The sequence below is a fragment of the Acanthochromis polyacanthus genome, chromosome 3 (genome assembly GCF_021347895.1).
Source record: "Acanthochromis polyacanthus isolate Apoly-LR-REF ecotype Palm Island chromosome 3, KAUST_Apoly_ChrSc, whole genome shotgun sequence".
Taxonomy (NCBI): Eukaryota; Metazoa; Chordata; class Actinopteri; family Pomacentridae; genus Acanthochromis; species Acanthochromis polyacanthus.
Window position 1 is genome coordinate 13,127,864 of NC_067115.1, and position 63,708 is coordinate 13,191,571.

The window sequence follows — 63,708 nt, forward strand, 5'->3', positions numbered from 1 at the left end:
CAAGGTACAAAAACAATACCAGCCACGCTATCATGGTTGGTGACTAGGCAGCTGCACCATTTACGCAGAAAATATACCAAAATAATTAAAACTTTAAAGGCCCACTGCAAAAGCTTCATGCTGCTCTTTCCTAAAATGCTCATTATCAATATAAAATATGACACTTCAAATGTGATTTCTTGTAAGAATGAACCTAAAGAGAATTATTACTTGAAACTATAGCTCCCGGTGGCTTTGTGGAAGCTAATAGCAGGTTTCTGCTTTTATTTTTAGCTGTTCGGCCCACGGCTTTATTGTTTTGGGTTTACGCTCATTACTCTCAAATTGTAATTTCCATCTGTAGCAGGCTGCAGTTTTCAGTGAAAACATCATCAATCATCTTTGGTGATCATCACTCAGATACAAGAATACAAGAAACAGCTGTGACCGTGAGCGTGAAGAAGCTAGTGGTGCACGTAGCACCTTTAAAGCCATATATTGCCTTTAGCAGTTGGTAGAGACACAAAACAAAGGACAAAGAAAGATGAACACTGTACTTAGATTCATCAGTTGACAGAAAAATCTCTCCAAATGACTGATACTTTTGCTCCCAGACTACTGAGTAAATAAGCAATTGCTTGTCAATAAGTGTTCCATGTCAAATTCAAAAATACTTGTTAATTATTTAGTTTATTTGATATTTTATCCCCATATCCCAGTAGTGGGAGCACAGACTCAGCCACACTAGGGCATCCCTCGAGCAGACAGGGTTAAGGGGATTGCTCAGGCACCCAGCAGTGGGATCTTGGCGGTCCTGGGGCTTGAACCTCCAACCTTCCAATCATTCAACCAAAGTTCTATAATTTCTTCATCTAGCAGAGGATGGTTTTGCTCCATCGACCTCTGGGTTATGGACCCAGCACGCTTCCCCTGCGCTTCTTCCAAGGGGCCAAAAAGAACAGCTATGGTAGGCTTTTTTTAAAAGACAAACAAACCCCCAAATAAACAAAAACCCATCTAAAATCAAATAGCATGAGGCTGGGATTTCTTGACTTCTCACCCCTAGTATGAGTCAAGCTCTACTCTAAAACCACTGGATCTATCATTTCACGAAATCACCGAGGTTATTTTCTTAGACTTTAAAGAGCTCCCTCCAGAGCCACAGGGGACATCTGTTTTTAACTCGGTGCTCCCCATGATGAGTACACTTAACTCCATGTGTAAACCAATGGAGTGCCCTTTCATAACCAGATTGTGATGAGACACAGCCACGTGATTATGTAATATAACGGGATCCACCTTAGAGGATACTGCGTGTTGGTGGAGCCATTCCCAAAGAAAAATCAGCAATTAGTGGAGTTACCAAAAGCCATTGAACCCGGAGATTTTCAGTGTCGTGAGGGTTTAGTTGCTCACTTTGGCCTGCCATGAATTCAGCTTCGCTCACCTGTAACCGACACATAAATGCTCACGTTGAAAGGACAAAAGGCAGCTCACAGGAACCGATGCGCAGCCGCACATTCGTAGCCACCCACAGTCAGACAGACAGATAGGGAAACACATAACCGGTGTCTCACCACAAACACACACACAGACAAACCCGGCACACCCCGCCATTCACTGTCCTGGCCTTGTTTACTCATGACCATCCAGCTCTGACTGCAGAAGTCGACCTCATCATTCCACAGATTCCTCTGTCCCAACTCCTTCATGTGTTTTCCAGAAAGAGTTTTTTTTAATGATCATCAAAAGCAGGAGTCCTGCAGGAACAACTAAATAATGCTGACTAATATGATGAAAGCGAATGATAGTCTGTTAATGATGAGAGTCAGACCCTCAGTTATTTTGATTCAAGACAGACAGTTTATTATATTTTCCTTATTCTGATTGCAAAAAGGTTCAATTCATATTCTTCTGAATGCCGTCTTGTTCAGAGGCCCTTCTGCAGCATCACATATTCAACTGAAACTGAAATAATCATGAAAACTGGGACCAACTGGAGTTTATGAGGAAAAGTTTGCCACAGCTTTCTTTATCTGTGCAACACCGCCATCTGTAGACCAATTCTGATCGCTCCACAAATTCCCTCATTTTTGTTGTTTAATTGGTTAGTCTTACATAACAAACCAAACGAAAGAAACACTCATGATTTGTTTGAAAATGAAAAACAGTGAATGTTCAGCCAAAAAGGCAATTTCCTCTATTTACTGTCTTCCTTTAAATGCTTGTTTTCCTCCCACAGGCCAAAGACGAGTGGGTAGGTGAACTACGCAAACTCTAAAATTGCCCGTTAAGTGTGGGTTTGTTTGTGTTGTGTCAAAATCCTGTGACAGTCGAGTGACTTGCTGACCCTGTGAACTCACACAGAAACAAAGCAGCCACAGAGATGGGATGACTGATTTCAAAGTGGATCACAGTGATTTGCGTAGTTCACATTAAGGAAAACAGTGATAAATTTAGAGATTCAAAGCTTTGTGTCTTAAATTCTCTTTATGCTTGAGTAATAGATTTAACTGTTTTACCTGCATCCCAAATTAAACTGGGCCCTCATGCTGATTTTTTAGGCCTCCTGAGTAATTCTGCTATGGACTAATACGACAAAGCCCAGTTTGTTTAAGCAACACAGGCCAGTATCTTTTTAAGCTGAATGGTATTTTAATGTGATTTAGGCGCAAACACTGAAGCTGCACGAGCCAGAGCTATTTAATTATGATTCGAAGACTGCTACAAGACATTTTTGACAGGTCTAAGTCTTTCATTGAAGTTCCAAACAAAACTCAAGTAACAGAGCCAGTCGATAATTTTGTGTCTTTAGTTGGTCAAAATGTGTTCCCTGGCTCATTTGTGTTTTACATTCTTAAACAAAATCATCCCAGTAACATAAAATAAGTCCATTTAGGTTGGCTGTTCCCTTTAAAGTCGGCAGTACTTGTTAAGGTTAAAAGGCAGATTCCATTAGACTCTTCATTAGGGCAAAATGTGGGATTAATGTGATGATAAACAGACAACATGCTGATCTATGAGGTACCTTTGGAAGTTATTTAAAAGATATTTGGAGCATTTTTACTTTATTAGATACGGGCAGTTCTGAAAAATGTGCAATCCCAGTATAAACATGGGTATGAGCTTTGCAAAAAATATATAACTGGGGTTTATTGTCTTTACAAATCTAGTCAGGCATTGACTTTTAAAATAAAATCTCTGTTGCATAGTAATTTATCAGGAATCTATGTTGTAGCTCACAAAGCTTTTTCCAGAAAATATAAGAAACAAATTTTTTCCAATAAAAAGTGAAATATGCAACTGATTCTGCATCTTCTTGAAACAAAGCACGAAGAACTCCAGCAGCAGTTATTCTTGCAGTAAAACATATTTTACTTAGAGTTGCTTCCAGAAATAAGAAATTTGGCACTGCTGTTCAGCGTTATTACGTCATAATTGTGCGCCTCGTCCACCCCCTGACGTTCAATGTCAGCTGGCACACATTTGCTGTTTCTTTCATAACGCGGATATTTTACTAACTTCCACGCATAGAGCCGCACGCACAGCTTTCTGTGACTGGTCTCACGTTGTTAGTCCGGCGATGATTCGTCAGTGTCTAAAATGCAGAGGTAAGCAGCGAGTCTGACAGCTAAATGCTACGATGCTAACTTGCTAAAAACACTTACCTAACCTGCACACTGTGTCTGAGATACACGCTATGTAAAGATACAGTATCTTTACATTGCGTCTACATGTGTGTATAGAAGTAATGTTAAATATATTTCTCTTTTGCTGAAGTTAATATTATTCTAAAAATAAACCACTATGTGTGACATTTTGTAGTTTACTTTCTTGGTAAATGTATGTCTTCACCACTAATTCTTTCATAAGCTCAGTATTTCGGTTGTTTCTAAAAAAAAAAAAACTCTAGTCAGGCAGTTTGTTTATGTTGCATGTTGTCATGTTTAGAGGTTATTTAAAGAGACTTACAAGCAAAGGTAAGAATTAAAATATGTTAAAAAATAAAATTTGATTTATTATATTAAACAAATTTAAAAACTGTACTGAAAAAGGCAAAGTGCTCATATATTTGAGTGAATAATTACTGATGTACTAAAGCTGTAAAAAAAAAGGCCAAATCTAAAAAAATAAAAAGATGTGAATGAGAAAATATATGATAAATAAATTGAAATTAAGTGAATTGTAAAAAAAAAAGAAATAAAAAGTGCAGTTTAGTTTTACTTGCGGACAATAAGTAGCCTTAATTTTACTTTTATTTTTTTGTTTAACCAAAAACTGATGCAAGGATCCAAGAATCAGAGTAATGTGCTCTTTTTTTGGTGTTTGTCAGTATTTTAGCAGCAGTATTTTGAATGAACTGCAAATATCTAATGGTATCATTAGGCAAGCCAGAAAGGAGTGCATCACAGTGATCCACTCTGCAATCAATAAAAACATAAATATATTCCAATTTAAAATGTGCCCTGTGGTTTTACATGTTTTGGCTTTTACTGAGGACAGACTTTGGAAACTTGATGATGTGTTGCTTTGTTTCAGCGGTTCCAGTTCTGCAGCAGAGCGCTCGTGCTTACAGTATCTTTCCAACCCCACTTGACAGCGAGGAGAAGGAGATGCTGCACCGAATTGTGCGTGTGGACCATGCAGGTGAATACGGTGCCAACCGCATCTACGCTGGCCAGATGGCAGTGTTGGGTCGATCTAAAACTGGACCTCTCATCCAGGTATGGACATACACCGGCCTGTCTGCACGATCTGTAAAGTCAAACACATTCTTTAACCTTCGCTAGACAACATTTCACACTGATTCCTTTGAGTGGCAACATATTTGGATATTGTTTAATACCCAGTAATCATAGGAACAATGTAACCAGCATGACTAGATTTGAATGCTTTCTATCGAAAGACTTCCTGAATTTCCCCACAGAGGAGAAAAATACAGAATTCACTGTTTTCTTTGGGTTTGGCTCTTTATGTTTAGATTTGACAGTCACAACCCAGGTTCAGGGTGCTGATCACAGAGAGGCCATACAGAATTTAAATTGCCTCTTCAGTGAAAATGCTTTTTTAATTTTTTTTTTTTTTTTTTTTTTTTTACATTGTTAACATTTGGACTGGAAAAAAGGATGAAAATGCGACTTTTTTTGTTTTCCTATTAGATATATTTTGCAACATGAAAAATACAGGAATTTTCATCAGATGAATTAAATGATTTGATTCAATTCAGTTTTATTTATATAGTACAGAGACACAACATATGCTGGTAAAGCACTTCAGATAGTAGGGAGAATACTTATAGAGAATACAAGTTTTAAACAGAGAAACCAACAATAAAAAGGTTCTTTTTGAGCAAACAGCAACTCTATTTATGGTGGTTTTCTGGTGCTGATTGAAATGATCAAGCAAATCAGTGATGTAGCCTCAAGTAGTGGAACAACTGGACAACACTGCAGATCAGTTTTTAATTAAAAGCATCCTTTCTATAGCTCAAATATTTCCATACAACTGATGTTGTGTTTTGTTTGTGAAAAACAAGTCTTTCTTTTGACTTTTTTTTCCTGCTCCTTGCTCGTTTGCTGTGCACATGTGGAGCCTGCAGGTCAACAAATTCTCTTGTGAATAAAGTTTTTAAAAAAGGTAGATAGATAGATAAACAATATGCAAAAGAGCATGCAATTAAAGTGCAAATTGTGCTGATCGAACTGATATCATAAGGTGCCTAAAGTGCTGGTATTTACAGAACTGTGCAATAAAATTGTTAATATTTACAATAAGGTGCAAATTGGCGGTATTTACAATAAATATAAAGTATTATAAGAGTACTGAAAAGAGTATTATAAGTGTACAAAATGCAACAATAGAGTATCCAAGAACCTTCAAATTAGAGTATCAGACTGACTTCTGTTGTATATTAGCTTGATTTAATATTGCTTCCTGCGATGTGAATATTTTGTACATTGCAATGTTGATGCACAATATATTGATATTGTGCATCCCTACTCATCAGTTAACAAGTCAATATGGTGTTTTTTATATCTCATATCATGAGTTAAATAGCAGTCAACGCTGAGCAATTCCACCTAAAAGTTTCAAAAACACATTCAGACTTCAGCTCTTTCATAATAACCCGATGAAACCAAACCTGTCAGCTTGCTGTGTGGGGCTTTCTGTGTCATGTTCTTCAGAATGCGCAGTGCAGAGTTGCATTTAAGCCATTTTAAAGTAGGAGTGGGTTATTTTCATGGAATAAACTTCTGCTACTATGTAACAGGGATGAGTTTTAGGAGTTACGTCAACAACCAACGAGGGACTTTGATGTATTTTAAACAACATCAAAAATAACTTTGCAGATAAATCTGTATTCAGCAGGTCAGTGGTGGTTGATCTTTTGGATTTAAGTGAGGTAATGTGAGTGCAAAACAAACAAGAAATGTAGATGCTATCAGCAACAGGGAACAAGACAGAGCAAGGAGTAAACATCATCAGCTGAGGTACTGGCAAGGTCACCTGTGAAGGAAAGACAGCAAGAGGGGTACTAACAGTGTCTTAGGTGGCAACACTGATGAAAGAAGCTTAAACTTATACACAAAGGCACTGTAGCTGGTTTAATTGCTTGATTGACAAAAAGAAAAGGTACATAAATATGTGTGTTATTGCATAATTTTTTTATCCTCTGTGTAAATGTTTGTTTTTCTGTAGGAAATGTGGGATCAAGAAAAGAAACACCTGCAGAAATTCAATGAAATTCTCTCTGAGAACAGAGTTCGACCCACAGCACTGTTACCACTGTGGAACATTGCTGGGTTTGCATTAGGTTGGTACAGCGCACAAACATGCAGTTTCTTACAAAATGATTAGACAAATTTGAAGAATGAAACAAATGCATGAAGAGAAAATAATGATTCAGTCCTAAACTCTGTCTTTGCTCCAATCTTTAGAAGTTGACCTAAGTATGATTAAGTGCATCAGCAATATGTAGTTGGGTGTTTCTTTGTGAAATTTTTAAGTGTGTATTTCTTAAACTTTCATTTTAAATCTGCTCTAGGGGCATCCACTGCACTGCTGGGTAAGGAGGGGGCCATGGCCTGCACTGTGGCGGTGGAGGAGAGTATCTCAGCGCACTACAACAGCCAGATAAGAGCTCTGATGGAGAAAGATCCAGAGAGATACACTGAACTGTTACAAGTGAGTCAGCTGCTGTAGTCTCTGAAACTCTGCCCAGTCTCTGCCCTTTGTTCACAAAATCTCAGATAGTTCATTGGCATTTCCAGTGAAACATTTCTACACTACCTGGCCCTGACGTTAACGAACACACACTCAGAGAAAGTTTTTCACCTGACTGAATTCTTAAGCAGAGGCAGTGGAAGTGTAACCACACACTGATTGCCACGATAGGGAATGAAATTATTGTTACAAACCAAGCTAAATGTTAAATATATCAGGCGTGCATTATGATTGCTGCACTGTCACCCACTGCCATCATGTTTGCATATTTTACATCAGTTCTTTATGCTGCTAATGAAACACATCAATCAACAGTGTTCTGAATTACTGTATTTATTGTTGAGTCTTGTCCAAACATTGCACCTCTGTGAGGTTGAAATCCTGTGTATTCACAATATGAATCCAACCTTTTCTATTCGTATGTGAGCACAACGTATAAATATGTGCCTCAACATTTATTTGAGAAAATAATTACAACTTTAAAGCATCCATCTATGTTCATTGGACTTCAGTATTATCCAAATTAGACAAAAGTTGTGTTGCGATATCATATATGCTGATATTTTTCTTTGCGTTATAGCTGATTGTCGATTCCCATATATTTGCATATGTTTTCCACCTAAATGAAGAGAACATTTAGTCTTTCTTGTTGTGAAATTAACACAATAATGTACCTACTCTTATTGTGATGACCCACTTGTGGATATAAAATGTAATAAGTTTCAAATATGCACATTCACTGAGCAAAATGAGAAAACTACTTGTGTATAAAACATGCCATATCTACTTCTGTGTGACATTTTCTAACAAAATTGACATTATTATGCATCTGTAGTTTGAGCGTTGCTTGAAAAAACAGCCATCTATGCTTTATTACTTCTCTACTTATCACAAGTAATTTTCTTTGTAATTATTTAATAATTAATTATCATAAGTTGAGAATTGTTTTAAGCTTTAATTGCTTCAGCGTGTGCAGGCAAGATAATCAGACTCAGAATCAGACTACACTGTTGACTTTAAGTGGTTTTCATTTTGTGTATTGCATGTTTCATTACCTTCAAGGTTAAGCGGTGTGATGTTTTGTCTTTAGTGCTTTTGCCCTCACTTACAATAACTCTGCTTAATTGCTACTGTCCATTGTTACTTTGCTGTCACAGTTTCTATCTTTTCTAGTTCGGACGCCTTCCACAAGCCACAGTAGCTACAATAACACATCACAGCACTAATTCTTCGTGGATTAGATTTGGCCTTTTATCAAAGGGTTGTCATTATGAATGTGACTGGCAGGCATGCTGTCAGAGCTGAAGTGACCATACGTCCCTGGACATTTTCCAGACAGGTCAAACCAGCGCTCAACACATCAACACAGACCTCCTTTGAAACGGAGCGGTGCATCTGTTACGTTGTCTGATCATATTACGCTCAAAGTTTCATGTCTTATTCATTTGCAGCTACTTTGAATTGAAAATGGATTCAGTGTGTAAACAACACATAAGCATGAACACCGTATATAGATGAGGCATCAATAAATATGACTTACACACATAATTTAAACACTTAGCTTGACCCTGACTTTTGTCTAGTAAAGCAGAGTGTTAATGCAGTGAAATCTACAAACGTTTGCTAATTTAATGAATCATTTTGGATATATTTTGATAGGTGATAAAGGAATTTAGAGATGATGAGATTGAGCATCATGACACAGGACTGGAGCATGATGCTGAAATGGTAAGTGTATTTTATAAAATTCTGCTGCGATAATAAAACACACATTATCATGTTTGGGCAAATGTAGTTGTTTACTTTTAAATTGTGGGATTAATGACTTGTAGAACAACCATTTGAAATATGCATCTAGGACAAAAATTGTTTGATTCTGTGTTGCATGATGTTCCTTTGATTTATTTTTCTTTTTTCGTAATGTTTGTTGTTTTTTGGCTTTCATTCATAACCACCCTAGCTTTCTGTGTTTGAATACTCTGATTTCATTAAAAAAAACTTAAATCCACATTACAATATTTACAAAATACACAAATATCACCATCAATTTGTTAAACTACCTTACCGCCTGTACAGTTGTATTGTAAGTCATTTAAAAATCTGCACTCTGAGTATGTTTTTCTTGTGTTTTAGGTACCTGGATACTGGCTGATGAAAAATGTAATACAACTTGGCTGCAAAGTTGCAATATATGTTTCTCAACGTGTCTAATTCTGAGCTTAAAACAATTCAATTGTTTTGATATTTTGAGTTTTTCCTTTTTTTTATTGAGTTAATTTGAATTTATGTTCAATTTCTGCTCCTTTTGAGGCGATGTGTTGTACCTTTGTCAGATTAAACGTGCTGTACACAAGCATTTACTGTTACCTGAATGGATTTAATTATGATTGCTACAATATATCATACATGGACACTGTTTAAGTACGAAAGTGGAGGTGACCTTTGCTGAAATAAATGGATTTTTAACTGATCTATTTCTCCGTATGAAGTTGTCTGTCTGAAAAAGTGATGTTCGTGAGTAGATTGATTAAATAACTGATTTTGAATTAAGATAATCACTGAATTTCTACAATACATAGTCCATTTAACTTGCATAACATCCCACTAATGTCCTTATCTTGCTGTAAGTTTCTTCAGTATTCCTGTACCTCTAAAGATTACACTTATCAATGTTGTACTTAAAGTTCTCACGCTTGCCTTTGATCCAAAGAAAGACACCTGACATACAGTACACACGATAAGGGCGTATTGATTCCAGCACACTCACACCATCTCCCTACCTTTCAACAAACTCTCCTGTTTCACATGTAATACTTCATATATCAAACTGAGCAGTGACTTGTCATCCTGGCCTAACTGCTAAGCACCCTCACACAGCTGTTGTGAGTACATCAGGTCACCGAGCAAGAAGGATTGAGAAAAGCTTGTCCAGGGGCCCTTAATCTGTTAGGCCTTTCATCAGGCTGGGCAGGTTGAACAAAATGTCCATTCCCCTTCGAGTCAGTGTCAGTATGTCCCCACTGTACACCGAGTTCTGACCCAAAGCCCTTTTACCCTTAATTTAGCCTTTTCGAGCTTGGGGGTACATGTGCTGTGATTTACACCCAGTAGCGGGGGCTTAAAGGACTTCAGTGAAATCCTATGATTTGACTCATGACTCTAGTGGGGAATGATGGCATTCACTAAATGGAAAACATGTAATCCTAAAATGTAGCCGCAAGGGGACACAAGCCAGTGTCTTATTGTGCCGGTCCCAAGCCCGAATAAATACAGAGGGTTGTGTCAGGAAGGGCATCCGACGTAAAACTTTGGCCAAATCAAACATGCGACTCAAATGTATGACTTCCATACTGAATTGGTCGAGGCCCGGGTTAGCAACGACCGCCATTGATGCTGTCGAACTACAGGGTGCCGGTGGAAAATGGACAACTGTTAGTCGAAGAAAGAGGGGAGGAAGGTGTGTTCATAGGAAGAGAGAGAAGAGGAACACCAAGAGTAAGGATGCTGAGTTTCCCACTGCCAGGCAGGAGGCCTAGAGGAAAACCAAAGAGGAGGTTTATGGATGTGGTTAAAGAGGACATGAAGGTAGTTGGTGTGAGAGAAGAAGATGCAGCAGACAGGGTTAGATGGAGGCAATTGATTCGCTGTGGCGACCCCTGAAGGGAAAAGAAGAAGATTATGTAATCCTAAATGCTTCAGTAGGAGACAACTTAACTTTCCTTTTGGTTCTCTGAGATGTTTCCAAGAAGGATCCCCAGATTTTTCCTTGGGAGGATAGTTGAAACATCTACAAGACACAAAAGGAAGTCCAATTACCTTTTACTGGGGGACTTAGGATTACCATGATGTAGATGACTAAGAAAATAGACATCACAATATGTCATACAGGAAGTATATTATTGTAAATTAAAGGGGAAAAAACAGTAGTTAGAGCCTTGGAAAGATGTTGTGCTATCAGAAGATCTTCAGCTGAGAAGTTGGTGTAACTCTGGAGTTGGGACAATGGCCGATATTTAGCATTTTTCCAATTATCAGTCTCTGTATTGTTGCTGAGTGATTATTTGCCCTAATTTAGGTCTGGTGCAGCCTCCTCTCTCCATCTGTAGCCACTCTGTGGGCTCAGAAATGTCTCCCAAGCAGAGAGACATCCAGTTAAAAACTGAGCAAGAAACACAAACCAGGAAATTATCCTCTCTCACAGTGGCTAAGGCTATGCTAACGGCTTGCAGCTCCATTAGAAAGCACCAACAAATGACCCTGAAACAGTGTCTGGAAAACAATAATTAACAGTGCTTTAAGATGTGGACCTTAGTGGGCAATAGAAGACACAAAAAAGTAAAGATTAAGAAAACAGAAGAACAGCAGATGTAACTGCTCGAGAGAAAATTATCAATCTGCGTTGATCTCACGTAAATTGATTAAAGCATCCTAATTTAATCACTCCTATTTCTGTTTTGCATATTAAATTATAGTCACCCTTATTATTGTAGAAGTCTAGTTATGAATGACAGGTCCTCTGCTATCACATGCTATAAAAACATTATATCTCATGTATATCAGTTCTAAATATCGGTTGTCAGCCTTTCATGATCACCAAATGATCAGTATCAGACCTAAAAATAACCACCGGTCGATCCCTACTCTGGAGGGATGAAACACTGATCACCCAAAAGACAATCCCTAATCGAATGCTTTGAGAGTGCAGTTCAAGCCATCAGTCACTTAAGGGAGTTTACCTTTACATAGCCTAAAGTGTACAATTTGTAAGTTTATGCTTATGCTTACAGCTTTTATTATCATCTCAGGAGCCATATGAGATAAACATTGTGCTTGGTGTCATTCTAATCACTTATTCGGTGTTATTTCAGGTCTGTGATCATCATTAATATTGAATAACTGGATTTCTGCATTTATGAAATGAAGTAAGAGTAAGTTCTAAAGGTGTTTGGCCTCTGACCTCCTGGACAGTGAAGTTCAACGCCATCCCTTGAGAGGAACACATTCAAGATTGGTTAGATGCAGAGTAAAGTCACTGCAATGCAACTGGGCTTAAGAATAAAACCAGCTCTTGAGAACAATGAAGAACAAAGAGAAGATCGGGAAAAAGAAAAGAAAAAAATGGATTTTTGAAACGGGCTTTTTCATAAAAACTTAAAACTGGGTTCTTTCATGATGGCTTAAAGAAACAAATACTTTAACTTTAAACTAGGGCTTTGGTTTTCTATGTTTTACTTAAAGTTTGACCTCTTAAGTTAACTTTAATAGTACAACAACGCAGGTATTTTCTTGATAACTATGAGCTTTGACTCTCAGTGTTTTGTTTTTTTACTTTGGCACACTTTTGCAATGCAAACCTGCCAAAGTGCCTTCTTGTCTCTGCGTTCCTGAACCAGCTCATCCAGCAGATCATCACAGCTCCACGTCCTGCAGCGGCCTCCCTCTCTCTCCTACAAAGGCTACGCAACTATCACTTTCCTTCTGCTAAACAGGTGAATTTACAAATGATTAGACTGATTCTGAATTCACCACCTTTCTACCAACTGTTTCCAGTGGCGATCACGTTAAATTACTTTGTTTATCTGCATTTATTCACTGTCTGTTGTTGTTAGGTCTTTGTTGTTTATTGCTTGTTCATAGTATTAGTTAATAAATGTTTGTGTATAATTCTCATTGAATCTGTATTTCTTTGTCTGGGAACTGGAGATCAGTGAAATCAGAACTTAACACTTTCAGGTAACAGACTGATCAGTTTCTTTTTCATGAAAGTCTCTTTGAGACCTCATCTAAATTTATCATTTTCTCAGACAAGCTGAGAATGGTGCCTCTAAATTCACAAGTGCAATTTTAGTAATAAAGTGTAGTTCCTCCCATTCGGTGTGTTGCAGCCTGTAGTTTTTACTACATTGTTTGGTTCCCACATATAAGACTAATTTCTCAAACTTTTGCTACACTTTACATCTATTTGATCTGCTTGCAGCCCAACATGAAGTCCTTTACTGCACTCTGGATTCACCAAGTGTTTTCTTGAGGCCTTTCCTTTCATTTGTCCCTGCTGTGTGCATCGATGGCTGTACTATAAGTGTATCAGAGAGATGAGCTGTAACCCAACTTTGCAAATCTATTTTGCTCAGCATGAGGACAGAGGAGTTATTTTAGCTGGGATGGGTTTGCATATCAGACCTGACCTCAGGGGTTAATGTGCCGTACGGCCTCCATTCCTTAAAAATAGGATCTTCGGTACCGTCCGTCAGCTCAGTTAACCACTGAAGTTAAACAACCTGCCATGTTTGTTGTGATGGTGTAAACTAATAGCCTAAAGTTCCTGTTATGCATTAAACATCCATCAGCGAATCAGAATTAGTCAGTTGTTAGCAGTGGCCCCCTGATTCATCATCTTTCAGTTCTTTCACTGCTTTTCTTTGTAGTTGTGCAAAGAATTATTCCATGTACAAACTGATCCCCGTGAGCAAAATGTATAAGTATTCTCACCATCTTACCTTCACTGAATCAATGGTAGTATTTGGTTATATAATTATTTGTTTTGATGTGACAATGACAGAAAAGGCCTCAAACTTCCTTTCACAGTAATAGGAGGTCACCCATTCTACGTAAGCAACATGGGACAGCAAGCAGCTTTGCACGTCAAAGTTAGATCATCATACATTATCTGAGCCACAGCTTAACAGTGCAGACAGTTTTATAACAACTGTTTAAATAAAGCAACAAATGTACAGCTCCATTTGCAGCTCCATGCTGGGTGATGAAATTACTGATAAATAAAACCAGAAGTGATGACGCAGTCTAATAACGCTAAAACACAACTTGTAAAGTAGCTTCAGTGTACAACTATAGATATAATACATGTTCAGTACATCACCAATCCCCGTTCTGTGACCATCAGGAGTTCACATGCATTGTTTAGGTTCTTTTCTTAGAATCACTTCCAAAGGAATCTGCTGAAACACTGACTGAGAAATTGGCAGCAAGAATTTGAAGAGAGCAATAAAACCTAACTAAACTGGGACTGTCTTGCTACCCGTGAATAATTGCGGTTGTAAATTTTAGAGCAGCATGAATAATACAAGTCTCTAAAAGTCATAAAGTCCTTCGGATGCAGATGGTATTACTTCTTGGCTTTGATATATGCAGCTGATGGTTGTCGGGTTTATAGTTACTGATAAGTAGCATAAATTCCATCTGAGGCATTGAGAGCACAGGAGAGTTTATGTGGATGTAATTATGACTTCACTTAAGAGGGCAAGTTTTAGCACATTGTCTCTCAGGTTTTGTAAATGCACTAAATGTGAAAAGTATTTATTCTCTTACAGAGTCATTTTAAAATGATGGAATTTGCAGAATTGTCCTGATATATGCACAGCTTTTGGAGAGCCAGATGTGCGCTTTAGGACAAGTCATCATCTTTATTATAGCTTTGCTTGAGGACACAAGATACCTCTGTTTGTACATTTTATTGTAAGAGCTTATGTTTCTGTTATATTACATTACTTATATTTCAGTGCTTCACATGCACTGTCCAACTTTCTGAATGCTAGACCATCATTTTTATGAAGTTTTGACCTGCCATCATTGGACTTTTATGTGAAGTTTCATCTCACATGTAGATGTTTTTGTGCATTTGGATTGAACAAATAATCTGACAAACCTTTGGGTTTAGTTACGTATAATTTTAGAATAATGCAAAGTATTTCAATTCAAGAAAATGGTATTAAACTAAAATGCCACATAGAGACATTTTGTGTCAGATCATGTAGTCAATCAAGGACTTTGGTCCCAAATCCAACTATCTCAACAACTGCTGCAAAGGATTGTTATGAAAGTTTGTTCCTGGATGAATTGTGACTGGTGATCCTTTGATTTCCCCCTCTAACACTAGCAGAAAGTTTTTGTAGACCTTCATGTTTCCATTGCCATTCTGTAATTGCTGTGTAGAGGATGGGAAAAAGCCTATACTAAAAATATCATAGAAAAACTGACAACCCCCCCACATACACACACTCCCCCCACCCCCTCTTAAAAAAGCAAAACAAAACACAGTGATGCATTAATGTAGAGCTATTTTAATAATTGTTTTCTTCAGTCAGATTAATATGTCACAATGTCATAACCTTTTTGTGACAGTAGGTGTCACCCAAGTGCCAGGACCAGTCAGGGAAACACCACTGAAGCGCTGTCGTTAGTGGCAGAATAAAAGGGCGCTTGCAGTGGTCACACAGTTTGTTTACACATCTGGCTTTACTGGTGTACGAAATAAGAGTTAGAGGACAGAGTTTGACCATGGTTTGTGTATAATATATATTCCAAGTTAGCTGTTAGCTTTAAGTGACCACCGTGTGACAATGTGTGGAAATGTTGTGTTGTTTTATGAATACTGTAAGATAAATGATTTACAAAGTAACATCAACAGAACCCGATGCAATGCTCAAGCACCCGTTCCGTCTTTTGTTGCCTTGTTACTAGTCGAATGTGAAAATAAAGTAGGCTTGTATTATGTTTGTCGCGCTGTATTACATAAAAGGCAGCCGCCTTGTGATCTTGCACTTGTTTTAGAATTGTTGCATTTTCTGTAAAAAGCCTATGTCAGATGAGTTCATAAGTTAATATTAATTCATGCTTATGTGAATGAGATGTACATGGTGTGGCGTAATTATGTTTTGGATGATTAGTAATGATTGTGGATTTGAAGTAAAGTATTTTAGAAATGTGCTTTGGCCACATTAGTTTCATAATAAAATGGCACTTGCAGTGGTCACACACAGATGATTGTCTGTTCCTGACTGCTACAGTTTCTTAGAATTGTGAAGCAACAACGCTACCCACCCAGGCACCCCTAGGCTGGAGGCAATCCTAATGTTAACAATTAGCTTAAAGCTCTGCTTTACTTTTATACACTTAGTAAGCCATTCACTTGGCCCATTTATTTATTTAACTTAATGGAAGTAAGTCTTTAATTATGCAGGCCTGGACCGTTGAAGCTATTTCTCGAAGGTATTGGTCTGCATCAACTTACATTTCATAATTCCCCTTTACACCAAAATTAATTGTCTTGTTATTTGCTTTTTCTACTTGTTTTACTGAGGATTTTATGAGTTAAAACCCATCAGAATGGGGAGAACATTATTGTATCTCATCTCTGATGAGATGAGCTCAGTTAACTGACAGGGGTGATAAAGCCGACACAGATGCTAACTGTCATGTCACCATAAATTTTATGTAAGAATCATGTGCGTGCTTTTAAGATTGCATTGCCTCAACTATTTAACAAGGTGTTTCTCAGAAGTGAGGGGCCATTAGATCAAAACTGACTCAGCTGAGCTTTTCTTATCCAGGTCAACTATTCACATGCAGCAGCATGGTCTGAAAAACAGTCACACTCTATAAATAGTAAACATTTTTACTGTTCAATGGTATGTGGTGTGATGTCACCAAATGCTTTAGAGTACTTTGCTGCACAGCATAGGTAGGTTAACTGATTTTCAAGTATATTTGATCACTAATTCATTGATATTTTTCATGTCTTTACAATAACGAGATACAGACAAATATACATTTGTGCTGAAAGACGTACACTGTGCACCTGACTGTGCCCACGTGTTCACATGTCTTTATAGTGTGAAGCGACAACACGACGCAAAGGGCTGACATCACTTGAGCTGGACTCTCTGATTTATGGCCTGCAGTGCAGCACTGTGCACCAACTGTTAAGCAGAAAGAAACAACACACCAAGGTCAGTCTTCTAGGAAGGTTAATCTGTGTAAAACATCTAAATTTCCAATTTCCCCACATAGATAATTTAACAAAATTGCTTGCAGAAAACCACCACCAACAAAATGATGGCAAAGATACCTCGATCACCATTTAGATATTTGCAGGTGCATGTGGGATCTATTTCTTTAAAACAAATTTAGTTCTTAAAATATAGAACTGCAAACAAAATCATGGTACTCATCCAAATGTTTTTGTGCATTTGGATGGAAAAAGTCTGGCAAACCTTTTGGCTCAATTTTGTGAAAAATATATATAATAAAATCATGGCATTAAGCTAAAATGTCACATAGAAACATTGTGTCAGATCACGTAATCAGTCGAGGACTTTGGTGCCACATCCAACTATCTCAACAACTACTGAAAGATTTGTTATGAATGTTTATTCATGGATAAATCTGGACTGGTGATCCTCTGATTCCCCCCAACACTACCAGCAAGACTGTCATGTATCTTGTAAGATATCTCCATGTCTACTTTATGAATTACAAAAAATCATGTACAATCATGTTTCCATCGCCATTCTACATTTGATTAATGGGCAACCACATAAAGTGTTTGCGTGTCTCTTGCATTGGATGGGGCTTTGCACAATTGCTTCCACTCGGTGTTGTGTGACGGTTTGTCGATCAGGTGGTAGGACTTATGTGAAGGACCTATTGTAGAGCATGGCGTGACCCACCCTCGCTGGTATCCATCAATGTTCTGACAGGCCTGGTGGTTCATCCAGCAGGACTTCAAGGCCACGTTGCTGCTCCACCGTGTCATATGCCCCAAAGACACTTCAGACACGCACACACCATCACCACCGCTACCACCAATCCACATACTTTCAGAACCAGTGGCCCACTTATAGGTAAGAGGACACCATCAAAGGCTGTGAACTTGTGGCTGCAGAACCCATGTGGCATCCACATCCATTAGAAAAAAAATAGCATAAATAGTAAGTTGCACAATTCTTTTCCCAACCTGTTTATTCTCAAACTGATTGAAGTTGTATGTACATGCAAGATCGAGATCCGAAATATTTCAAGTGGACAAATCTGTACATGCTGTTGTGACATAATGCTTTTACTCTTCTGATCTCCCTGTTTGTCCTTTGCACATCTTTGACTGTGTTGTGGCATTCATACTCAATGCTGTACATATTTTGCCTGGATGAAGATGCGTCTGGCACGCCAGCGAGGACAGTTGGTTATGAGGTTTTCAACAAGTTGCAGCCTCTCACCAAATGTATTCATTTGTCATCTCACCTTTTGTATGCCTTCCATTACACCCACCCGCCTCTCCTTGAATCCAACACCTTGTATCCCTGCCATCGACCCCTCCTCCATCTGTCACTGTGATGCATTGGCAGTTTGCAGAAGGTTACCACGCAAGACCTCTTAACACCTGGTTTTAGGGATAGTTTTGCCCGTCCCACCTGCTAGCCTCCTGCAGCGACCCAGCACTTTGCACTGATCCCGCTAAGGCTCTGTATGTTGCCCTCACTGATTAAATGGAGTGTTCTGGCAGTGGTATGGTGGCCAGGTCTCAGATCTCCTCCCTGATGCTCGTTTTCATGTGTCTTGGAAAGATGCCACTCTTATCTAGGGATGGGTACCGGGCCCTGGTACTAAATGAGCCACTGGGCGAAATTTTTAAATACTGGACTACTGATGCAGAAAATGTTCGTCGCTACGAGAATAACAAGTTGTTTGCATGTCAGAGCAGAAACACAATCTGTGGAAGCATTCAGTAAAAGTTCATCATGTACAGAATTCGTAGATCTTTTCTTGATAACCAGGTACACCATGTGTACTAGCAGACAGAACATGGAGTTCTGTTTGAAATTCAGAGCATAGTTTAACTATTTTTTTTTTCTTTTTTTTTACAGACAAGGAAAATAGTTCTAAAATGGCTTTAGGCCATAAAGTAGTTGTATAAATGTCATATCTAAGATCAAATGATCAAGATAAAGCTGGCTTAATAATTTACTCCAACAATTTCTGAGATGGGCTGCACAGTGGAGTAGTGGTTAGCACTTTCGCCTTGCAGCAAGAAGATCCCGGTTCGAATCCCAGGGTGGGCCTGGGATCTTTCTGCATGGAGTTTGCATGTTCTCCCTGTGCATGCGTGGGTTTTCTCCGGGCACTCCGGCTTCTTCCCACTGTCCAAAAATATGCTGAATTTCTGAGATGCGAGTGTCCCAGCTATAAGTTATTCAGATGACTGGACCGTGAGCGCTCACTGTAGCCTTATCTCGGCAAGACTTTTTAAAAATCTGCCGCTGGCTCTGACGGTTCTGTAGCGGTTAAACAAGGCTATACTGTAAGTAGTTTTACATTCATCTGACAGTTACATTTTGACCTCAGTGTATTTTTTTTCATTGTTCACAGAAAAAAAACAGTTTGAATGAAGTCAAAATTAATGTTCATGACTATATATTATTATGTAATGTACTAGATCTCTGACTTTTTACTTTTGAATTATTCTCTTGTCTTCATTACCTGTAGTACGACTTTGTTCTATTCTTATGACTGTTACTGTGCATTAAAAATAACATTTAAGCTAAGCCTAACAGGCAGAGTAAGAGCTCACTTGTGTTTAGGTTCTGAGTAAAGCATCATTAATTATTGATGATGTTCACTGTGTGGCACAGGTGAGGTCCGGGTTAATTAGATTATGTTTGTGCAGCCTATAAACCTCTGGATGTTAAAGGTCAAACAGCAGCTATGTATGTAGAATGTAGACTAATCTATTTTGTTTATAATAAAACTATAAACCCGTCCGTCCCTGCTTATGAGGTATATCCAGATAAACATGCGGTCCTATAAAACAGCCCCGCATTAGGTGGTGTCTACGGCAAGGTTTAGTAATTATTCAGTAGTTAGTTACTGCTAAGTTTTTGTCCATCCACTGATATAAGTGAGAATAAGACAGTACAGTTCAACTGCATCACAAACTACAGCTGTCAATAAATCAACGCCTCTAAAAACATTGAATAAAGATTTGTAATAATCTTAGAAACCTCAAAATACATACATATGAATTATTTTCGTATTAAAACACACGGAGGGCTGGGAGGTAGGGCTGTGGAGGTTCTGGACAGCTCTCTGTGATCATCATTATGCAAATAATATATAAATAAGGCGCTCCTTGTCCTATTTATATTCTGTTCCTAATTTGTTTAGTTTTTTCTCTCAGCAAACAAAACAAACAAAAACAATCCAAAAGTACCAATAAAAATATTGATGAAAGTACCAGATCGATAAGTTGTATAAATGAAAAGGTAAAAGTAATAGTGCTGTTAAATTCTTAGCAATAGTCATCCCTACTCTTATCTCCTATTAATCACGGCACTCTTTCCTACTCCCTCCACTGCTTTTGACAGCACAGATTAGAATGAAACTCTTGCAGACTGTCAAATTACACGTGACATGACGAAGTGAACTGCAAGGTGTGATTGTGGTTTGGATCAGAGCATAGCAAAAGCTTTGTTCGTTCTATTCTTGCTGCAACATGCAGGTTTTGACTAGTCTTGAAGCTAAGGTTCACTCATCCAATAACTGTATTTGATCATGTAGTTGAGTTTTGATCTTGTTAGCTGTGGGTCACAACCTTTCACTGCTGTAGTATGTGCATAACAATCTACAATATGCCTGCTGTCTCTGGCTCATTGTTCTTTGAAGCTATCAGCCGACAAATACTCCAGCTCACGGCCGGGCCCTCAGCTCTTGAGGCTGGTGATGACACATGCTTAGCAGACAAAGTGCCCGGACCACCCGGGTTTAGGTGTCCTGACCTTGGAGGCTGGCTGTGAAAAATAACAACACCAGGGGAGAAAGAATGCCTCCTGTGCTGCTCAAGGGATCAACCTGTTGCCCCTGTCGGGATGAGTTCAGCATGTCTCATGAGCTCCTTATGGATTTTGCAAAATGTTTGTTTTTAAAAGGTAAAGAAACAAAGGTATTAGACTCCAGAAGTGTGGAAGTTTTTCCTTGCCACTGTCGCCTTAGGGCTTGCTCTGGGGGTTCAAGCCATATGGGCTCTGTAAATGTCTTGAGGACAATCTGAATTGTAATTGGCACTATATAAATAAAACCGAATTGAACTGAATCGTCCCGTCTCACTTTTGGTGTGAGTATGCAGTAGTCTGGTTCATCCAAGAGGGACACTGTTTGACAAGCTCTGGGAGTTGAATCACTGAAAATCTACAACAAAATTCACTTAAATCCATTGAATCTGAAGCCTGCTCTGAAAAACGTATCATTCCGTCCAATCCCATATCAAAGAAAAACAAAATACTAGCAATGCCATTTCTCTGTTCGTGACATTCTGGCGAAATAGTGATAGATTTACAGCAACTTCTTTCATTTTTCAGCTATTTGAGGTATCTGTTAAACAGATTGTTGCATTGATTTCTGGGAAGACAGATGGTGGTGTGCCTGCTTCAAGACAACTGAAGGAATGAAGAATTGTTCAGCTCGGTAGATCAAATTCAGTATAGGCCTTAGGCTTACACTTTTATTGTGCGTAGGTGCATACGATCTCACAGACATATTTCTGAGTAGCTTTGTTTTCTTTCTGGCCATGGTTGAAAGTAGATAAATAGCACGGAGTACTTGAAAATGAGACAAAAATACCATTTTTCATGCCAAAGCAATAAGACAAATCTTGCAAAATATGTCTGTCTTGTTTAAAGCTCTTCAAATGGTTAGTTGATTATGGCAGACAACATTCCGTATTATCTTGATTTTCTTTTTTCAAAAGAGATAGTTCATCCTCTGTACACCAGAAAAACTGCAGACATTTCCCTACTTATTTCAGAGTTAAACTAATTATAATGTTTTATATGTGTGCCTTTATAACTGAAGTCATTGCATTGTCTTTCCTCTGGGTTATATTCTGAGTTTAACTGTTGAGTTTGTGTGCTGTTTTCAGTGTGTCTACTTGGTTTTGTTAGAATATATTTGTTCTGTTCTTCTGTGTTTAACTCACTCTGAGCCCAGCAGATGCTCTGCTCTGTCTTTTCAGCCCCTGCAGACCCCTGAAACATTCTGCACCCTCTGGCCTTCCAAGCAATCATTAGAGGCCTGTGATTGACACGTTGGGATGGTGTGCATTTCATTGATGAGAGTTTTAGAGCTCTGGGGCTCGTGATCCTTCAGTGATCGGTGGTACGTCACCCTACAGCCATCCCAGGGGGACAGTCACAGATCAGTTTCAAATAGTCTGTCGCTTCCATCACCAAAGGCAAACGAACCTGCATGGGGACACAGCCGTGGGTAAAGATCTCTGACCAGCACTGCACAGATCACTTTAACTTTACAGTTCCTGTCTGAACTAGTGAGCTAATGTCTTTTGCAACTCATCATTTAAAGTTTTTTAGACCAATTTTTTTAATCCTTGATGACAAGCTTCAGAGTACAGTGGAAGCAGAATCTGAGAGCTTAAGAATGAATGCAGCAGCAGATCTGTTACATTAATATAGAACTGCTTCAACATTCCACCTTCAATTCTAATCTCTGTCTCTTGCAAGGAACGTTTAAAAGTGTATTTTGCACTAAGCACCAGTTTAAGACTAGGAAATTCAATAAGTGCATGATAATGGAGCTGAATAACCAAGAGTATCATCTGCATAAAACTTGTGTATTTGGATAATTATGCATGAATATGACAAATCTGATTTTGGTGTGTCAGGATGAATTGAATTTATGTGTTTTTGTGACTTAAAAAAGAGACAAAGTCTTGTACTTGTTACTTCATATTAAAACTTGAAAGCTGGTGTTGAGGAAATTTACTCAAAGTCGTCATATGAAGTTTGCTGGAGTGGTGTGTTTATTAGTATTCCGGTATATGGTGGACTTGCCAACACAAAGCGTGAGTCTGTGAAGGTAAACTTGTACATAATTGCTAGTTAATGACAAAACGTGATTGAGTCAAGAGGTCTGGTAGACAACAAAAGGTTGGAGACAAAGGGTCTGGCAGACAGATGCAAACAACAAAATATAAGAGAATTATGAATAACAATGGGTAATGGAATGGAGTGACACTAGAAAGTATCTGTAGCTGTTTTCTTCATCACTGGTATAGAGAAATAATGATTCCAAATTTCTGTATTATTGTTACAAGTAATATAGAAATTTGCTTGATGATTTTGAAAACATACATAATGTGCAGGGTGCCACGACCAACAAGAGCGTCCACCACCTGTGCCTTGACAGTGTCCCACTAAATTGCTGAACATGCGGGGACCTTACGGTGCTACTCATTCCATGTCAGAAAGTGTTTGAGGTGTGTGCTCCAATGACCTTGGGGTCACATACCATACTGCATAGCCCCAAAGCGGCTATGCAGTTATGCTGACCATGTAGACGTTTAAATCACAAAACTGGCAATCAGAGGTGGGATGGTGGGAGGGAGAAGAAGGAGAGGATGGGGCAAGGCAAGGAGAACTCGTTCCTGAGCAATGGTCAGCTGGGAAAGGCTTGGTGGTGGGTGTGTGGAAAGACTGGAAATATGTTGAAGAGATGCGTGTGTTATCTTTTCTCCTCGCCACTGGCCGTCCAGTACCTCCCCTCGCGGCGTGTCGTCAGCAGTTTATCTCAGAGTCCGGCAGGGCTGCAAGTGAAAAACAGGAGGAAATCTGATCCATATGGTGGCACTATAAAGTTCCTCGCTGATTTGGCAGGCTTCACCAAAACTTGGTCAAGACTTCATCCCTGCTTATGACTGGCATCCCCCTCTAACACCTGGACACTGCGCTCTGACTTATCTCTCTCTCTCTCTCTCCTCAGCAGCACCAGATATCTGCCTGACCCCAGCAGCAATCCTCAAAGCTGATTCTTCTAGAAAGGTGAATTTAAAAGATCTGGTTATTGCATTTTGTGATTTATTTATTTATTTTTACATTTTCCATATGCATAATACCTAAATTAACCTCTTGCTTTCTTATTCTTTATGTTGCCACAGAAATGAAGATACTGGGCCAGATTGCTTTCTTGCTGGTTGCTCGGGGGAATCTGGTGTCAGAACAACCGCAATTCAAAGCCGGGTGCCAGGACCACCAAGAAATCTGGTGGGAACCAAGGACGTGATGCTGGCCCGTCTCTCTTGTGACTGATGTTACTCCTGGAACACTGGAAGCCCAGAGGCGCTGGAGGCACTGGAGCCTCAGCTGAATCAGGACCAGGACTCTGCTGCAGCAGCTCGAACTGCTGGACAACAGACAGATGACATGAGGCTCCACTTCCTCAAGGAACACCCAAGTTACGTGTAATGATGGAACACCAGCTGGGTGAGGATTTCAATTGTGGTTGTCTTGCCATTTGCTGTCTGTGTGCTGATTCATAGAGTGATTTTTTAAAGCTAGATAGGATCCATGCATGGTGCTTTATCTTCACCAGCTTCCTCACTCCTGTTTATTTGTGGTTCTACAGGTTTTTAACCTAAAGGAGTTCAGAGGAAGCCGTCGATGGTTGTTATTTCTGGAGGGTGAGTATTTAAAAACCCAGCTGGTTTAATTTGGTCCCCAAAGGTCAGATTGTTTTGGCGTGACGCCCCCATGGGAATTTTGATGGGGATGTCATCTTGTCCTGTCATCTTCTGCTTTTTCTCCTTTTTTGGTTGCTACTGTCACTTTGATAGACTTTGGATGTGGGGAATTTAAGTGGATTGTCTTCCAGCTTGACTTTGAATGTGTATTCCTGAAAGAGACGTGTGCATCAGATTCCCCAAACATTTTACTTGTCTGAGGCGAATGAGATGCAGAGCCTAATAAATTGGGTTTTGCTCAATTTAATCAAGTCAGTTTGAGTATTGCATATGAACTAGCTACACAAATCAGGTGCTGAAAATTTGTAAATTAAATAAATCATTTGTGTCTTTTGTCAACTCTGAGTGACTGGTATAATCCTGTTAGTAGGATACAGGTGCATCCATTTCCTTCTCCATTCCTCACAGGCCTCTATGATGGGCTAACAAGGGTGTCCCTCTCTACTTGGAAGGGAATGTCTAATATTAGTCTCTATTATTTTAGGTGGCTTTTGCTGCTACAGCAAAGAGACCTGTGATTCCAGGTACCAAAATATCCCCCGACTAATGAGCTCATCAGTGTGGCCCCAAACTAAAAGAGGTAGGTCAGCCGGCCATGTTTTAGAATGCATGCCACACATGTTACACAGATTACTTTCTTTAGTGGAAGAGTCAGAACGACATCTGTCTAAAGGGGGATTGCTTTGTTACAGGAAGTGGAATATTGTCTTCTCAAGCGGAGGAAAACCCACACTGGCATAATGCAAACATTGTGTATGTACCTACATCATTGTCCATTATATTATTGTGGCTACAAAAGGTGTCCATGTGCATCATTTTAAGTGTGGGAGAGCTGAACATCCTGCATACTAAACATGAAACCTGTCATGATCTCATGCTTACATATTAAAACAATAGTTTTGTTTGTGCCCACAGTCATTTTTTTAACTTAAGCTGCATTAAGTGATTTTTTTCCAAATACTTGGCAGTAAGTGTGACAAAATGTTGGGCATATAACCACATGCACATTTTTACAAATGAAAAGTTGCATTTAAAACTAATATTATGACAAATATTCTATACTTTTGGTACCAATGTTTTGCATTTGTATGTGCATAATTTTATACTTTCATTGTAAGATTCAGAAACATGATATGCTGTAATCAAAGACGTGTTTGCTAGTTTGTGGTAGAAGAAACCAGCTGCAGCCTGAGTTGATTTTTATCGAGAAGGTAAGAATTTGACTTGAAGACCTCCAGCTTTAGTCTAACAAATGTGATTTTCTCCTTTACTGCAGGTTCATCCCATATTGTTCCAGCGATGTATGGAGTGGCATTGGACCTGCCCCAACCCCTCCTCCAAAGTCACGACAAGGCAGAGAGAAAGAAAGAGATAGAAATACAAATGCAAGTAAGTTTCTTCATGTCCTACAGTATTTTTTCTCAGATCTGTGCTTCCTGTGGTTGCACATGCATACTTTAAGCTAAAGATCAAAATCATTTGACTCCTGTTTGTGATATCAGCCGAGTATACCTTCATGGGGTCCCTGATAATCCGTGAGGTCATCAAAGATCTCATCCCTAAAGGAATCAAGCAGGCCAAGGTTGTCATGCTGTCTGGCACAAGGTAAGTTTATTTAACAGACAACAGCCTCTTTCCGCTGTACCCTGCGGACAATCTCCATGCCTAACATTAAACAGGAGAAGCCCTATTTCGGTTACATCCTCTGTCAACAATAAAGATTCAACTGTTATCAATGACATAATGTTCATTAAAGGGCCTTGCCCTATAATGGTGAACATTCCTCCCAGGTTAGCAGCATGGTTGTTGGGACATCACCAAGCCCTAAAACAGAATCCACTGTCTAAATGTGAAACTGCTGTATGTTCACTTCCCTGTCTGTAGCTGGCATGTGCTGTGATTTTGTTACCCTCACAAAAATCTTGTCTCAAGGCCAAACTATTTAGTGATTTTCTTGGCTCCTCTGTAGCGCTGGTGGAATAGGAGTTTTGTTAAACATTGAGAGGGTGGCCAGCCAGCTGGAGCAGCTTGGTGCTGAGGCTCAGGTTCGAGGTCTGGTGGACTCTGGTTGGTTTCTGGAGAACGAGCTGCAGGGGCTAGTAAACTGCCCAGGAGAGGCTTCCTGCTCATTTGAACATCCAATGAAGATAGGGTTCAGGTAAAGACTTTTCTGAAATTTTATGTCACTTTAATAGGCCTGATGTAAAATCTGAGATAATGTGTTCTATATTGATTTCTAAATTGATATTTCTTTTATCTATAAACTGTTTTCTTAGGCTGTGGAATGGGGTTGTCCCTGATAGATGTCGCCAGCTCTATAAGAGAGGAGAGGAATGGCAGTGCATCTATGGTCACAAAATATATTCTACATTGACCTGTGAGTGCTGACACTTTCTGTTGTTTATCATGTTGTTTGAATAGCAAGCCATATAACTAACTGGAGCTGTTCAAAATAATGAAATAAGAGAGTCATGAGCTTCATTTTCTCAGAAGCTGAAAGTGAACAGATGGATTTCCATACTTTAACCTCAGAGACATGATTAAAACATGCATCTCTTGGGTCCCAAACTCATCTATAAAATCTATATTGACTGTAAAAAATTGTCTGGAGGCAGAAAGAGATGGAGAACCTTTGTCATTGCCCTACATGGCAGCTGTCATTCTGGGCATTAAAAGGCCAGCAATAAATAAATTAAAAACTATTGTAGGTTAACTAAAATTCAAAATAGCTTCCCCAAACTGGACTGCACGGCGAAGATTCTGTTGATCCTGATAACTGTGATAGTCGTACATGAAAGCTTATGGGCCCATATATATGTGATTTGATCGTTTCCGACTTTGGCTGCTCCTAAAGTTAATATGAATTAAAACGGTAAAGAAAACAAAACATGCAATTTGACAATGTTCTATTTTTTCTACAAATTAAAGTAGAATTTTTTGTCAAACAAGAACAACAGAATGAGCTGTAAATGGACTTATCACCCTATAAAATTGTCCTGGTGAATGTGTTAATAAGTAGTTTACATATATAGCAGACACAGAGCAATTCTAATATTTAATTGAACTCATATTTCAAGGCAGACTATCAGGAAGTCAGAGCGGCATGGGCTCACCTGATTGCCTAGTCATAGTTTAAGAGGTCACTCAAACATCAAAAGTCCTAGCTCACGCATGGACCAGGCTATTACTGATGTATTATTCATGCAAGAGGCTGATTCATCACTACTTTACTTTAATAAAGATGCCAGCATGCATCATACCGTTCCCATCGTCATCAAAGAGTGGTGATGCGTTGTCATAAACTTCACTCATTTTAATGCAAAGATCAGAAGAAAAAAGAAACTTTGTTGATTCTGATCAAACCCTTTGATTCAGGCTGCGTACCAATTTTCCCTTATTTATTTCTTTGCTTTGTTGTCTGCATCACACACTAAATAGAAGAGGCAAATTCCGGATTCACTAGAAGAATCTAAGCCAATCAGCTCTAAAGATAACGGGAACCATCTTCCTAGCTGTCTTCTATCACACTGACCTGAATAATGTGTGTGTTTTTTTTTAATTAAGCTACTCTGAGTGCTTTATAAAGGTTGTATTGGTGGTCTCAGGAAAAAAAGTGAAAAAAAGTCAATGAGCTCCCCCAAAAGCCATGGCATTGTTTACATGAATACAATTCCAATATGGCCCTTTCATTTAGCTTCATTTTTCTTCCCACCAGCCCACAAGGAAAACAGTTGACTCACTAAATGCTGTACTTTGCTTACCGCTTAGTTTAGAACATTGATTCTCTTTTTAAATATGAGTGACTGCCTTCATGTTATGCAGTCATCAGACACACTGATTGACTATACTGATCAGAGCATCTTTAAATCTCTGTTTTCCCTGCAGCGCCCCTGTTGTTGTGCAGTGGCTATATGACGAGGAGCAGCTGAGAGGGGAGAACATCTACGTGGGAGGACAGAGTATGTCGGTGGAACAGTGGCAATACCTGCAGAACCTGGGCTTGAAGTTCAAAAACTCACTGAGAGATGTCACGTAAGTCCTCCACACCGTTTCGTTGTCCAGATTACTATCACTAGATCCATCTACCAGTGATGAGTGATCACTGCTGTCAATGTGTCTTTCAGGGGTGTCTTTGCTGCATCCTGCATCTCCCACAGTGCAATTAGCAAAAGGTAAAAGGGGATATTTGACTCTGGTGGTGTGAACATGTCTTTACACCTGCCTCGGTGCTGTTTCTGTTTGCCTGTTTATCATGCTGCATTCTTCATGTCAGAAATACCATGTCACATTTCCCCCAAATCTCTTGGTACCCCAAGAACACACTCATTCTTTTGCTGCACACTTGGACATTGATGGGTCAGTGCAGACTTAGTTTGGTTTGAATAGTCAGGCTGAGTTATTTATTGATGATGATGAGTCTTATGGAAAGAGCTGAAGGTTCAAGGTCATTGTATGTAATTTTGTAGTTGCAGTTCTATGATGTGACAGTGGCTGCATCAAGAGAATGAGTCAAAACTGACCAAAAGAGCTTAATTTGGGATTACTGTTTACATCTTCCTAGTCCTCAATTGCTAACTCTGAAGTCTTACCCCTTTTTGACTTCTGCCAGCCTTCCCATTCACTTTTGTTTTCTTTCCCTAATTGCCTCTTTCTTTTTTCTAAATGGTAGCCTCTCCATCTTATTCCTCTTCTAGTAATTGGATGACTTTCCAAGTTAGAGGCACCTCCCTACCACGAGCCCTGCACGAGCCCTGCAATGCTGGGACAGGAGTCTGGAGACGCGAGCCTTCACAGCCTGGAATGCCTGTGCCCAGTGACACTCTGACCCTTGTGACCAGGCCACCCAGCAGGAGCTTACCCTGCTCCAGATGCTGGTAGCCATGGGCCTTGACCTCCAGAAGCTGGGCCTTGATCCCCAGGGAGGTGCAGATTCTCTGGCCAGCATGGTTAGCAATGGTGGCTAAGTGTGAAACTGGAGGGGATTGTAGAAGATAGCCAAACAAAGGCTTAGTAGATGACAAAATGTGTTGAATATTTCATGTAACCATAGAAATCCTGCAAAAATCTGGTTACTGTGTCTTGTGCTGCTCAGCATTCCATTATGCTCAACATGTCTGTTAGATTTGTGGCTGGTGTTTGTGTCACTGCGTCTGGGTTTGAGAGGCTTAGCGGGCCCTCTACTGGACATCAGAGGCAAGAGCTTTAGGTCTAAACCAAAGTAATTTGAACTGTACTGGTCAAAGAGCTTTGAGTTTTAGTAGATGGCTGCACATAACCTTCTACAACACCTTTCCATCCTCTCCAGGAACATTTAACATCAGAGCACTGTAGTATAGTTTTAATGAACACAGGCTCCACAAACTATCTGAGGCACAAACACTTTTGCTTAGCTGAGAAAAATACACATTTGCACACCATATAATTTTTCGCATTTAAATTGGCTTTGAATTGTATTTTATTTATGTTCTATCAAACAGCCATCCTATATTGTTTATGGATTATATTATTTATGTACCAAATTTTGAGTATATTGATTCACAAAAACGTAAATTGTTTGCTTGATTCGAGGACAAGCAAAAAAAAAACTCCACTCATACTGACTATATATACCGGGCTTTGCAAAAGTTCTGTTACACTCGGTTTCATGATCTTTAGAGACGTTTACATGTCGGAGTGAAAAATTCCATTAAATAAACTGAAAGTCCTACCTTATAGGCAGGTGTCCTTAATACAATTTTTTTTCTCCGGTGAAGTTGTATCAAGATGGAAGTCAAAAGAGTTGAGATATCTGCTCTCCTTTGTGCTGAACATCAGCCGGATGACCGTCCACAGAGTTGCGGAGAGGCTAAAGAATGGTGAAGATCTTTCAGGTCTTCACCATTCTTGAAAGATCACTGAAAGATCTTCACCATTCTTGAGCCTCTCCGCGACTCTGTGGACAGTCATCCGGCTGATGTTCAGCTGCTTGGCTCTGTCAGACTTGTTGTGGCCAGCATGAAGGAGAGCAGATATCTCAACTCTTTTGACTTCCATCTTGATACAACTTCACCGGAGAAAAAAATTGTATTAAGGACACCTGCCTATAAGGTAGAACTTTCAGTTTATTTAATGGAATTTTTCACTCCGACATGTAAACCGTCTCTAAAGATCATGAAACCGCCTAACAGAACTTTTGCAAAGCCCGGTATATCTAACACAATACCTATATATCCATATTTCCAATGCATGCAAGGCAAAAGCGTGATTAGTTATTGATATAAACCAAGCATGACCACTGCCTTACTACCATTATTTGCTCTCATTTGTAGTGGGTAACCTATGAGAAAAAAAATCCAGAGTACATATTTAAAATGTGAAGTCTTCAAAATAAAGATAAAAATATTATAGTTATTCACTCCTCAGTTTACATCTATATGTATTGACATGGGACAAACTATTTGTTTCGCAGCCCTTCCTGTTGTCAAACACATGCTCTTTCATGATGCATGCTAATTTTGCCAGTCATTATCAGATGTTGCTGTGAGTTTTATTTCATGTAAGGTAGCTGTAATAACTGAGCTCTTGCACATGCTAAACGAGAATAAAAATATGAATTAGCTCTGACTGCGTGGATTCTGTTCATGCTGCTGACATTTGCAGAACATGGGAGAAATAAAATGCTCATATAGATTTTGTTTTAAAATCAGAAAAAAAATTTAGGGTTACTATAACCCTATAATAACTAGTTCTGACTAGTTATAACTAGTTAGTATAGCTACATGAAACTGTAGCATTGTTTAATTTTGTGCCCCTTTTGGTTATTTCCCATCTCTTTATTGTTGTATTTTGTCCTTTTTTTTTTTTTTTTTTTTGCAATTTGTGTCTCCTTGTGGTCATTTTGCTTCATGTTATGGTTGTTTTTGGTTGACTTTGAGAATTTTGTTTCAGCATCTTGTCATTTTGGCTTTCTTTATAGTTCTTTTTGTCTTATTTAGTGATTTTGTGTCACATCTCTTTTGCGATTTTGCCGTTGTGATCCCTCTGTGTTTTTGCCCATTTTTGTATTTGTCTCGTATAGTTAATGTTGTTTATGCTTGTGATCATACTGTCTTAAGCTGGTTATTTCCATCTCATTTTACCATGTTTGTCATTATGGAAGTTTAGGTTCTGAATTTCATCATTTTCTGTTCCACTTTGGCCCTTTTGCATCATCATGTTCTAACATGTCCAAGACAAATCATCCACACAGTGTTTAGTGGCTCCATATCTGTTGGGTTAAATTTCAAAATAAGAGTCTCTCCCAGGTGACAGTGGTTAAAGAGTTTATAGTAGCTGCCTGATTTTTTTTCTTTGAAAAGGAACAAGACTGTCAAAGTAAAAGGGCCTAGTTAGCTAAACCAGTTAGCAGGATGCATTGAGACACACGTATACTATCAAAATAAAGTTCACAAATGTTCAGACAAGACTCGGCAGTTCATCTGATCTGAGGATGAAGGGCATTCCTTCAGGAAGCAATGTCCACATTTTGGACAGAGAGGACTGATGGTTTGAGAGAGGAGTTGAAGGAGGCCCTGGAACACCATGTCTAAACACGAGAAGGGGGTTGCAACACCACTTATCTAACACTTACAGTGCAGTGATAAGGTCTCTCCCCAGAAAGTTTTAACCATCGCTAGCATCTTGAGTCCTCCTGACTTTGATAGATTCACATTCTTTTGTTGTATGAACTGACATTCCCTATCAAATGATTGCTGTCGTTGTTGTAGACCACCTGTTTCACACAATTCACCACCTTGAGGTTGTGATCCTGCGTCATTAATGGACCATTAGCCATGTGAGCCTCCTTATCGGTCAGTTTAGACTTGAAGAAGCTTTTGGATGAGAGGTGAAACGCCTCCAAGAACTCTACAAAAGAAGTCCAAGTTGATTTCATAACTGAGGCCACTACATTACAATGACCCTGGATGACTGAAAATCTAACAGGCATATTCCCAAATGTTACCAAACGCTACAAGGTACTCTGAATATGATGACTTTTTAGATAAACAATCCCCTCGTGCTTCAACTGTGCGAGACTATTGAAATAACACTCCATGACGTCTGTCTCGATCTCACATACATACTGATTGACAAACTATCTGCATGTTTGGGTTCATTTTCACAATAAGTGTCCCACCGCAGCAGCTCTATTCTAACCTGCTAATTTTTTTTAAAAAAATGTCTCACTTCAATACCCATGAAAAATTGTTATTACAAGAAGAAACATGCTTCTGTGGAATGTGCTACACTTTCAAATTAAAATCTCAGATGTTAAAGGTTACTGATGAGGGTTTATGAAATATACTGTTGTTTTTTTTTCAGAATGAAAGCAATATCTGGCCAAAGATTTCCTTAGAGATTAATGATTCTAGCTAATCTGTCTTGAAATGTTGGTTGTGTATGCCTTTCTAGATCACTATGCTCCTCTCACTCTGGTCTCTTACACACGTGGACAAAATTGTTGGTACCCCCGTTAAAGAAGGAAAAACCACAATTCTCACTGAAATTACTTGAAACTCACAAAGTAACAATAAATAAAAATGTATTGAAAATCAAATAATCAAAATCAGCCATCACTTTTGAATTGTTGATTACATAATTATTTAAAAAAACAAACTAATGAAACAGGCCTGGACAAAAATGATGGTACCTCTATAAAAGATTGAAACTATTTGACCAGAGTGACATGATTAACTCAGGTGTGTCATTTAATTGACATCACAGGTGTTTCCAAACTCATAATCAGTCAGTCTGCCTATTTAAAGGGAGACAAGTATCACCCTGCTGTTTGGTGAAAAGGTGTGTACCACACTGAACATGGACAACAGAAAGCGAAGGAGAGAATTGTCCAGGACATCCGAAAAAAAATGATAGACAAACATCTAAAGGTAAAGGCTATAAGACCATCTCTAAACAGCTTGAAGTTCCTGTGACAACAGTGGCTCATATTATTCAGAAGTTCAAGACCCACGGGACAGTAGCCAACCTCCCTGGACCGTGGCCGCAAGAGGAAAGTTGATGACAAATTGAGAGACGGATCGTTCGAATTGTATCCAAAGAGCCCAGAGCAAACCTCCAAGAAATTAAAGGTGAACTCCAAGGCCAAGGTACATCAGTGTCAGATCGCACCATTCGTCGTTGTTTGAACCAAAGTGGACTTCATGGGAGACGACCAAGGAGGACACCACTGCTGAAAAACTCATAAAAAAGCCAGACTGGAATTTGCAAAAATGCATGTTGACAAGCCACAAGCTTCTGGAGAATGTCTTTGGACAGATGAGACCAAACTGGAGCTTTTTGGTAAGGCACATCAACTCTATGTTCATAGACTCAAAAACCAAGCATACGAAGAAAAGAACACTGTCCCTACGGTGAAACATGGAGGAGGCTCAGTAATGTTTTGGGGCTGCTTTGCTGCATCTGGCACAGGGTGTCTTGAAAGTGTGCAAGGTACGATGAAATCTGAAGACTATCAAGGCATTCTGGAGAGAAATGTGCTGCCTAGTGTCAGAAAGCTTGGTCTCAGTCGCAGGTCATGGTCTTCCAACAGGACAACGATCCAAAACACACAGCCAAAAACACCCAAGAATGGCTGAGAGAAAAGCGTTGGACTGTTCTAAAGTGGCCTTCTATGAGCCCAGATCTGAATCCCATTGAACATATGTGGAAGGAGCTGAAACATGCCATTTGGAGAAGACACCCATCAAACCTGAGACAACTGGAGCTGTTTGCTCATGAGGAGTGGGCCAAAATACCTGTGACAGCTGCAGAACGCTCATTGACAAATACAGAAATCGTTTAATTGCAGTGATTGCCTCAAAAGGTTGTGCAACAAAATATTAAGTTATGGGTACCATCATTTTTGTCCAGCCCTATTTCATTAGTTTGTTTTTTTTAAATAATTATGTTAATCAACAATTCAAAAGTGATGGCTGATTTTGATTATTTAATTTTCAATAAATTTTTATTTATTGTTACTTTTGTGAGTTTCAAGTGATTTCAGTGAGAATTGTGGGTTTTTCCTTCTTTAACTGAGGGGTACCAACAATTTTGTCCACGTGTGTAAATATTCCTCAGAGAACTAAGATGTAAAAAGGTGTTGTACTCTCTACTGTTGGCCCTCACCTCTGAAATAGTCTTCCAGAGGTCATCTGATTTAGTAGATAGCGCCAAACTAATCCCTAAAACTCACCTATTTTAGGCTTGTGTCTGTGTAGCTTTTATGTAGTTTGATGTGATTTACTGGTACCAGACCTCTTATTACTGTTATTATTGACTTTTGTATTTTTATTGTCATATATCTTGCCATTAAAGCTGCTGTCCGGAGTTTCCGTTTGTTTTCAATTTATGTATCATTTTTAACAAAGCTTAAATGTGTTAGTCTAGTTCGATACTATAATATAAAGTTAGTATAACGCGATATGAAAATTTATTCCTGAGCTCCGCCTTCCTCTCATAGACCCCATGTTATTCCAAAAAGCGCCGGTTGCTGCCGACCAATCAAGTTCGAGCTTCAGCTTTGTCATGCTGTCAATCAACGGTTACGCGCACAGCAAGCAAGCCCATGCAGAGGTGGGCGAGCTACGCACTACGCAACCATGCGCACATTTGTTTTGCTTGTGGAGGAGAGAGCATCAGGGCTCAGCAACTTCCAGAAAAGTTACCAATCCCACGGCTTGTCAGGCCAAGAGACTGCAGGACGTTTTTTGGCTCGGGGTGCTCGCGTTGCTCCCCGACCACGGTCTCCATAGCCCGCCTGACGGCTTCGTTTAGATGCCCGACCTCTGGAGGAAGGTGTTGGGGCGTCTGGGACATACTCTTCGTCAGAGGAGTCATGCAATTCTGAACTCTAGATAGAAATAAATAAACAATGTAACACATATACACGCGTAAATGCACTAAGTTTGATAAACAACGTCATCCAGAGGGATACACGAGTGTAATCACATATTGAAACTTTACTAGTTCGTCCTAGCAGATTCATGTTATTTTGGTATTAGGACAAGTTAGACTCAATACAGCATTGTAACGTAATTCCTTTATTATTTACTAAATGTACTAAATGTAGAAAAGGGGAAAACAGCAAAACAGGCGAGATGCTGCAGCACTCCGGGCACTCCTCTCATGTACTGCGCGCGTGCACAAATAAAGGGGCGAAATCAGAGGGAGGGACCAACAGTGTTTTGGGAGACGCTGCGATTCAAACTCTGGACAGCAGCTTTAAGTTTTTCTTTTAATCTTTAATTTTTCTTCCATTTTGGCTAATGTAAATAACTTGCTGTATGAACTGTGCAATATAAATAAAGGTAGAATCATAATTACTATTCGATATAGATGCATGTCCCTCCTTCCTCACACAGCTTTTAATTCGGATTGTTAAAATTCGTTCCCACATTTAAACGTGTTTAAACTTTGTATCTCTGATGCAATTATTCAGCTTCAGCACTGGTTGGCGCTGCTTTAAATTTGACAAGATCCTGCATTTTCGTGGCATTAGAGAACACAATTCACAATTTAGTTTCTTTAAGCGACTAAGGTAGACTATACATGTATTTCATCATGCGTGATGAAACCTGTCGTATGCGTTTAAATCATGGTTTAAATGACATTTAAAGTTGCTTCATAAACGAGAGTGTTCATAAAAGTGAGGCTTTTCGAGGCGGAGTGAGACATCCTGTTTCGAAAATGTCTCGGATTTCTTCCCATAATGCACTGCAGTTTTTTCCGACTTCCTCTTTCCGCCATATTGCAGAACCGGTAAGATGTCTTTTTTGACTGTCACCTTCAATCTATTAAGTATCTAAAGCATCTGTGTAGTAATTTTTCCATTTATGGCTCTATTTTAAAGCGAAGATACATCGTAAATATTTGAGATGAGTATCGAATTAATTTCTTAACGGAATTTTACACATTTGATTCACAAAGTCCATCTAGCAGCTCCTCTGGCCGGCCCTGGGAATCGTGCGTTCAAGGCGCCTTGATAGCGGTTAGCTTTGCTGCCACCGAAGTACGTTTTAATTTAAAATTAAAACATGTAAGCTTTCCGCCGATGTCCGTTGGGGACGTTTGTTGTACTTGCTCGACATTGTGGTAGTAATTACACACGTAACTGTTAAAAGCGGCACTGCGTTGCCATAGTGGTTAGCTAAGCTTGCCTGCTATTCTGAGTGCTGGTAAGGACCATGCTTTCCTGGGAGGCTATGTTTCATTTACTCGATGTAGCTGAAATAAATGCAGCGAATACTCATGTGGCTTGCGCAGGGAAGTGTTTTTGTAATGTTAATATGGTAGTTTTAGCGGGGTAGTAAGAACATCTGAGTGAGAAAGGTAATGTCGTGACTCAATTGATGCTAGATGGGCTTTGCTAGTTGTACTTTGTATTTTGCAGGTTGGGTAATTAATAGGTACAGTTTATTGATGTTTACATTTATTTTCCTGTCAGAATGGGCTTCTAGTGAATAGAAAAATAACTTTCAAGTCTTCAGAAGAATGGACATTACTTGTTAAACATTGACTGATGACTGGCAGAGTAAGAAGATTAATGTCTTCCAATTAGGTCTGCATATATATTTCTGAAACTTGGATCTCTTTCTTTGGATGTGTCTGCAGGCATCATGGTGCGCATGAACGTTCTCGCGGATGCTCTCAAAAGCATCAACAATGCTGAGAAGCGTGGGAAACGCCAGGTCCTCATCAGGCCCTGCTCCAAGGTGATTGTGCGCTTCCTAACCGTCATGATGAAGCACGGTGAGTGACTTTTTGTTAACTGGATGTGTGTTGAAGTGATATCATGTAATAAAAAGCTGATGATGGGGGAACGTAATAACAGATGTACTTGACCAGTTCACTCTACTGTATGCATGTGAGCAGAACTATTTGCAGGAGATGTAGAAAAGAGTGATGATGTTGGCTTATGTTAAGTTCTTTAAAGAGTGGTAATGGCCGCTGAGCCACTGGGTATTAAGAGAATTGGCTGTACTCGTACATATACATGGAATTCGACAGATTTTTTTCCTCTTTTGCAAAAAAATGCATAAAAACATCAACAAGTCAAAGAAAAATGAGGGTTTAGCTACTATGTACAGCTGTAGATGTGTGTTAAAGCATGTTTGAAGTAAACCATAATTTAAGTGCAGATTCTGATGATATAGGAATGCATTGAGTGACTAACAGGGTTGTTGACAGTTTTTAAAATGGTAGCAGGTAACATATGAAGTCATCTGTTATCCTTTACACATTAAAGTCATTGTTTGTCGTTTGTACCTCCAGGTTACATTGGTGAGTTTGAGATCATTGACGACCACAGAGCCGGAAAAATTGTTGTCAATCTCACAGGCAGGCTGAACAAGGTAAGGTTGATCTAACTGCAGCTACCACTGTATTCCAGCTTTTAGGATGTTTTCAAATGCAAACTTTGGTTAAGTCAGCTGTCCTTATTAACATGAGATCAGTCTAAAACGGGTTTTAGAAGCTTTAGTTGCATCTGTTGCCCAGGGTTCCTTTAAGTTTGGAAAAGACTTTTAAATGACTGTAGACATAAATTGTTCTCTAATTGATGACTTTTGGTTTTGGTCTGAGGTGTGGGGTACACTTGGTCTTGTTTTTTATCTGTTTGGGAAATTGTTAATGCAACAAAGGTAACAAATGGTTTGCGTTAACATGTGGCCTTGTGTGAATGTAAACCATTGTTTTTCTGCTTTCAGTGTGGCGTGATCAGTCCACGTTTTGATCTCCAGCTCAAGGACTTGGAGAAGTGGCAGAACAACCTGCTGCCCTCAAGACAGTTCGGGTGAGAATCGCATTCACAGGCTGCAGCTTTAAACTGAATCATTACAGTAATATGCATTGAAGGTGTTGAACCGTAGAGATGAGACTGCTGTAGTAGTAAACCTCTCTGATGGTTATGTCAGAGTTACTGCAATAGTCTGAAGTGTCTCAAAGATGGTTGTTTGAAGAAAGTGGCATGCTTGGTTGGTGGCTCAATTAAGAGATTCATAGATATTTTTAAATTAAGGCTTAGAATGTAAATGTGTCATTTACTTGCCGTAATTTTGAGTGTAGTGTTATTTTGTACAACTGAATTATTGGTGTGTGTTGTTTAGGGCTGGACCCGAATATCCAAATATTCGTTCGCTACGGCACTATCCGGATATTAATTTTGGTATCCGAATATTCGCCCTCCCCCTATTCGTCTTTAATAGGGCCCGAATATTCGGAGGCCAGAAACCACTATTCGGGTCAGCCCTAGTGTTGTTAAATACTCGAGTCAAAAGGCACAAGATTTTTTTATGTTCCTGTATCGCAGTTAATGTGTCCTTTAATCAGTTATTGATTATATTGATCATTTGTAGTGTGATGAGGCCACTCAGTTGAAATAAGCTGGATGTGGTTAATTTTTCAGAAACTGTACACTGATGCTGCTCTAGAACAACAAAGCAGGAATTCCACTAGATTCCTTTTGAACACAACAATGTAGGGAAAATATAAAATTGCAGATTTCTGATCGATTCAATGGATACAGTCTAATCTTCAAAGTCAAGCTTCAGTAGATAGATTTAAAATATCTGAAGCATTACCACAGGCAGGCAGTATTAAACCCACAACCTTCACACCAGGACTGCATCGGTTTGTACAACTTTTGACACAACAGATTAAACTCTGGGCCAGACGTGCAGCATTTCTTCTATTGTAGATTGCAGGCTTTGCAAGTTGGTAATTGCATTGTCAAATTGCAATTTTGATTTGAAAATAACTGTTGGATCTAATTACGAGATAAAAGTAAAATTACAATGCCCCTGCTGTCTGTGCATATGCTTCCTTCCTCTTGATCATTCACATGTGCAGCAGCTCTTTCTGTCTCTCACTCCTATGACTTTTTTTTGGATTGTGAGTTAAATAAAATTCCAGTGGAATCGCTAAATTTAATTAAATTCTTGATTGCAACACCAGAGCTGGGCAGCACCTGACCTGCGTCCGTCACTCTATCTGTTGAACTAATAAAGTGACCGATAAAACCTGATGCAGGCTTCTCCTGTCACTGTGAACGGGTACAATTAAATGCTCTTAAGATGCAGAACAATATCAGATAAAACCTGAAAGCCTTGCCACCAGTGAAGAAATGAGCTGTTTGTAATTGCTTTATTACGTTGTGTATTTGCTGTTTATTTGTTTAGATTGAATGACTTGAGTTGCTAATGTCACTGTGATCTCAGGAGGCTAAAATGACTAAATAGGAAATCTTGATTGTGTGCTTGGTCTTGTTTAGGGCTGAAATGATTCCTCGAGTTATTCGAGTAATATGATTACGACAATTCCTCCATGCAAAATTCTCTGAATCGAGGATTCGTTTAATGAACCACATGCAAGCCCCCAGATCACGAAATGGACTGTGATCTGAGGCCAGGCCCAGACTTCATTCGATACAAACGGGGTCCTTAAATTTGACAGGACGCTTCTATTTTAACCAGCGCAGTTTTTCTATTGTGGACGGCAGGAGTGTCCAACCACTCTGCGGTCTAAACGGTCGTCTAAACTAGCCGTCGGTGAACTAAAACAAGGGTAGATTCAGCTACTGCACGGCTAATTTCTCCCCTCAAATGCTTTAAGAAATACTTTTCCCTGAAGTGTTTTTGAAATAAAAAAGAAAAGTTTGCGCCTGAGCCGCTTTGTTTGTCCTACGCATCTGACTGTCGAGCTGAATGCTCACTCACATAAGCTCGAGCGCTGTTATGTAACAATGCGTAGCCCGCTAATGACCGCACAACATGCGTGCAATTTTCAGATGTGGTGCATTTACATGCAGGGAAAAACACATCTCGTGGACACATACCTTCACTGTATGTTTTCTCTAAGTATTCAGGCACTGTGCTGGAATTCCGGTGTGCGGTGCTCGCGTTTGGCTCGGAAAAAGGAAGATAAGACTACATTGTCAATGGATTTCATCTACCAATGGAATGAGGGGAATGCAGCTTTTGCTCTCAACCAAACTAATATCAGTAGCGAATGGAAAGTAGGGTGGGTGTGGGTCTGAGAAAGACGTTGAGATCCAGCTGCATTTGAGTCCATACCAGCACGCAGAGAGCGCAGTATTCTGCCAAGGCTGCTCAGTTGTTGTATAATTATATATATATATATATATATATATAATAATGCTTAGTGCAGAATCCAATTACTCGATTAATCGCCAGAATAATCAATAGAATACTCAATTACTAAAAAATGAATAGCTGCAGCCCTACTTGTGTTTAATTGTGGAGTTGCCTGAAGTATGAGCGTGAGTGCCCACTACTAGTGGAGGAATTAGCAGGATTTGTTCGTGTCCCCACGCTGTTTTTCTGTCTCTTTGGTTTAACAAATGACAATGAATAGATTTTTCGTTTGTTTTGTCTGTTTTTGGTCAGTATAACACTCTGAAGCTGTGGAAACTTGTATTCTGCTCAAAGAGTGTTTAGTAGAGCTCTAGGAGCTAGATAGAATTGTGTTTGAGTGAATTTTTTTTTATGCTTTAGCACCATAGCTAAGTTCTCAGTGCTGATTAATGCTGCCAAATATTAAATTTCAAGATGCACATACACATAGATCCACATGCAGTCATCATGTGTTCTTCTGTTTGAAGTTGTTGCTTTGCATTTTATATTGAACAGAAACAGACAGCTGGTGCTGAGTCTGGATTGCCTGCCAAAACTTAACTTTTGACATCGTGCTTGTTATCTGTTAGGACTGGGTGCAACATGCACAGCACGTCTACAACATGTCTCTGGGCCGCTGAGCCTTGGACAGCAGGTTGAAGTCTGGATCTGAATCTTACAAGTCATTGTTGTTGTTTTAGTCTCAGTAACTGCTGAACTAAACGTCATTGAACTCCCCTGGGTCTTCAGCCATTGTCTGAAGCAAGAATACTTTTTTCAGTGTCAGAGTACTGAACAAATGTTTTCCTTAATGCATTTCACCTTCCATCATGCTGCATTTCATCTGTCATTTGACTTGAAAACATTTAAAATGCACTCACGTTGCAACTGGTTTTTAAAGGGGTTTACGTGCATATATTTGAGGTGTTCAGTCTGAATTAATTAATGACGTTAAAAATGGTGGAATTCAGACATGACTGCACGGATATAGCAACACAAAGGAGCAAACCAAGAGACTGTCAAAGATTTTACTTTGTCTCCTGTAGTTGCTTTTGTGGAGCATGTTGCTTTATGTCTGGAGTTACAGCATTTTATGACTGGGTGTTGTGAACATGCTGTAAAAAAAAAATCTAATGTGTGCACCATTTTATCAAGCACATTGGGTGTCTGCAGATCTGTTAGGTTTGTAGTTGGAGTCTTGGTGTGCTAAATACTGGAGTACGCCGTTCATTGTAACCTGCAGACAGGTGACATGTTAGGCCTCCTCTTCTATACCTGAAATTGGCTTCATAGTGACTGACGTGGTGTGAAATAGGTTATCATAACCATTTATTTTTGTTAAATGGTCCAGGGTTCATAATGGCTGAATGTGAAGATGATTTAGTGTCCTTCACAGTGTAGTGTGGTTTGGGTATGCTTTGTATACTTTTCTGTCTACGCTTAACAGATACTTTATTTTTTCTTAATTGACATTGCTTCAGATGTTTTTGTGTCTAATAGTTGATGAATGCTTAACAATACCGTAGTTTGAATCGGTTTCATGTCATAATTGTGATTTATGTGAAAGATAGTTAAGCGTCACACGTCGCCCGTCTCAATGCCGCCTTGCACACTTGTATTTAGCTGTCATTTAAGATAACATTTGGACTTTTGTTTCCACAGATACATTGTGCTGACCACCTCAGCTGGCATCATGGACCACGAAGAGGCCAGACGGAAACACACAGGAGGCAAAATCCTTGGATTCTTTTTCTAAAATGTAAAGAACTGCAAATAAAAAAACAACCAAGTTAAAGCTGAAGGTCTGCTGTGACTTATTTCAAAGAAAGAATCATAAATCACAAGTGTCATTTGCAAAACCACTATACCCAGACCCCTAAAATGTAAGATGGTGAAAAATAGAGGTACAAATAAAAACAATATGCACACCAAAACTTGCAGATTTAGATCTATTAAGGACAGATCTTTACCATTAAATTTCCAAACACAAAAAACTTGACTGAGTCCAAATATATGTGGAAAGTTCAGAGGTTTGGGACCAGAAACAAAAATGTGCTGTGCATGTTCTGAAGAGTGAAATTTGTTGGACTCAGTGGTTTCTTGCCATCAAGTTTGGATACATGTCAGGAAGTTAAGTGTTGGGACAAAGTCAGTCAGTGGTTGTTGGTCTTTGTTCAAATTGAGGAAATGTTTCAACCAACTTGGTAGATTGATATAAACTGATAAGCCATGACTTTGAAACTACCTAATAAAGCCTCCCTTGTGCCCCCAAAACAGTTCAGACCGCTGGAGGCGTTAACTCCACAGAGCTCTTATGTGGTATCAGGCATCAGGATGTGAGCAGCAGCTCCTTTGGTCCTGGAAGCTGCTGGGTTGGGCCTCCATGCACATCCAGCAGGTGCTTGATCAGATTAACATTTGGAGAATCCTGAGGCCGAGTCAACACCTTGAACTCATTTTCCTCATTCCATTCCTGAACAGTTATAGCAACATCTGGATGTGTGTCAAAGTAATATTTGTCTAGAGCACGGGAGTTAAATTCATTTTAGTTCAGGGTCAACATTCAGCCCAATTTGATCTTAAGTGGGCTGGACCAGTAAGCTGTAAAAATCAACTCCAAATATTCCACTGTTTTAGTGCAAAAAAATACATTCTGAAAATGTTTTTAATTGCCCCCTGGGGACAAAGTTTTCTGAATCTGAATATTCACATTTATGGAACGATCCTTTTACAAAACATGAACAACCTGAAATTCCTTCTGAAAAACAAGTTAAATTTCAACATATGCCTTAGTTCATCATTTCCATGTGCATTACAACTTAGAGATCAGAGTATCTGCAAAGCTACAAAACATTTAGTCACAGGCATCTGGAACTGAACAACAGAGTATTTTACTTCATGCTCAAAATAACTTGTCAAGATCCATCCATTCTCTATACACCGCTTTATCCTCACTAGGGTCGCGGGAGGTGCTGGAGCCTATCCCAGCTGACTAGGACGAAGGCAGGGTACACCCTGGACAGGTCGCCAGTCTGTCACAGGGCTACATATACGGACAATCACTCTCGCATTCACACCTACGGGCAATTTAGAGTAACCAATTCACCTCAGCATATTTTTGGACTGTGGGAGGAAGCCGGAGTACTCAGAGAAAACCCACGCATGCACAGGGAGAACATGCAAACTCCATGCAGAAAGATCCCGGGCCCACCCCGGGATTTGAACCGGGGATCTTCTTGCTGCAAGGCAAAAGTGCTAACCACTACTCCACTGTGCAGCCACTTGTTAAGATGTAGAATCAAATTTTTTTAATTTGCTGTTCTACAATTTTGGGTTTTTTTACAAATTGGACTGCACAGTGGCTCAGTGGTTCTCGCTTCCATCCCGGCCTGGGCCTGGAATCTTTCTGTGTGTAGTTTACATGTTTTCCCTGTACATGCGTGGGTTTTTGTCTGGGTATCCCAGCTTCTTCCCACAGTCCAAAAACATGCTGAGGTTAACCGATGATTCTAAATTGTCCGTAGGTGTGAATCCGAGTGTGCTCGTTTGTCTCTGTGTAGTCTTTTTGACCTGTTCCGAGTGTCTCCTGCCTTCACCTTAAGTCAGCTGGAATAGACTCCAGCCCCCCACGACCTGAATGAGGATTTAGCGGTGCATAGACAATGGATGGTTTTACAAGTTTACAATTTGCAGTTTATGTCTCCTGTGTAATTTTTGCACTTTGCAAAGTCATCCCACAGGCCACACTGGACCCTCTGGCAGGCTGGTTTTGGCCCACAGGCCTTGTGTTTGACACCTCTGGTCTAGAGCATCACACTGCCTTCTTCACAAAGTGCATCATTCTGCCCTCTCTTGCCCAGGTAAATGATGCACACCTATCCACATAAGGGGAAAGAAAGCATGATTCATCAGATCAGGCCACCTTCTTAGTAGTAATGGACAGGGATCAGCATGGGCACTTTGACTAACCTGCAGCTAGACAGCAAGCTGCTATTTACAGTGTATTCTGACACCTTCTATCATAGCTATGATCAAGGTTTTTAGGAACATGTGCTATAGTCACTCCCCTTTGGGATTATACCAGATTGGTCAGCCATCACTCCCCACATATATCTGTGAGCCTTTAGAGCCCATGACCCTGTCACTGGTTCTCTGGTGGTCCTTCCTTGGACCACTTTTAGAGGCTATTTTGAAGATGCTCTGACCCAGTCTTATTGCCATCATCACAGTCTGACTGTTGTAAAATTCACCCAAGTCCTTTTGCTGCACATTTTTCCTTTTTCCAACTCATGAACTTCAAAACCTGACTGTGCACTTGTTGTCTAATGTATCCCACTCCTTGATAGATGTTATTCTAACAAGATAATTATTGTTTTTCACTTCATTTGTCTGCTGATAGCTGTATATTGATCAGTCCTCTTAACTTTAGCAGAAGCAAAAAGCATCCAAACATGGAAATGCCACCGAACCAGGAAACCATCATACATGAACAAGTAGTGATGTGGCGCACACCTCAGAGGGTTCCATCTGTAAACACCATCCACCTGACAGTGTGTAGAACCTGCTCTGTAACTCCAACAGACAATCATCAAATAAGCACATTGATGCTGTAGCCGTTGCCCCTGGTGTCTATTAAAAGCTGCTGCATCTTCGCTGCAAAGTTAACAGCTTGAAAAAAGCCTTTACTTTCCTGCCCTTCCAATCAGCTCTCCACTGTGACCTTTTCCAGAGTCCTCAGCGTATCTTGTCTTGTCCCAAACCTCTCAGAGTCTGGCTGCTGACCTCGCATTAGACTCTGAAGAGGAAAGGTAACAGCCCTGCTAATGCAACAGCCCTGTCCAAATGCTCCTTGTACGCTAAGAGCACACAAACTGACTGCCTCCCTCATGGGCACACAGCACTTAAGCGCTATCTTGTAAAAGGAAAAACAAACTCTTAGTGGAGAAGTACGGCTTTAAAACTCTGTTAGCAGGGACTGTCGTGACATGAAAACATTTGGACTCCTGGCACTGAGAAGTCAACCAGTTGTTTAGATATCTTTTAAACAGTTTAACTATTTGCAGAGCTACTTGGTATTCACACACTGACAAAGGCAAGTGGTCAGTTCTCCCAAAGAGGAGCTTCTAGTCTGAGCAGGTTGATCATATTGCAACTATAAATTCTGTCAGTAAGTATTGAAGTCTCCAACGAACCTTGTTTCTCCCATCTCTGCTGTCATTTTCATAAAAGCTGCAGGGAAAATCTGCTCCCTGGAGGGCGACCTTTGTGAAAACCTGCTTTTGCAAACTAATTTCTGGTGAGCTTTATTGTAGCTTTTATGTACCCTTTCAAAGAGATAATGGGCAATTCATTTTAATTCATTTTGGCTCATCAAGATTAGTTACTGGTCATTTTAAACAACATGTATGAAATAAAATGCCATAGGAAATGATCAAATAAGGATGAAAGTGTCAGAAAGCATAAACAGCTGTTCAACATAAGAAGAATTGGTATTTATTTTGATTTCTTTAAAGCACATCTGGTATCCAGTTCATGAAGGCTCGCTGTTGTGAAAAACTTGATCTTTAAAATGATTAGTGAGCTGAAGTGAAACCAGATTATTTCTCAGAGGGGAAGAGAGGTTCATTCATAATCCTGCAGACATTTTAATTACTAGAATGCAACATTGCTCAGCAGTCGTTTACGGGGTTTATGCAATTTTCTGGATAAGTATGACAAAATGAAGAATAATATTTAATCATTTTTTGCAATCTTTAATGAACACCATGTCCCAAAAGCTTGAGGTTATTGTGGTTGAATGTTACCGGCTTGATAAAACTGGAGCAAAGTTGTGATCAGTTCAGACATAATCAGGGCTGACACACAGATTTTCTAAATCTGTTAAATGAAATCTGATTATGAAATCAAGTCATCTAATGCTTGATTATAAGAACGGTGAAGTGTAACATTGTCGACTCTAAAAATAGTGTCAAAAAAGTCAAAGTTGCTGTGGTCACACCAAACCCATTTTGCCCACAACTCAAGACTTCTTGAGCTAATTATTACATTTTTTCTTCTCGCAAAAATCTGGACAGACATGGATGTAATATGGAACTCAAAGGATTTTAGTTTACTCTGAAATACAACTCCTAGCTATTTTATTGAGCACAAACAAATTAGTTATTGTTCACATTTCCATTATCCTTAGAATATAGGAAATAAATCCCCTTTTTTCCACCAGTAAGATTGATTAAAAAAAGCTTTGTTCTGCCTTGGATCTGCTATGTAAAGACATTTCCACAACAACTCACAAAGCATTTCGAGAATACATTTGCTGGTTTGTTGGAATATAGTTCAGCCCACTTGGCATTTTTATGTAACTAACCAATTTTATGATATTTCATCCTGGTTAAAAACCCATTTTAGCTTTCAGATGATCACTCGCAGCAGCTGTGAGCAGCTCTGAAAACTCTGAGCGGAGAAAAAGGTGCCGTAGCTTCTTTCAAGCTGAAAATGGCTCGAGGAGGAAAACACCTGCAGTTAGAAACGCATGCTGAAAAGCCTCCCTCGTTCCTCTGAACCTCTCAGTGTTTCTGCCACAGTGACAGAGTCTGTTTGAAGACAAAATGTCACAGCACATCTGGGGATCGGGGTCCACAGGCTGGCAGCCTCAACACGTTTCTCCTGTCTTCACCATATGTCAGCTGGATCCCTGAGATGTCCCCAAAGGGTTTAAAGCACCACTGTGCAGGAGAAGAGGAGATGTGCAGCTCTCTAAACAAATAGAATACATTAATACTGAAATATAAAGTCTGCTGTTTATCCCCCTTTGATAGAGAGAGCCAGAGGCAGAGGGAGCGAGAGAGCAACTTTGGAAGCCTTTGTTGATTGTGTGAAACTGAAAATATTGTACATGATGACATATGTATGTGTTGAATGTTTTCTTTGGCACATAATCTGAGCAAGATGATAAAACGAAATGTTAAACCATCGTACTTGCTGGTAGACCAAAGTGGAGATAAAAGACAAGTTAAAGGGTCACACGTGCCTTTAGTTATGTTAAGAACAACACACACACACAAAAACAATGCATCCAATGAAAATAGACATTTTTCTCTATTTAAAGAACCATACGTATTTTACATGTGGCTTCAGATGAAGGTAATATACTTGAGCAATGCCACAAAGAAAAAAAATATCATTTTCAATTATTTATTCAACAAAGATATCAGTAAATGCAGTGTTCTTCCATGCATAAAAAATAACTTCGCCTTTGACATCAAAAGTTAACCAGACTCACAGATCACAGATACTTTATTTGTCATTGCACACTTTCATATACAATGAAATTTCAGACTCAACCAGTTTTGAGTCTGGTTTTGCATGACTCAAAACCAGTAGTTTTACTTTGTGATTAAAATTGCAAATTTACCTAAAGGAATAATTTGACTTTTTAAAAAAAAAAATAATAATAATAATTTTCTTGTCAAGGCTGCATGCCAAATTTACTATACAGTGCTTAACATGTCTGTCTGTAGTCTGATTTTAATTTAATTTTCTCTGGATCTTGAATGAGCTGTGTCCGTAATAAAGGTGGAATTGCACAGAACATCTACAGACAGCAATGAGTTGCTCTGCAGTTTTTGTATGGATTAAAATGATCATGTGATGTGATATGATTTGAGCTTCAGAAGTGCTGGATCCCCCGGTTCCTATCTGTATTAAGTGAAACTGAACTGCACTAATCTTCAACACAAGCATTTCCTGAGTTGTCAACAGAGAAAATGTATGTCTTTGTTACTGGTTTGTTTTTCCTGTTATTTGAAATGACCCTTTCTGTATTTTTGTCTCCCTGGTCTCTCATAGTGCAGTGGCAGTATTTAATAACACAGCAGAGTGAATACATTATTGAATTTGCACTGTGTGGAATAATACCACTCATTTAATGGCAAAGGATTGTAAAAGTCTGCATTTTCTCAAAGTGTTCGATCGGTTTATGCTCTGCTCTACTCACATTGATTTTTGTGCTCCCTGCTAACCTCTGTCATTCTCTAGACAAAATCTCCATTGCCTCAAGTAATTCTCTTTGTGACTCGGGCTGAGAAATGGGAGTACTGTGATCTCTCAGCGCTCCCTTCCCCAGTGTGATGGCGATGGAGCCCGACCAAAGCACTTCAATGCTGCACATTCCTGGCAAGAAGAAAGCATTTTACAGTGGACACAGAGCTCCTTGCACAAACATTACATACATTATCACAGAAAACTGAGAGTCTGGAAACTTATTAACTGCTTGCTATAACATCAGTTTCCAAAGAGCCTCCAGCCATGCTGTGGGTAAAGATCTGTTTCACTAACGCCAGCCGCTCTCCTGCTACTACCGCCTGTATTTTCAGTTTCCTCACTGAACACTTGAGGGCAGTAGAAATATGTCTCTTGTTACGTGTTCCTTCTTCCGATCCCGGTCCTCATACTGCATTCAGGCCAGGCTGGTAGGCAAGCAGCAAGACTAATTATGATTGATTCTGAGATAAGAGAATTAATATTGAAATAGCAGTAAAAGTATGAAACGTGGATTCAGTCAAAAGAGAGAAAATTTCTTTTTTTGCTCAGCTCTGCATTGTCTTCTTCTGCCCATAAATCACTTAGCTGGTCACAGTGAAATGAGGGAGAAAAACAAAGACGATTAAAAAGAAGAAGAAGAAAGCGGGTGTGCAGAAAGTGAATCAAGGTACCTTTTTTGGGGGCTTATGAATCTATACTTCAAATATACCTTTAGTATCAAGATTCAAAAGGTGGAAAACAAAGTCCATTCGATATTAAATGTGAATGAGTTTTTCTAAGAAGCAGGAGAGCTTCATTTTTTTTCAACTAACCATGCAATAAAAGGAGAGGAATTACTTAAAATCTGTTGCAGCTAATCCACATTTATAGAGAAAGTTGGAGGGTAGAAACAGAAGAATCAGAAGCCAAAATCAAAAGCAGATAATACCCTTTGCGTCAGGGTAAACAACAACAACATAAAAGTGATTTCTGTTTATAAGGTTACACATTCCCAGGCGTTGCTGCTTCTGAACCAGCACGTCTTGTTTATGTTACCATACTGGTGTTGCGTGAGATCATATTCTGCATTGCACTTCCACTCCCAGCCATGTGATTTATTCCACCACCTAACACAGCTCTGACAGATGCTGTATCTACCACAAGACCTGAGAAAATTGTGGAATAAATGGTGACCAGCTGAGAAGATATGAAAATATATCTTTTGTAGAGCGAGAAAGAAAGCGGAGGATTGTTGTCTCCCGCAATTCGAAATGAATTCACGCATTTCAAGGTGAAATAGAGGGCCGTGCATTGTCATATGGTCATTTCACTTATACACTTATCTCATGTTTTTCACTCTGTGCCCCTATCTCTGTCTGTACGCCTTATTTACTAGGGGAACCAGGGAAGTAGGAGTGGTGGGTGGGAGGTGGGTGTTGGTGTATTCACGGAGTGGAGGAGTCTGGTGTGCATATGATGAATGAGATAGTTAGGAAGCAGTGAATTTATGGCTGTGAATGCAGCCATCCATTCTGCCCTGCAGTCCCTGGCTGTCCTCAAGGGCATCCTGCTCCTCCGGGTCCCATCTTAGGTAGTTCACTTGGGATCCCACCACCACCGCTGCTGCTGCTGCTGTGGAGACAACACCTGGGTTGTCCAGGTACACGATGCAGCAGTCGTCCTCCTCCCCTCGCTGCATGCTAAGCAATGGTTAATTAGCAGGCAATGAGCACAAGCTGGTAATGTACATATAATAGCAGGGAGGCCAAGAGGTGCCAGCGAGAGGCTGCCTTTATTAATTAGACCTCTCATTTGTCCGTTATAGATCACCTTCAGCATTACAGTGCAGTTTGTTCTCTTATGTGGATGATGTATATCATGCCCTGCAGTAAATCATAGGAATGATTACTCTTTAGCCTTAAATAATTAACAGTGAGTGAGTGTGTAATGTAACTTAAGGTGCATCACATCGCATTTTACTGGACATCAAGTACTTGAAACTAAACAACAAAATGGTTTGCTTTTGAACTGCCTTTTAAAAGGATCTGCCACTTCCATCAGCATTAAGTTGTTCAGACCTGCATTAAATAAATGTGACTCATCTGCCACCAGTTTAGAGGAAGACTGATCTCTGAAGCCTAAGGCCAACTTGTACTGCAGCTCCCTGAACATCCATCCATCCATTCTCTATACACCGCTTTATCCTCACTAGGGTCGCGGGGGGTGCTGGAGCCTATCCCAGCTGACTCGGGCGAAGGCAGGGGACACCCTGGACAAGTGCTCCCTGAACATGCTTTGAGTTATTTATTTAGGAGGGATGCACCTCCAGTTATTGATACCATCCAGTGCTAAAGGTTTCCAAACAGAAGTCGACAAACCAGCAGGTGACCTCATGGTGGATATGCACATCATTTATATACAATCTATCGTTTGAGAAACTTTCAGTAATTTAATTAGTCCTTAACACAAAGCACCACAGAGCCAGTGAGAATACCGTTAACCCTTTAAGCGTTTGGTCAAATGCAAAAAATACTGAAGAAACTGAAATTTTCTCCATCTCCGAGAACAGGCTTTATCTCCAAGTGAAACTTTGACCTGATGATGGCACAAGATAAAGTTCTCCAAGGTTTTTATCCCCTTGAACATTTTTCACACATTTCTTAATGTGTTCAACACAAATACCTGCAACAAATTTCATGCTTGTCCTTCCAATAGTTGCTGAGATATTTCACAACAGCATTGCATCTCATTTCTGTTTCATTACATCATAGAGTAAAGGAGTATACGCTCATCAAACAGCACTCAGAGATTGTTGTATTATTAAGATTGTTTTGTCAAAAAGTCCCCAGCTTCTTCCTACATTACAAGCTTGGAGGACGTTCTCTGTGCTGCCACTGCCGCAGGCTCCCATCTGCCAACATCGGAGTCCGTTTATTATTCACAGGTGGTGAATCATCCTCTTTAAGGTTGTGTGTTCTCTGTATCTCACAAGTAAAACCTGTTTTTTTCTTCTCATGCCCCCTGAACATAAGCATTTAGTTTGCAAGGAATATGAAGATACATATTGGAATAAAACACAGCCCTCTAAAAGCTTTGGATTTTTACAAAATATGTTAATAGTCTCAGCATTCCTCCGGGCAATCTACGGATTCAGGGCCATCACAGAATAAAATCCTTGTAATATTACAATCTTGAAAGGCAACAAAATGAATTGAAGTCGTTTTTCTTTATACCATATTAGCTATTCTTTTTCTTTAGAGCAGTTTGCAATGGACGGACTTGTTGCTGTTTTGGCATCGTGAAATCTGCTTTTATGAAGAGCAACATATAGTGAACCGGAGTGAGGTGTTCAAGGACGCTTTGGTTGTGGTCTGGCGGTGGATGGATACAGAAGAATTGAACTTTATGTTAACCGACTGTGTCTCTAACCACTTAGAGTGCTGCTGCCGAGGCTATATGTGGTGAGAAACACATAAATGTCGAAGGCCAGAGAAGCACGTGAATCCTTTGACTTTGCGTTTGATAGGAGTGGAGAACACTAGTGGTCTGAGGGCCCTGCGTGACAAGACTCACATACATATCCACAACCGGAAGGACATTAGTGTTACGCGTCACGTGTGGATGTTTATGCTTTTTATGTATTTAGTGTGTTTGACAGAGAGAGAGGTAGCAGCTGTAGGAGCCGGAGGGGCCCCGGGGCTCCAGAAGACGTCAGACCCAGCTGGCCACCTCCAGGGGAGGTCAGGATGTGTTGACAGCTTCCTGAGGCAGATGAGAGAGCAGAAGTGGCTCCGACTCTCATCTCCAGCCTGCGTGGATGCCTCTGAAGACGGCACAGCACAACACATCACATCAGGTTTCTCTGTAATTAACACTTTTCAAGGGTTTGTTGAAGGGCAGGCGTGTCTGATAAAAGGAGGAAGGTGTCAGTTCTTCTAAAAATGGCTGAAGTTACTTGCAAAGGTGTGTATAAGCAGAGCAAGTATTCCACATAAAAATAGGTGTGCATGCCTGTAAGAGCTATATTACACTGATACTATGAAAAAGTTCCCCTTACTCCATAGTTTCCTCTCTTGCAAAAAAAAAAAAAAACAATTTTAAAAGAAAATATTTCATTGTGAACATCAGCTTTAATCTCTCTTGAAGCTCCAGCATACTCATGACAGTCTGAACCCCTCCGTTTTAGACCCTGGAAAGTCTAAAAACAGATTCAGACTTTCCAAGGTTTCATATATAACAAAACTAAGAAGCCAATCCCATCAGCTTGTGAAGAGGGGCTTTCTGAATGAATATTCTCCATTTCGAACATGTGCGGCCTGAATTGCTCAAATATTACAACTTGCCATTGTGCAGCTCAGAGTAGATTTACAGCTTTTGAGCTGAGTTGTAGGTGAGCTGGTGTGCTGAGCACTGTGAGCAGAGCAGGGTGGGTAGAGAGAGGGGCAGGAAATTCATAGATCTGCATATTATAAAGGAAGAAACAGTGTAGTTACATCTAAAGTAATATACGAAAAAATATACCTGTGAACAAAGACTTTCAACACTCTTGTGCTCCAGGATATCAATGGCAGTCTAAACAAACAAAACAAACAGACAATTAATCACAGATTTCTGTGGTTTAATATGCAACAAATCTCTGTTTGCAGAGAGAAATGCAGGGACTTCATACATCTGCACAATCTAGAGGAAGAAATGCAGAGTTACAGCTAAGGCTTTTATTTTAAAAATGGCTGAAGCTATCTGCAAAGGTGGGGTTAAGCAGAACACATCATTTAAATTACAATATTAAATGTGCTTGCGTGTGGAAGCTGCATGAAAGGTACCCCGACTCCATAGTTTTCTCTCATACAAAACGGCCATTTAAAAACAAAATATTTTATCGTCAACTTTTATCTTTCTTGAAGTTCCAGTGTACTGATGATAGTTTCAAAAAACTGGATTCACACTTCTGAGCTTTTATACATAAAAATGTAAGGAATCAATCCGGTTACCCATTGGGGTGGGGATTCTAGTATCGTTATTCTTAGTCTTGAACGTGTGTGGATCAACACTCTAATCGTATACAACTTGCCATTGTGTAGCGTGTACTTTCACAGTTTTTGAGCTGAGTTGCTGATGAGCTGGTGTGCTGAGCTGCACTGAATGGAGCAGTGTGCATGCAGAAAATGCCTGCATGTGGAAGTTACAGTTACATTTATTCCAAAGGTTTTTTTTTTAGAAGAAAATATTTCATTGTGAATGTCAGCTCTTATACTATGCAGAATCACTTCATCCTCCTCTAACAAAATGATGTATCTGCTATCAACACCACTCGATCTCATCACTTACAGCCTTGAAAAACTACCTCCAGGTGCAAAGGTCAGCTGCAGCTGTAATCCAGGCAGCCATCCCACGATCTAGGTGCCTTCCTCTTCGCTTGGCAGCCTCCATATTGATTTGATTAGTTGCTAATTAAAACTTGGCAGGCTGGGCCGGGCACAGAGGAGATCGCTCAATTAGCGGGGTGTCAGAGAATCTAATTCTCTCTCTTTCACCCTCTCCCTCTGTCTTTCTCTCCCCTCTTCTCCCTTCTAGCTCTATCACACAACTCCATTCTGTTTAATGAATATGAAGGATGAGGGAAAAGGGAGGGAGGGTAGCTCTCTGAGGGAAGAGATCGAGCACTCTCGCGGAGCTAAAAGCATCCAGCCCCGTAATCCTTAAGCTAATCTTTGCTTAAAGATGCAGGTTGTAAGTTGTAAAGAAAGCGGTTCCTGCCAGTGGACGTTTGTTTGGGCACGTTGCCTCCAGCGCTCCTTGATGCCTGCTACCTTTTCTTTTCCAACCAAGTAACACACAAGCTGTTGCAGTTTTAGTGGTGCGCCTCTGGGAAAATGAGCTGTGAGCCTCTAAGATTCTCGTCTTGTGTTTGTCAAGACACAGATTTTCAAAGCTCTGTAGATGGAGAGAGCGTTCTGTTATGAAGGCTGTTTCCACAAGAGGAGCTTCATGTGTCAATCCCGCTCATTTCATGATGACATTTGAGATTGTTTTCTGAATGCACATCTCACAAACTGTGTCTTTGAAGCAACATCTCTATTAAAATAACAAGCTGCTGCTCCAGGTTCTTTTGGGGTTGAATGTGCTCCTTGTTGAATTCACCCTTTTATCCAGAATGACTGACTGCCTGCTCTCTCAGATCCTTGTCTGTCTCCATCTGCAGTCCATAGAGAGTAGGACGGTAACTATCTAATTCAATTTTTATTGAAGAGATTCCTTTAAGGCAGCAAATCTGGTCAATCTGAGGCTGCAAATGGATGCATTTTAGCATTTATGGAATATGTGTAGTCAAATTTGTTGCTTTTGTGAACCGCAGTTGAATATAATGTGCAAAGAAAGGCAACAGGGATGCATAACTGGAGCTATTTGTTTATGTTATCAGTTGGCAGCAGGAGTGGTGGCTTTTCTGATCCTTTATAGTTCCTACTAATTCTGTCCCATATGGACTCAGCTTTTCTATCAACTCCCCACCAGTATAGCACAGAGCGTTATCATTGTCAAAAGTTATCAATCTGACTTGACAGCATGCCAACATATACCAATACACACACGCTCACCAGCAATGTTTTCTATAGGAAGAAGGCCTGGTAGAGATCTTAAGGACAGATTAAAAGAATTTTTTGAGGCCATGAGAAAACTGAGGATGGATATTTTAAATTCATCCATCATACCTCGTTTATGTAATGCATAAATTTCATTTTGCTCACTTAATGAGCCTGTAAGCCTGCAAATGAAGAACACCTCCCAAGCTCACACCCACACACACCAGCACATAACAGCTCTCCTAAATGTCTGTATTGTTAAACCTGGCTGTCATCATCCTCCTGCTCCTGGCCAACTGGACAGGGTCCGCATTCATTAGTCAACTTCATACTCTTATATAATATTTACAAGTGGCGTTTTATGTGACTGCAGAGACCAGGAGCTTCCAGTGAAGCTTGGTCTTAGCCCGGGCTGCAGGAGAGCTGGCTCACCTCGGTCCTGATTGACTGAGGCTTTTATACGTCCCTCTATTTTTCAGCGCGGCAGCTCAGTCTAAAATGTCAGCAGTTGCCAGTTGTTGGTGCCAATGGCGATCACTCATAGGCTGGCACTGATTAGCTTTGAATAAGCCTGAATAGCCACCTGGTCTGTGGTGTACATACTGTATGCTATTGTCTGCCTCCTGAATGCATACAACAGAGATATCCACTTGACATGTATGGATAATGTGGACAGATTAGTCCGATCATACAGAGAGACTCCTATAGATTATGCAACTAGGAAAGACATGGACATAACATCAATGCTGTTAAACATCTGTCGACAACAACAAAAAATCAGTCTGGTTGTTACTGTGATGTAGGTTAAATGTATTATTTGGTCACCTTCAAAATACACGTAAACCTATTTCAGCCTATCACAGTGAATGACGGAGTTTTGCACAATTTCTTCTGAACATTCCTGTATTTGTGTTTAATTGTTTTTGTATTTCCATTTGACAAAGGTGACGACACATGTGGCCCTACACCAGTCAGAGTTTAGCGATATTTGCAAGTGGCTTGCTATTTGATTGCACTGCACTCTGAAACACATCACAAATACGTTTCTAATCAACGTATGTTTGCCATTTATTTTATTGCTTTACCTGTCGCTCTTTTTCAGCCAACCAGGCACATTTATTCGATGGGGAGAGTCTTGTCATCCTGGTAACCTGTGGAATTGTTGTATTAAAAGCCTTAAACCATGACATTTTTAGTAGCCTTAACCAAGCATTTTGGTGCCTAATCTTTAACAAGCTTCTAACATAGAGAATCAGAATCAGAAATACTTCATGGATTGCTGAGGGGAAATTGCTAATTGTCCCCCTCCTAAACCAAATAGTTTTTGTGCCGAAACTTAAAAGTGAGTTAAAAGTGAAAGTAAACAAAATTCTGAGACTGATGGTCTCTGATCTATCACAGAACAGAAACTCTGGTCTTCTTGGTAAAAATATGTTGCCACCTCACCGTGTGGTGTCATTTGGGTTAAATTTTTAATTACGCCACAGGTCCCAGATTTCATTTATTTCAAAACAGAAAGTCTTTCTCTGCAAAAAAAATATTTGCGAATGCAGTTTAGCTGTATAGGATGGTAGCTTTGTGGAGACATGGTTGTTTGAGGCAGAATGAAATTAATGAAAACACTTCTACTCAGAGATGAGTTTTAAGGGACTAAATCATGCACCAGAGAAAGATTTTTAAGCTCCTCCCGCTGGTTTGGAGTGAGCGGTTGTCCATTAGATTAAGGTAATGACACTCACAGCCCTGCATCAATCACAATTTAGGAATATGTCAAATAAAATCTGATTACAAAAGTGGTTTTGCTCAAGTTGATTGTATTGGCAGTGAGCAGGCTCTCCAATGTTTAAATGTCAGTGTTTGATTTGGAACAAAAAGTGATCATTTGTGTCAATGAACCCACAGGGATTTATGTGATTTCGCAATTCCCGCCAGCTTTATGGGCTATTTTAACATCTTCCATTGTTTGAGTTTTCTGAAAATGCTGCTTTAGGTCTGTTGGATGTGCAAATATAGAACTACACAGAGCTCTTTATAATATATTAATGTGGTGTTTGCAGCTTGTTCCACTGAAACAGTGAAGATTAGTGTAAAGGCTGTAAATTAGTCAATGAAAATACTGTTTTATAAATGCTACAGGTACAAAATAACGCTTGCTACCTATGCTGTATGTCTAGTGGTATCTAGACATGCAAATATGTAGGATTTTATTTATAGAACTGTGTGAATTTCTGCCTCTACACCAGAGCAGTTGTGATGATTGTAGTTAATAATGCTCACATTACTGAAAGAAAAGCTCCACAGCAACATCTGTTTCCAGAAACAGTGTCTCCATTTCTCTGTAACTATTGGCTCAGGCGATAGCAGTTCCAGCGAAACCGTCCACAGCAAGGTCTTTTTTTCTTTTTTCTTTGCTATTTTAGGCCAATTGTGTGTAAATGTCATGCATCACAAAACACCGATCAGAACACAGGCTCATGTAATGTCACTCTGGGTGTTCATCATCTTACTTTAAATACAAAATCTCAAAAAAAAGATGCTGTGTGGGAGTGACAGAAAACAAAAGGATGTGTGAAAGGGACAGAGATTAAGAGAGTATGTGAGAGAGACACAGTCTATGAGTGTAATGGAGGTGGTACAAGAAGCAGCAAGCCACATACAAAAAGAATCTGAAAGCCCACACAGATGGAAGGACGTGCATGTGTGTGCAAAAATGTGTGTGTGTGCATCAGGTGACAAAGAGGGATGGGGACATGGGCAGGTCCTGGTAATGAAGGACTGATAAGTCCCTATTTCCTGGGCCTGGGTTAATTGTGCCTACAGATAAAGGGTAATAAATTGTCGCAGGGTAATGGCAGGAGCCTGGGCTGGGCCCTGTTCCACATTCATCATGACTGGCTGGGCCTGTGAGCCTGGAGAGCAGCAGGCAGGACTAAAAGACTGGTAGGAAATAGCAGGCGGAGAGGAAGGACAAGAGGGAGAAGAAACCTCAGAGGGCTGGAGGAGGATGGGATGTTATTCTGTCTTCGTTACAAGGCTTCTGCAGTGGGCTGGGCTGTGTAGCAGCAAGGACAAGAACGACCTGGTACTGGAGCATGTAAGAAATAAAAAGAAGATTTGATGGAGGGGCTGCACAGTGACTCTGTGGTTAGCACTGTTGCCTTGCAGCTAGAAAATCCTCAGTTCATGTCCCGGTCTGGTCCTGGGATCTTTCTACATAGAGTTTGCATGTTCTTTCTGTGCATGCGTGAGTTTTCTCTGGGTACTCTGGCTTCCTCCTGCAGTCCAAAACATGCTGAGGTTAACTGGTGGTTCTAAATTGTGCATGAGTGTGAATGTGAGTTTGCTTGTTTGTCTCTATATGTAGCCCTGTGATAGACTGGCGACCTGTCCAGGGTGTCCCCTGCTTTCACCCTGAGTCAGCTGGGATAGGCTGCAGCACCCCCGCCACTCTAATGAGGATTTGATGGAGTAGATGAATTAGATATGTGCGGGTGCAAGAGCATTCTCAGTTCAAATTTAAATAATAAATGTGTCATTTCATTTTGTGTGAGAACTCTTGCTGCGTGAACCACCCTGCAGTGCACTTGGTCTGCACAGCTGTTGGCTGTTTTTGACCACGGCTGGACAGCTTCAGTTTACCAGTATTTGCAAATCGTGCAGATATCATTACACGGATCTTCAACAATGGTTGGGGCAGGATTAAGCCTAAAACTGGCAGCAACACAACCGCCACAGCTGCAGACACACAGGCAGATCCTGAAGAAAACAGTGACGTTAAAGTTGTTATAAAGACTCCAATCAAAGGTAACCTAGCTTCTTTAACTTTAATGCCTAATGCTAGCACCTAATTCATTCCAAACATCAATCTGCAACTTCAAGTGCCAGATGATGTTGGTAAAAAAAACAAAAAGTTTAAAGTTACTCACTATTGTTTACACTTTTGACTTTTTCCAGCTTTGCTCCAACAGAGTCTGTTCACAGAGGGCCATGCTTAGAACCAGTAACACTCTGCTTTTCATTGTGTTACCAGTGTTATTTTACATATAGCTCATCCGTAAATCACAGTCATTGCAGTCTAGTTTCCAAATATATGCACCCTAAACTAGGATATTAGAAATACAAAAGGCATAAATATCTGCAAATGCTTCTTTGATTCTTTTACAAGCAATAATAATTTCACAAACTATCTTTACTTTCACCAAGGACAAACATAAAGTGATGTGAATTTGTGTGTTGAGACTGCTAAACCCACATAAAAGCAACTGTAGACATATATAAAGTGGGCACTAACTACTTCTTGGAATACAACACTTTGTGCACTCCCATTTATTATGGATGCATTATTAATTATCTTGTTCTCGAAATGAGCCTGATTCTAGCCTTGAAGGATTATAAAAAAAACTAGTCTTGTCATCAAATTTGACAACTAAATTTGTATTGCCCACCATGCACTGACTACAAAAATAAAAGTTCAGAAGCATTATAGACAAAATGAGCAAAAAGTATCAAAAAAAAGTATTCATTTCCAAAAAAACCTCCTAACATCTGTGAGTATATTATATCGTCACACCCTACCTTAAAAGATGCATGAAATGCATGGGCCTGAAAAAACAACCAGCACCATTTCTTTAAAAGTTGCAAAGTGTGGCTATGAGGGAGCTGGAGAGCATCCCCCACACTAAGGAAAGTAGACATGCATATTGTACAGACTGATACAAATTTATTTATTTTGTTTTGTGTTGGGGGGTGGGGAACCTGTTCACCTCTCTCTCTCTCTTGAGCTTGACTTCAGGGGGGCGTGTTCCATGGAGTGCACACATGAGGATGTGGCCACAGAATACCAGCAGTCGTCACTTACTTGATTTGGTGGAACTGGCAGATCAGAGAGGAGAGAGGGGAGGGGTTACAGGGGGAATTTTTGAAAAAGTTTGAGCTTTGCTTATTATTTCTTTGGGTTATTATGTGTTTTCTTTCCTTTTTGTCAGACTGTTAATTGCATTCATGTTTTGTTTGTATAAAAGACATTTAATATTGTATTTTTTAATATAAGTGTGGGCAGGTCACTGGTGTGGGAGGAGAATATTAAGAGCTAGGTGGACAGTCAGTGGAGTATGTGAGAAGAAAGGGATCAGGCTGAAGCTCTGCCCTGCTGGATGCCATCATCCACTACACCTGGATGACTTTTTTGTCTAACTGGTGAGCTGTATCTTGCACATGGAAACTAAGTAAAAACTGGAGCTCTGGAATAAAACTCCTTGCTGTTTGGCTGTTTTTTTTTTAACTGTGCCATCATGCTTTGCCCTTTAATGCCGTTGGGTTCATCCAAATTGTAGAGGTGTATCACCACCAAAACCCTACAGTACCACATATGGAGAGGCCACTGTCGTACTAAAAGAACTAAAATTGATTTCTTGTGTTTCATTTCTGTCGCTTTAAATGTATTAAATTTGTATCTGAGCATCTTTTGCACAGGTACTATATATCAGTGTGATGAACATTGTTTTGGTATTGTTATTTACTCAAATTTTCAGTTTTTATTAGGCAGAGGGATGTTTTTCACGTTTCACTTTGTACTGGTGATAAGAAAAAGGAGAATTATTGTGTTTCATCTTATCCAAAGATTCAGAGTGGTTTTGCAGCTGTTAGTGACTACATTTGGGGATTTTTTTCAAGTGTAAATTTCAGAAAACAGCCTCCAAGATAAATTTAGTGTGTGCATTCGGGCAGCAGTGGAGCTAAGTGTGCCAGCAGCTGTGGAGAAGGACAACAGTTGTCTATCAGTCTACAGAAGTCGCTCTGAACCTTCCAGGATTTTTGTGATTGTTTTCAGATAGTGTAGGATTATGTGCAAGAAATTGAATCCAAGCAACATCAACGCTGCTTCTTAGCTCCTGACAGGTGGTTCTTGGAATTAGGGATACGCTGATATTACAAGGGCCGACACATGATAAATAAATTCAGAGCAAACAGTCACACTGAAATGTAGTTCATTACTGAAAGAAACAATCCACAGTACATGTGTGAGTGGGACTCGGTGCGCCACCTTGCCTGCGTGACAGATCACTTCTTCATGCTGAGAGATTTTGGAGGTTGGTGCAGGAGCTGAGGAATGATGTATCCCACACATTATGGAGCAGAGCTGCTCTCACAGAGGAAGCTGATGTCCCCACAACCCAATGATGACACTCAGTGCAGCGTGACATATGATGTGTGTACAAACAGTAAGCACATAGGACGGGGCCGTTGTTCCTTTTGACTGTTTTATGTGGGTCACATGCGGCGTACTGGGGCGCAGCGGGGCAGAAAGGACGTTTTTCATGCAACTCATAAAAGAAGCCAAACAATGCCCTTGAGATGTGACTTCTTGTCTCGCAGGAAATCACCACACAGAGTTATGCGATACACATCTGTGACATTGAACCTATAGGAGAAGTTGTGCTCATCCTTTTCCACAGTGAATGCGGTCACTTTTTCCCCTCTAACTAACTTTCATTTTGCAAACCAGGAATGTTACAAGATTTGTTTAACGAGAAGGGAAATGGTGAGGAAGGCAAAAGTGAAGTTGCCCTAAAAGTGAAAGCTTTGGTATTTTCTTGTCATATGGTTTGTGTTTTTCCCCAGAAGAAGAATTGGGGAGAAACAGTAGAAACTGTGATATGTGATATGCTGTTGCCACAACTTCACTTTTGTCACTTACAATGATTGGAACAGTATAAAGAGAACAAAGAGAAGAGGAGAAAATCTGAAAGACAAGTGAGAAAGCCTAAGACATGAGAGAAACAGAAACATGTGCAGACAAAAGGAGTTTTAAAAAGGTTTTATTGAAGAATAAAGCACTGGTCACAGCAGCATTTAAAATGTCAAAATGTTGAAGCATTCCAGCCATTCCACAAAAATCTAAACAATGAATAAAAAAGCAGAATGAGCATGGATAGACATGAAACAACGGTGCACAAAAGGATCAGAAAGACTTGCAAAATGACCACAAAGAGACGGAACTGACAGAAAGTAGAGAGAAAATGAACACAAATAGATGCAAATCCAAATGCACAACATAGCAAAGTGACTGCTAAGACATTTAAAAGGACCACAAAGAGACACAAAAACACCACTACTGGATAAAAAGTGGTGGCAAAAGGGTCTGTCTCAGGAGGTTCTGGTGGAGGAGCTGGTTCTGGAGGATTGCAAAATGACCACAAAGACGCATAACAGCTGCAAAGAAACTGTTAACACCTACGAAGAGTTGCAAAATGACCACTGAGAGATACAAGCCAAACACAAAAAGAGACAAACAAAGAGACTCAGACACAGAAACAGATCACTACCGGATGCAGAATGGCTGCAAAGAGATGCAGAATGACAACCAAAAGCTGCAAAAAAACAATGAAAAAGAAAAGATTATTTATGTTGTGAAAACTATAAAATGTGGACGTGCATTGAGTCAAACCAATACATGATAATAAACACAATAAAGCACAAACTTATAACCAGGACCGCAGCCATGTTTCAGGTACAGACATTGCTGCAAGGAAACTACAAATTCTAAAACATGGACACTTCACACATCTTCAGTCTGGCAGCTCAGATTATCTATACAACCACCACGGTTTTAAGATGGGCAGCCAAGTTTAATGTTAGCTGTTTATTATACGACCAAATGTGAAATATGGTCACAATCTCGTCTTCTGTTTCTGAGTTATGCCGTTGAATGAAGGCCCAAAAGTGTTTGAGCAGAACACTGTGATGCTACAGTAACGTTAATCTTTGACCTTTGGCATGTAAAATTGTCTCATTTCATCTCATTACATTTATATTTGAAATTTATACACTTAAAAAACTGTGATTTTATTAACCTTTTCAGTATTTTGTAGCCCTTTAAGCAGTGCTTAAAGTCAGTGCTTTAGGTTCTCCAGTGATTCCTGAACATTTTTTGCTGTGCGGAAGGGGACAATGTGCTGCTGAGGGCCAAAGTAGCATCCACACAAATGCCAGGATCCAAGGTTTCCCAGCAGATCATTGCAGTATAATGAGATGATCACTTCACCTGTCATTGGGTTTAATGTTGAGGCTGATTGGTGTGTATTTGTGACTTGTTCTTTAAGGTTCATTTAGAAGGAATGCCACAATTGCCAGCATTTAAACAACAAGAGAATAGGGAAGCTAAAACGTAAAATGAAACTCTTGGTTTTTTTTTAAAGAAATGACCAGGAGGACAGGAGCATTTCACAGTACAGAGGACACGACAGCAGATATCGGAGGGGAAAGAGGAGGAGATGAAGAACGGAAAGCAAGAAGATAGAGAGTCAATGAATTCTCAAATTAATTTGTTCTCGGCCTCTCTCTACCTGGTTGCGCACACTTTTTCTGCGCTCCACCAGTCAGTGTTCACAGCTATAAATCTCAGAGTGACATTTTGGCCGGCGAGTCCCACGTAAACACG

General features: G+C 39.8%; 3 protein-coding genes across 3 annotated transcripts; all 3 read left to right on the forward strand.

The window, feature by feature from the left end:
* The first annotated feature begins 3,094 nt into the window (after positions 1–3,094).
* Positions 3,095–9,673, forward strand: coq7 (coenzyme Q7 homolog, ubiquinone (yeast)). Its single transcript, XM_051945935.1, has 7 exons — positions 3,095–3,098; positions 3,402–3,590; positions 4,519–4,703; positions 6,679–6,793; positions 7,025–7,164; positions 8,863–8,931; positions 9,337–9,673. The coding sequence occupies exons 1-7, from the start codon at positions 3,095–3,097 to the stop codon at positions 9,412–9,414; spliced, it is 780 nt and encodes a 259-aa protein (XP_051801895.1). The 3' UTR covers positions 9,415–9,673.
* Positions 9,674–23,943: 14,270 nt separating this feature from the next.
* notum2 (notum pectinacetylesterase 2) lies at positions 23,944–30,102 on the forward strand. The gene is given in 15 exon segments (XM_051946132.1): positions 23,944–23,976; positions 23,978–24,062; positions 24,121–24,227; positions 24,229–24,266; positions 24,411–24,463; positions 25,008–25,103; positions 25,216–25,276; positions 25,800–25,912; positions 26,026–26,128; positions 26,493–26,681; positions 26,800–26,904; positions 28,409–28,555; positions 28,648–28,695; positions 29,218–29,257; positions 29,260–30,102. Coding segments are annotated over 15 exon segments (1,446 nt in total). The 3' UTR covers positions 29,488–30,102.
* A 6,063-nt stretch (positions 30,103–36,165) lies between these two features.
* On the forward strand, positions 36,166–42,469 carry rps15a (ribosomal protein S15a). The gene is made up of 5 exons (XM_022205516.2): positions 36,166–36,298; positions 37,151–37,288; positions 37,811–37,890; positions 38,245–38,330; positions 42,331–42,469. The coding sequence occupies exons 2-5, from the start codon at positions 37,156–37,158 to the stop codon at positions 42,422–42,424; spliced, it is 393 nt and encodes a 130-aa protein (XP_022061208.1). The 5' UTR covers positions 36,166–36,298; positions 37,151–37,155; the 3' UTR covers positions 42,425–42,469.
* Positions 42,470–63,708: the final 21,239 nt, after the last annotated feature.

Excerpts from the sequence above, each read along its gene's own strand:
- coq7 (XM_051945935.1), top strand. Across the intron at positions 3,591-4,518 it reads TCAGTGTCTAAAATGCAGAG|CGGTTCCAGTTCTGCAGCAG; the intron begins GTAAGCAGCGAG and ends GCTTTGTTTCAG. Across the intron at positions 4,704-6,678 it reads AAACTGGACCTCTCATCCAG|GAAATGTGGGATCAAGAAAA; the intron begins GTATGGACATAC and ends GTTTTTCTGTAG.
- rps15a (XM_022205516.2), top strand. The coding sequence starts at position 37,156 with ATGGTGCGCATGAACGTTCTCGCGGATGCTCTCAAAAGCATCAACAAT. Across the intron at positions 37,289-37,810 it reads AACCGTCATGATGAAGCACG|GTTACATTGGTGAGTTTGAG; the intron begins GTGAGTGACTTT and ends TTGTACCTCCAG. Across the intron at positions 38,331-42,330 it reads CTGCCCTCAAGACAGTTCGG|ATACATTGTGCTGACCACCT; the intron begins GTGAGAATCGCA and ends TTGTTTCCACAG.